Raw genomic sequence first — 72,089 nt, 5'->3', positions numbered from 1 at the left:
AATAGGGTGCTCCTCCCATGCGCTACGTCCCCCTGGCGAAACTCCTCACTGTCAGGTGACAAGAAGCGGCTGGCGACTTCACATGTATCGGAGGAGGCATGTGGTAGTCTGCAGCCCTTCCCAGATCGGCAGAGCGAGTGGAGCAGCAACCAGGACGGCTTGGAAGAGTGAGGTAATTGACCAAGTACAACTGGGGAGAAAAGGGGGGGGTTGTCCAAATTTTTTAAAATTGGCCCTTCAACAGCCGAGTAAAAGTGCTCACAACAAGACATGAATGTCGGCGAAGGCTGTCCAGAGGACATCTGAAGTGAAAGAGAATAAACCCAACAGGGCAAAAATCCAAATGTAATTTGTTAAAGAGCATGGCAGTCCAAAGTAATACTCCCATTTCAGTGCAACAGTGAAGGGATTTAACTGATTTTTAGAGATTTGAAGAGACTGAATTTCCGTGTTGGAATGGATATACCACAGAAGGACATGACCGGATAGCAGCATGTTATTTTGATATTAGCATACGCTCTACACTGACTACTATGCTGCTCACACAGGGAGGCGGTCATCATAATAGAATGACACCAGCGATGGTGCAAAATATGGTCCTGCATAATATAATATTGCAAAACACTGGTGGACGATCATGAAACCTGACGGTCCACCGCTGAGATGACATTCTTTGAAGTTGTCGTATTTTTTCTATAGCAGGCGGATAAAATGCTGTCAAGCTCGAAGCTCAAATTGGAATTACGCTGTGACAATTAAGTCTCATGTCAGTACGCAACCCCGTTCAGAACGTAACATTCTGCCGTTCTACTGCATCCTTTGCTCTGAAATTGAACTTCTAGGCAGTGAGAGAAGTGTGGTCGATTCTGAAATTTCGTTTTCGTTTCCTCCACAACAAAACATTCGAGTTCAATCTCTGGTTTTCTCTCAATCCTTTGGTCCCGCTGTTCAATAATCAAGTTATTTATTCATCATTCATATTCATTTTTGAAGGTTCACTCAGTAGCATCTGACCCCTGTGCCCCATCAGCCCTCTCTGCCTTCCACAACAGATATAAGCCATGCCCACAGAGAGGGGAGGCGGGGGGGGGGGGACGGAGCTCAGCAGCAGAGTTTGCAGGAAGGAGGGCAGCTGTGGAGACGCTCGGGGCAGGGAACAGGGCAGGGGCAATTTTCACAACACTGCACAGTTAAGCGGGTAAATCACAATACGATTGTGCTCCGGCTGCTGAGGTCACACACACTTATGAATGTTAAGGAGGATTGTAACAAACTCGGACAAAATTACCCCTGATATTAGACACTGACCTTGGTGAGAGACACCATGGTGCAAAGATTAGAATTATAATGTGCAGGCTGTGGTTTGATATGTGCCAAGTTACACATCGAGAACAAACTGGCCCCCAACATAGCTGCCCTTAGGTCAAAAAAAAAAAGAAAAAAAAAAGGGTGTCCGGGTAGCATAGTGGTCTATTCCGTTGCCTACCAACACGGGGATCTCTGGTTTGAATCCCCGTGTTTGGGCGTCCCTACAGACACGATTGGCTGTGTCTGCAGGAGGGAAGGATGTGGCTCTGTGTCCTGGTTGCTGCAGTAGCGCCTCCTCCTGTCGGTCGGGGTGCCTGTTCGGGGGAGAGGGGGGAATAGCGTGATCCTCCCACGCGCTACGTCCCCCTGGTGAAACTCCTCACGGTCAGGTGAGAAGAAGCGGCTGGTGACTCCACATGATGTATCGGAGGAAGCATGCGGTAGTTTGCAGCCCTGCCTGGATTGGCAGAGGGGGTGGAGCAGCGACCGGGACGGCTCGGGAGAGTGGGGTAATTGGCTAGGATACAACTGGGGAGAAAAAAAGGGGGGGGGGTCCAAAAAAGGAAATAAATAAAAAGAAAAGAAAAAAGTAATGACTGTAGTGACCTACTTTGAGGTTAGATAGCCACAATGTTAGTTGGAAACAGAATAACGTGCGAACAGTGACGCTACTGTAACACCAACATATTTAAGGTTTGTCAAGGGCATAAAACTTTGACGCTTACATCAACCTCAGAAGATCCAGATTAGTTTTGACTATTTGCTGCAGAACAACAAATACTGGTAGCCAAAGATTGGAGAGTGGCTAAGACTTCCACCACTTGAGCTACACATATCCTGGAGCTAACCAGGGGTCAAATCCTGCTAGGGCTCTCTCACCCTCTCTCGCTCTCTCCCTCTCACTCTGTTCCCCACTGTCTAGATAAAAAGGCCAAAAACACCAAAGCAATGAACTATCCACTAGGTTTTTCTTTATAGAAAATAAACGTGTACTCTCTCAATGCCAGACAGTATTAAAGGGGAACGATCACAATTTTCAGCGTTGGCACTCCATATATGTTCTATGGATGGTACTCCATTAGGAGCCACAATACTGAGCCGTCTTCTGTGTGTCTCTGAAATGCAACCAAAATTGTACAGAAAAATGGCCGCCGGTGACGTCACTATTAGGCAATCCGTGAATACGAAAATCCACTTCCTGTTTTGCCGATAGGCTGCATTGCATGGGAAATGTGAATATCGACGGCGCATACAACGCTAGCAATGCTACGTTACACAGCTGTGTGCACCATTACTTGCATTGTTTTTTCGCATGTGACGCAGCCTAGCGGCAAACCAGGAAGTGGATTTACACGTTCACGGATTGTTTGCCAGTGACGTCGCCATCGGACAGTTTCAGAGACAAACAGAAGCCCGGTATAAGAAGAAAGAAAGCCACTTTATTTTGTCATTGTATTCTTACAATAAATGTGTTCTCTGCATTTAACCCATCCTATTGTATAGCAGCAGTGGGCAGCTGCAGCGCCTGGGGACCAACTCCAGTTCTCCTTTCCATTGCCTTGCTCAGGGACACAGACAGGAGTATTAACCCTAACATGCATGTGTGGGAGGAAACCGGATGGTGGGAGGTAACCGGAGCACCCGGAGGAAACCCACGCAGATACGGGGAGAACTCGCAAACTCCACACAGAAAGGACTCGGGACGGCCTGGGGTTCGGACCCAGGACCTTCTTGCTGTGAAGGCAACAGTGCTAACCATCGGCCCACCTTGTTATGGCTGCTGATGGAGTATCAGCCCTACAACATACAGGCTGTAGAGACGATGTTGAGAACTGTGATCCCGTCAAGCCCTGGAATACACAGTTAACATGGCAATTTACCATTTAGTCAAACTGTACTGTGTGATTAAGAGACTGTATAGGATAGAGGAATTCTCAATTATGCGCCATATGTCTTTAAGTCCGTTTCATTTGACAATCTTTATGATCTAATAGTGTGTCTCATTTTGAACCAGAAAACACAAAAGACTGTGTGGTTTGCTTTATGATTCTCCACATCAGCTACTAATCTTATTTTTCCCTACAACAATCCCGGCCTTCAAAAGCTAGGGAACTGGGACTTGGAAGTTTTAAATACATGGGACTTTGTCACCGATGAAAACTTTCAGTTAAGTCGGCGAAGAACGCATCCGAGGAGTTCAGCTCTTATCAGAGAGCCGGGTAATTGTTGAAACAGGTGTACTTGTCGAAGTGTCAGCATGCGTCTGTGTCTGTGTTCTGGTCCCTGAACCAACCTCCGCCTGTGACTCCACCTCATAAGTCTTTCAGACAACCTTGGTGTGATTTCTTGACAAAAGCACGCCCGCTCTCAAGGTGCACTCGAGCAAGATATAAAAAGGGAGAAAGACGGAGCCTGAGAGAAGACAGGAGAAGAAATGGATTTCTTCTCTAATTATGCGAGGGAGAGCGACTTTGTGAAGATAAAGTTGGGTGACACAAGGGCACATTGAGGGACACGCTCACTTTAGGAAGATTTTTCAAAGTGGGAGGCACAAATGGATGCGTGTGCTATAAGCTATGGCTGCTAATTGGTACAAACTTAATGAATGCAGGGCGCTGTGCGGAGACAGATGCTTTGTGCAATGTGGCAGATTTCAGTAGCAGCGCATCTCTCTCCATTGCTGGAACATCAAGAAAAGGAGAACATTTGGCAGGTCACAAAATTATGCGAGGAAAAGGGGAAGCCCATGAAGAAGAAAAAAATGTAAACAGTTGTGTATTTATTTCTGCGTTAATTTATGGGTGACCGTGTGAGTGTGCATATGTGTGTGTGTGTGTGCGCGCGCACGTGTGAAAGCGAGAGAGAGAGTTAGCAGCTCTCAAGCACTTGTCTATTTGTTTAAGCCATCCCTTTTGTTTTGGCTTTCTTGCGCTGCCAACTCTGTGGCTCTCAATTAGCGGGCAGGCCTCAGGGACCTAATTAACCAGTTCAATTAATAAATAATTTTCTTAAAAATCCCATACAAGCTACTCTGACATTTGTCAGCCAGTCTGAGCTCTCCCTCTCTTTCATTGTGTATGTGGTGTGTATGAGAGAGAGAGAGAGAGAGATGGTTAGCTTGTTTGCAAGCCCTGCTTATTCCCCAGGTGGCTGATTCAGGGGACAACGCCCTGTGTGTGTGTGTGTGTGTGTGTGTGTGTGTGTGTGTGTGTGTGTGTGTGTGTGTGTGTGTGTGTGTGTGTGTGTGTGTGTGTGTGTGTGTGTGTGTGTGTGTGTGTGTTGGTTTGTGAGCAAAGCGAGAAGGGTTTACTCGCAGCAACTGGACCCCACAGCAGAGAGGGGCCCCCGTGACCTTTTATCGAGTGTCCAATCAATAACACACGAGCGACCATTCCTTTGAGTTGCAGCCCAAGCACCAGCTTCTGAGAGCTTGTGGCCAGCAGCAAAGCAGGATGGGAAGGGGGGACACAGTGGGGCAAAAGAGTCCTTGGGGGGCCAGGGGAGGAACAGAATGAACCGCCTCATGTCATTTACTCATAATGATGTCTTCCTTTAGTTGGAGAGGGAGGGGCCTGGGGTGGGTGGGGGTGGGTGGGACAGTTGCCCCCCTTTTCCACTAGCCACTACAGATCTAGCATCTCTTCTCTCTTTGTCTGACGGTGAAAAGCATCCTCTTTGGTCTGTCACTGTGCTCAATGATTAAGGAACTGAAACAGACCCTGGCTTCTTTTTTTTCCCTCCCACTTTAGGATCCCATTTAGCATTTTCTTTATCAGAGCCATCTATCTGGTCACATGTTTGGATGGAGTTTCGTTTCATTTTTTCGTGAACTGTAACGTATATTCCCCTGTGAGCGCAATCGGACAGCTGTGCTTGTTCAATTTGTAGCGTTAATCTCTAAACATCGGCATTACAGGAGCTCCTTGTCACCGCCAAAGAGCCAGCGTTGATGGATCTGACTGTGTACCCGCGTTCATTAAACACACTCCAAACAGCCTTCAAACTGATTCCATTAATGGCCGCCTCTTGGAACAAGAGGCGACTGAACACGATTTTTAACCATGAAATGCTCTTTAAGTGCATGAACAGGACTTGATAAAGTTTTTTTTTTCCCCCTCTTCAAAATGCCAGTTAGGAGTCAATCTCTGGATATCAAAGCGGCCGGCAGGGACAAATCCACTGATACATTACGGGCTGGCTGCCTGTAGACGGTATAGATGGCTATCACAGGGACCCGCGTCAACACAAAGAGCAGACGCCGGCCTTTCGGTGAGTTACTAGTTGTCGCGGTGTGTTATTATCTCCAGGCATACAGCAACAGTTTGTGTTGAATTAAGATCAAGTTTTCTCTGTAGCTGTGCAGACGGAGTCTGGAGACCCAGTCAAGAGACTTGGCTGACCCATGCTGCCTACAAAAGCCAACATATGGCTCCCTGGTCTGGCTTCATCATTGTTAAATTATGGATGTGTTATAATTTTACATGTACAGTTCTTCGGAGAATACCCACACAGGCTGATGTTGCTTTAACAGTGCAGCAGAATACGTTCTGGCAGGCTGAGGGGAAGAAACGAGTGAGTAAAACTCGCAAGCAAGCAAATGAATATTTAGCTAAGGTATATAGATTAAGTATTTAGGCAAAGAGCCGTAAGTGATGGTCGTTTCCCTTCAGAGTTGGGCCAGAGGTGTTTTCATCCCATCGATCTGCAAAGGAAGTGCGTGAAAGAGGGAACGAGTCAGAAAGGGGATCTGAAGGCGGACCGACAAATGGAAGACACAGGGAGGACCCAAAGATGGAGAGATCACTTTTGTTCCACCGACAGGTTTGACCGAGTCTTTCTCTACTCAGAGGTGACTTGCTCTATCTGGCGCCCTCTAACCCCCCCCCCCCCAAGATAGCTCCACACAACCCGAATGCCTCCGCTTTGATACAAGGGGGGGGGGTTATTGTGTAAATATTTTGCCTGAGCATCTTAATCTTCCATAAGGTGATCTTTGGAGTGGAGGAACATGGGGTGCTGATGTTCAGAGGAGCTCCCAGTTGGAGAAAGAAAGAGGGAGCGAGAGAGAAAGACGGGAGCGAGAGAGAGAGAGAGGAAAAAGAAGAAGATCTGTGTACTTGCAAGAGCGCTGGGAGCTAGAGTTCACTACGGGGGCGTAAGTGTGTCAAGAAGAGCGCTTTCCCCCCATCCGCAAGCCCCGGGCCTTCTCCACAACATTAAAAAGCATAAACAGTCAATACTGAATGTAACTCAGAGAAAGAGCAAGAGAGGGAGCGTGGTAAAAAAAAAAAAAAGGAACAAGTACGAGAACGCAAGGGTTTTTCAAGCGTTACACAACACAGTGAGATCAGAGAAATGGAGGCTGGGCTGCAGTGTACAGTTGCAAAGCTTTCTGATGGAGCAAGGGAGGCTCTCCGAGTGAATCATTCATTGCAGGCGGCAGGGGTGTAAATATGGAGGGGAGGGTTGAAGGAGAAACGGATCAAGGCAACGCACACCTGGTGCATGACAGGGGTCAGAGCGGCCCCTATACAAAAGGGAAAGAAAGCGAAAAAGAGAAGTGGTGCAGGCATCCTTCCATTTAGACAACAGCGATCCCTCCATCATTTGCTTTCTCCCATGCGGAGCGGGATGGAGCAAGAGTAGGTAGGCACATATAGGACGGCAGGCTGTCTCCGCCATGCACATGCAGAGAGACACTTCCTACCGTACCAACGAGAGGGGAGCTAATATCACACATGCACACAGCATTTGAGCTTTGCAGCCTGAGATGTGAAAGCTTGTTGATCTGCACCTCATTGTTCTCACTTCCAAATTGCTCCAACAGTCTATCACTCATTCGCCTCTTTTCTCTCTCTCTCTCTCTCTCTCTCTCTCTCTCTCTCTCTCTCTCTCTCTCTCTCGTTCTCGAGTTTTTCATATGTAATACCCGCAACCCAAAACACCCCGGCTGCCATACTACAGAGCTCCAACAAGCCGGAGGTCTCTGTGTCTTTTTATTTTTTATTTTTCTATTCTGTTTTTCTCACTTCTTGTGCTCGAGCCCGTGCATTTGGAGAACTGTTTTCATAGACTTGCTGTCAAGACGCGGTATCTGCACGAGCATGTCAGGCTTTTGTGCTTTTCGGGAGAGGGGGATGAGTGTGCACGTGAGCATCTACATACCCATTCAACACTTACATCTCAATATTTGATATTCAACAGAGGAAGAAAAAAACATATATGCTCGTTCAATTCTGTGAAGCGTGAGTGTTTGCATTGGAGATGCAACAGGATTGCGGTACTACTTACCTATCGCTGGGTAGCCCCTCTGTCCAAAATGTCTTCTGCATCCTGGAGATGAAAAGAATGGAGACAGAATGAAAAAATAATAATAGAGAAACCTTTATAAAAGGAAATTGCATTGCCGACCATCTGCTTGTTTATGTTGTCGCGATGCAATTTCCTTTTATAAAGGTTTCTCTATTGGATTTTACAGGAAGTCATGAACCAGAGTTTGTGTCGACAAACAACTCCGTCCTTAACAAAGGATGCTAAAACCCCACTCTGCATCTGCATTTTCGGGGTTTTTTTCTCTTTTTTTCAGCACATGAGAACTTTCTCTTCTTTCGATATGGCCAAACAAAAAGTTGCATTGATGAAGAGCATTGTTTGAGCCAGTCCTCTGCCAGTGAAAGACTCCACACATATTTCCAACACTTGGAGGAGGGAACAATATCTATGAAAAGTGTGAAATTTGATTTCCACCCCCTGGAATAGGCCTTTTCCTTTTGTTGTCAAACAGAATGACTAAACATGCTCATTCACATGCTCCCATGGTACGGTTTTATTAATTTATTACTTCAGAGTTATCCATGGTTTTGCACATGCACACGCACACACACACACACACACACACACGCACAATGCTTGCTTCTAGATGAATGACAATGTGTTAAATTTTATTTGAATATGGCTGACATGAATTATGTAACTGGAGAGACTGGAGTCTTTGTTGCTTCCCTCTAGCTCTTCGCTTTTCCTCCAAGATAACATACAGTTGGTAATTTACAGTAGAACACATTCTGAAACTATAAAGAAAGCTATAGCAACAACGCCCCACAGAGAGCACAACAGCACGCCTCGCCGCAGCGCCGCTGAATTGATCCTGAGAACTGGAAGAGGCTAGCTTGGCGCAACGGAGAAGCCCGATATTATTCGAACAATATGAACTTAAAGAGGTTTCGTTTGGTGGAAGGAAAGAAAAAAAAATGAACCGTCACCCTTTTGACACTGAAAAGTCCCGACTCCAGTTCATCTCTGATCCATCACGATGAGGTCCCAACAGACTGGGGCAAGGCCAAAAGGAAGAGAGAAATAAACAGAGATTTAAAAAGGGGGGTTGGGGGGTTGAAGTGCATCTCTGCTATGTGCTGTTGATAGCTGTGGTGAGAGACTGCCTTTGATAAGCTTGAGGAAAGTGACAATATGGGTTTTTTTCTTCTTCTTGCTACTCCTCAAGGTGGCTAACATAAAAAAAAGCCTGAGTTGTGTGATTGGTCTGAAAAGACTGTCAAATGTCAAGGGGTTATCAAACGGCAGATGTGTTTTCTTTAAAAAAAAAAAAAGATGCCGGCAGAAGGGAAAACCTAACCTTTCACGAAACGAGTGGAAGTCAGTCATGCCATCATGTGCGGCGCTCCGCACAACCAGGCAGCTCGCTCTTTCCACGGATCACACTTCCCCCTCTGATCCACATGGACCTCTGTTGACTCAGGATTGTTTGCTGTTGAAATGATGGACTCTGTAAGTACCGCCAAAGTGGGCTGAGAAACTGGCGAAGCCATTTCTCCCACTTTAGAGTAGAGAAAGTTGGAAATTGACCCCCCCCCCAAAAAAAAAGTTCAAAATGATAAAGGCACTCAAACCACTTTGCTTTAGGCAACTCAACGGTGAAAAAAATACGTTTGAGCGCATCAGTTTCGGAGGCTGTAAATTCATCATCTTTGGGTCTAAAACTTGACTGGAGCTCTTCTCGTGCCACGTGTGGCACCCAGGCTTCTGCTCAGCATTTTGTTTCCATCTCATTGTGCTCCTCAGGGACGCCGCGTCTCAATCATCAGCCAAGGCTGACATGGACAACTTGCTCAACATCGAATAATCTGTTATTTTTCTAGCGCTCCGGCTGCTGCGGCTGATGTCGCTCAGCCTACTCCCTGCACACAGAGCAGCACTTTGTGATGATCAGGGGATGCGATGACGATGTCCTTGTTTTTGACTGTTGCGAAACTCGAGAGCATCCCCATCTTAATCCTCCGGTACGTTCATATGCACTGCTGAATCATCACTGCACTACTCCACAGCAAGCAAACCGATGCACCAGTGTCATATTCAATATATTAATGCTCTTTCAGTTCTCTATGAAGGGGGACTGGTTCTTCCACATGCACACTCCCCTCCATCAGGAGCACAGTGTGCATGGTCCGATACAGACTAGAGACATGCCCCTATAGATACGGTTCGGATACAGTGTCTCACACAAGGACACTTCAAGAAGAATACTTTCTTTTTTGGGGGGGGGGGGTTTCCCCCCAATTGTACCTGACCAATCACCCCGCTCTCTGAGCCATCCCGGTCGCTGCTCCACCCCCTCTGCTGATCCGGGGAGGGCTGCAGACTACCACATGCCTCCTCCGAAACATGTGGAGTCCCCAGCCGCTTCTTTTCACCTGATCTGACAGTGAGGAGTTTCACCAGGGGGGACATAGCATGTGGGAGGATCCCGCTGTTGCCCCTCCCCCCCGAACAGACACCCCAACTGACCAGAGGAGGTGCTAGTGCAGCAACCCACATACCCACATCCCACCCGCGGACACGTCCAATTATGTCTGTAGGGACACCCGACCAAGCCGGAGGTAACACGGGGATTCGAACCGGTGATCCTTGTGTTGGTAGGCAATGGAATAGACTGCTATGCTACCCGGACGCCAAGAAAAATAGTTTCTGTCATGAGGGCTTGGACCTGGGTCTTGGAGGACAGTCTCGGACTTCATTCTGCCATTGTGCAACCCCAGCATCGACAGTCGACACGACATACTGAAATCAAACAGGTGTAATTGACCCCGAAACTGCGTTCCCAATGTGCTATTCTTGAATTGTTTTAATTTTGTGAACACCCGAGTCACACTTTGCAATAGTGACATTTGTGTTCACTAAAAACCATGGGAACCCGTGTGGGAGGCCAGATTCAAAGTGCCTTTATTTGCAACACGAAGGCTGGGCAGCGCAAAAGAAATCCCAGCCCCGCATCGCTATGTCCAACGCAAAAATGAGTTCAGGACAAATGTCCAACTTTGTAATGTCTCTGCATTGAATAAAACGGATAATGATCATCAATATCTACAACCTGCTCTTTATGCGCCTCTTGCTGTGCTGCCTTTGTGTCCTGTCGATTGGCGTCTATGCGGTGCACCATCAATGGTGGGGAACAAAGCGGGAGGAAATATCAAGTCTATTTCCACAGCCCACAACCGCCTGCCTGCCTGCGGAGCGTTGCCTTAAGTTTAATCTAATTTGGTCTTTATTGAGAAATGGGTAAGAGCAGTTTTGTTTTATTTATGTATGTTTTTTCCCCTCCTCTGCTCCGTTCCTTTGTTGCTTCTCCTCGGCTGCCTCTGACAAAAGACAGCCAGCCTGCCAAGCCCGGTGCTGCTCTGGGACGGACCTGTCAATCACTCCTGACGGCACCCTGACAACATGTACGTTAAAAATTCAAACGGGACTCAAAGGCAGCGCGTGACAGCCGAGCCTTTGAAAGTGGCTGTAGCGTTCGGCGACAGCCAGAGGAGTACGGGTGGAAAACAAACTAGAAAACAACAGTGCGGCGGGAGAGAGAGGGGCGAGAGAGAGAGAGAAGAGAAAGAAAACAAAAGTTAAAAGCGAGAGAAAAGAGGAATGTGGGTCTTGATGATGGGAATTGGCATTAGATTCTCCCTTGGTGTGTCATTGTTTTTTAATTTGCTTCAAACTCCAGTGAACGGAGGTGCGGGCCTTCCAGGGGCTCTGCAGAGGGCCCGTCGCTGCTGCAGTCCGGGGACCGAGAGAGTGTCTGTCTCCCGCTCCTCCGAGGCCTCAGCCGCATCAAGTCATGCCTCTTATGAGTGTCACTACCCTCGCCCGTCGATGCAAAACAACAGCACACACGCGTGTTACTACCACTCCTCATTCCATCTTGCACACCTCCGCTTCCACACTCGCACAATTAATTCCCGGTGGAAATGGAAACCACTGCTCGCTGCCGAGAAAGGCTTTTTTTCTTTTTTCCTGTGGAATTTATAAAATGAAAACGTGTAAATTTTTCAACAACTGAACGTGAAAAACGGACGGCTCAATTTTGATTCTTCCTCTGGTATTCCGAAAGAGGCCGGAGAAATCATTTCGGAATGTTGTCTGGAATATCGGAGAAAGCTTTGATTGAATGGGCATGAAAGGTGTATGGCATGCAATGTGCACATAGGTGCTTGAGGACATACTTTCAAAGGTTCAGCCGCACCACCCGGCACCCCCCCCCACACACACACCCCCGCGCTACAGGAACAGGCCATCATCGCTACCACATCCTTTTAAAGTGGCTAAATGAATAGTGTAAATGGTCAACAACACAAAGACCCAAACTGTGCCAGACCCTATGGGAGAAACACCATCTCTGCAGTCCTGCAGGTTGCAGTCTGATCTTTCTATCAGCATCCGCATCTGCAGTTCAAAAACACACACCAGGTTGAAACTGGTACAAAGCTAACTATCCGTTTTCTGTCTGGGACTTTGTTCCGCCCTGTGTCGAACAAAGCATGTGTGTGTGTGTGTGTGTGTGTGTGTGTGTGTGTGTGTGTGTGTGTGTGTGTGTGTGTGTGTGTGTGTGTGTGTTTGTATCTAGTGCGTGTGCCCATATGTCATTTTAGTTCACTTTAGACTTGTTTGAAACTGCTATTATAGAGACTTGCAACGCCAGAGCCAATGGCTGTCAGTTATACAACCAAGTGCTCAAGCAGCATGTGTATTTGGAAGAGACACTGTGTTGTGTGCAGCCAGGGAGACGGGTCATCCCAGTTTGTTAGTGATTGGTTTACCACCTCTCCCCTGACAAAACATAGTGTCTGAGCGCCGATAGGCTTAGGTACAGAGAGGAAGCGTGGAACTGGCACACACGGCTCTGCATCTCCCGTCTGCATCTTGCCCAGGCAAATATGAGCCCATGTCTGTCTCATGCCTATATGCATGTCTGCACCGTCTTACTTGCATGTGTATACTTACAGGCACACAAACTGATATGTACACATATGCACATGCACACAAAATCTGCAGGAGAGATATGGCTCAGGTGTAACAAGCTCAACAATGAGTCCATGTTTTGGTTTCTAGTGCTCTCTAGTGGTAGGAGCTGCTCATTCTGTCAAAACTGCATAGCTGGAGCCCTCTAACTGGTCTGTTACGGAGACAAAACTCCAATCAATCCAAATGAAATAAGTTAAATATTTGATATGTCATATTTTAATATAATTCAGCATTATAATATTAGTTAACTTTTTTTCTTCTTTACTTTAGCAAGGTAAACAGTATGGCTATTCCATTAAACATCATGAAGCGACATCCACTACTGATAATGGCAAAGGGCAGAAAAAGCTGCTTATTGCAGAGCGTGCATTGAATACACCCTCAAACCAAATGAGGCTCAAACAATTAACATCAAAAGACATTCAATTGAAAAATCTTTTGCATCTTTTCAATTATTTGCAACATGTGCTATCTGCGTGAAAACCTATAAGAACCAATTTCCCATTGTTTTAAACCTCAATGCAGTAAACAATTACTATATTTGCACGTTTCTATACCTTTATAAAAGTATAAAACTTCAGCAGTCTTCCAGTTTTACAACACAAATGTATTACTTTGCAAAAACAAGGCCATTATTGAAGAAATGAGCCCACATATATGACACCGTTTTCCTCTCATTTTCTTGACGTGCAGGCATAATTCTGCTTCGTGGCATCAACAATACATAATGGCGTCTTTTAAACAAGATTTTGTGTTCTCAAGATAGTTGTTTAAGCAGATTCAGATTTCAAATAGTGTCACTAGCGTGTCGTATCTGTTGAGCCCTATCAAAATCGCTTTATAGTCAGATCAATCAAACCAATTAGCGCCAAGACATGGCTTTTATTTTAGATTCCTGCCCCCCACTCGGTAAAGAAAAAAAGAAGAAGAAGAAAACTTTGTAAAATTATTGTGAAAATTTTGTTCTAATGAGATGACAGTCGCGCCATTCATCGAGAAACTTTTGGATTGAAAAGGTTTAAATTACGCCTTTGTTAAATTTGGATAACAAGGAAAAATGCAGTCTGTTGCTCAACAGTGATGTATCCACAACTGACCATCACATGAAACCCCGCAAATCACGCAGCGTGAAAGTGATAGGGTGTCGAGAGAGTCAACATGTCTGCAGCAGTCTATCTGCGTATATGGTAGGATAAACGAAAAGCCAAACAGATGCAACACTTTGTCTTAAGTAGCTCTTATGGGGAAGAGATCTGAGACCTGTATTGTTTTTAAATGTGTGCTCAGAAGCATGCGAGCATGCCTGGACCAAAAAATGCATGCCGTTAATGTGCTTCCTGTCGTGTATTATTAATGTGATGTTCAGGGAAGGGCTTTGAAAGACTCTGAATCCAAAATAACATTATCAAGGTGCAATGTACTACAAAGGTAGCGGTTACCTCCCGCGTAAAATGTGACTTGTCTCATTCCCAAAGCTAGGTACCTTCACACTTTATTATTGCATAGCCTTTCATGCATTTATCCCCTCAAATTAAAGCAATCCCACCATTCAGCTTGTTCAGTGTAAATAATCTCTGCTGATAGAAAACATTTGCACTTTAAGTCATATCTAAGAATTTTTTTTTTTTTCCTCCTGTGAGACGGAAACGTTCGGTCTTTTCAGGAACCGCTTGCAAGGGTTTAATACCGCAGCACTACAAGTATTTAACTCCGGTAGTATCCAAGAAAAATTAAGCGATTCCTCCTCAAAAATGGAAAAAAAGGATCAATTAAGTAAACGGCTGCGAAACTTGCACACGTTTCTTGGAAACGCAGACGGCATCGGACCCTAACCTAACGGCCTAAGGACGGGAAGGCCGCGGCCGCGGAGCGGTCGGGTAATCCACGTGAGGACTTTAATATGCCCTCGTGCATAGCTTTCAATTTAGCGTAATAAGAGCGGATTTCTTGAAAATCACATGCGCGCGTTTGTGTGCACGTGCGAGAGAGCCACTAGAGGTGGGGATTTGAGAGGCACCTCAAAGGTGTGATTATCCTGAGTGTCTCTACCCAACATTGTTACCTGCTGGGACGGCGGCGCAGCCCCTCTAAATAAATTGCGAGTGGCCTTGGGCAATAAGAAGGGCCCAGCTTTGATCTGCCTGACTGCCAGCGAGGAAAATGTGCAGTCAGTCAATCAAGCTCATAAGACTCCACAACAATGGAGCCGACCTCAGTGTATTATTTATTTTTTTAAAGTGGCGCATTTCATTATTACAAGGCGTCTGCTTACTAGGGGGGGCCGAGGCGGGGGTTGGCGTTGGCGGGAGGGAGGGACGCCATGATCAATAATTGATATGTGGTGCGAGAAAGCTGATTTGCCGCCTCTCCTCTGGCGCACTTGTCACTAAGTGTTGTCAGAACACATTTGCTTTGATGACAAATTTGAGGAAGGGGATAACAGCATCACATCTGATTACAAATTTAGAGAGCGGGGTCCCTCCGTGCTGAGGCGCCGTTTGTTCGCGGCGCTCCGGAGGAGCCACGACTAGGCTCGGAGGTGAGCCATACCCTTGTAAGCGGAGAGATGAGAGGGGGGTTGAACTTTGTCATGTGTCAATAAACAACGTGACTTGTTTGAAAGGCACCTGGATCACAGGGTGAAAAGTTGCTCTTTAAACCTTTTAAAGCTTTGGGGCATGGGAAGACACACTGTGTCAAAACAAGAGTGTGGAGATGAGGAGTGAGTGCGACTAAAAAACTGCTGTCTCCCCCAGGTATGTCTGCTCGGAGAGGAAGGAGTTGGCCTGTTTTTTTTTCGCAGAGTTTAGGTCATGCTGCGTGGTGAGGCATCTCAAAATGTTCAAAAAGGCAGATCATTCAATAACTCTGGAAATCCACACTACCTGGAAGACAGCCCATAACAACTGCAGTCCCGGTGTATCGCTGCACCTTAAAGAGATGAAGCGATCCTCAAGTTAGCGTAGGTTCTTCCTCTGACCTTGGCTAGCTCGATCTATATTTGTAAACGTGCAACTCTCCCAACCTGAGGAAAGAGTGCAGCCGAGACTTGCATCCGTGATATGATTAACAGATGCAGAAGAGTTGCGATGACAATGAAAGAGAGGCCGACTCTGCATTTTGGTAGTCAAAGGGTTGATTTTTTTCTCTTCTTCTTTAAGATACTGGCGTTGTTTCTTATGTGAAGCTGCTTAGAAAGAACGTCTCACTGGAACATCGGTATTCCTGTATTTCACAAAGTCAGTCTTTCATTCATTCATTCATTCATTCATTCATTGCGCAGCTTCACAGAGCACCTCACAGCATCACAGATTTGAAGCACAGTCGTTTGTTTCTCCAGCACAGATGTTCATATTCACAATTAACCACAGAACTGTCAGTAATAGACAATACCACATGCGATTTCTTCTTCTTCTTCTTCTTCTTTTTCCACTGCTTGGGCTTAATGATCACCCGCAGCTGATCAGAATCCTTGAATCAAAATGTCAGATTCAGAATATTCAGGAGCAATGGTGACTCGAGGTTTCCACCGCTGAAAGCGGTTTTGAGCTGGCCTAAACGTTTTTCAAATACAAGTTGTGAGTCAAGATTCGGCGGAAACTTCCAAACTAAAGCCTGACGGAGAACGGTTCAGTGCATAGTCTCGGGGAAGGGTAAACAAACAACATATCAACAACAACAACTTAATTGACAGCTGCATCCATTTGCTGGGCCTAAAACCACCATCCTCCTCCTCCTCCTCTGCCACTCTGTTCCTCCAACACCATTTCCTCTTTTAATTATCCCACAGCAAAAAGATGGAGCACATCAGAAGCATCGCGGTAAATCCTGGCCCTGGCACGAGCTCATAGTGGCTCCTGCGTCTGGCAATCCCGATAGAGCCGGTGCTCTGGCAGCGACAAAAGAGAGAGGATGCCTGGAGATTTTCTGACAGAAAGAATGGGAGAGGATGATCTCTCAGAGGTCCTCGTTCTACTCCCGGCGTGGGAGGCTTCTGGCGACTGCCGTCCGGTCATACCACATTTTCAACGCCAGATTAGCCACTTCTTAAGAGCAGAACTCGCATAGACCCCTTGTTTACACCTCGGTGCCATAGAGTTGTTTATTTTTTATTTTTTTTAATATGAATGATTGTTTAGAGAAGGGACCACATTGGAGACACTGCGAGCGAGGCTGCTCTCCTATCTCTGCCTACAATATTTTAGGGGTGAAATTTATTGTATATAACAAGGTCAAAGACACTATGGTTTGAATTAAGAGGACATTAAGCCCGATTTGTCTGGAAGCAGAAGACATTTCTTGTAGGCTGAATTTAAAAAAAAAAATTTTTTTCATTTCAAGTTAGTGAACTACACGTTCACGGGTCTATTTTCTAATTACATATCAACTTTAGGAAGGGGTTTTCACATTGGCAGCCCCAACAGATGAAACAGGTCGCGAGTTAACTAGTGCTGGGTTGCTGTCAGTCAAAGTTTCTTCGCTCTCTGCGGGGTGCGCATCAATCGCAGGGGTCCCTTAACCGACTGTCATTCTGCAGGCCAATACTGTCGTCATCTCCCTGGCGATTACGCGGCTTGCACAATGTGATCCTCGGACACAATGGAGCTGCAAATCCAGCCCCACGCTCTGTTCCCTTCCCCTTTCCTTTTCTTCCATCATTCTGAGATGAAGAGTGGAATGCTCCTCAGCGGGCTTCTTTCTTCTCCTCCGGGGGGAACCGAGAAAGCAGGCAAGGGGCCTCTGTGATGTTGCGTTCCCTTCAGGGTGGGGAGGAGATGTCTTGTAGCACTGCTAAAGATGATCATTTGAGAGCCCGTGAAACAAGGTTCCCCCCCTTCACAAACCGCAGAGGCATGCTGAGAGCCGAGGTTTCGACTAATGAGTAAAGACTAGAAAATGCTCCTCGATGTTAAAAATGACAACGGCGACAGTTTCTGCCCTTCGATATGTGCTGGTGTTTCCATCGGAGATCGTCGTATCGCTCGCCCCCTCTGCAGGGAATTCAGCACACAGGTCAGATATGCAATGCCATCCCTGAAGATGGTCATATTTTGCTCAAAATACATCAGCAAGGAAGATGCTTACAGTCGCACGGCCTTGATTTCAGGCCTCTCCATTGATGGATGGTCACGACTCACCAGGTCAACCTGCTGCCCTTTATGCATTATGAATCAGTAAATGGATCATAATGAGCGACGACTAAGCTAGGAACAGTGGCTGTATTGGTACTAGTGCTGGGCCATATGGGAAATATTATTAGCACAATAATCATAGGAAATGTTAGACAATAATGATATATAATGTGTCTGCTTACATGTGCAAAACTATCATACCTTAAAATCCACCTGAAGTTCATCACATTAAACTGTTTGGTCAAGTAAAGTATAATATCAAACCAAAACTAGCTCCTTCAAATATTTCAGACACTGTTTTATTTTAGGTAACAGATTCTCGTTATCATTAATTTAAACAGCAAATCTGTGTATCACGATATCACAATGTCTAAATGTCATACCGATACAATATAATTGAAAGATGATAAACAATAACACTGAATAATTGGTACCACTTTACAATAAGACTACCCTTATAAAAGGTTTATGAATAGTTTATAATTAGTTTATTGATTAGGTTGTGAACACTTTCTAAATCATAAATAAGCTTTTATAACACATTAGATAAAAAGGGCAACAGTGACTTGTTGCTTGCCAAATAGTGAGCCCACATTTATCTGTACTGTTAGGCCTCAGATCTCAGTGGTTACTTAGCTAGCAACTACCAAGATCTGTTAGCAACTAGCAAGATCTGTGACTAGCAAGATCTGAGATTTAACAGAATGGATAAAAAATGCTGCAGTAATTTGATCTTGCCAAATAGTGAGCCCCCATCTATAACTTGTTTCTAATTGTTAATTCATGATTTATAAAGTGTTTACAACTTAATTATAAACCATTTATAAATCCTTTATAAGGGTAGTCTTATTGTAAAGTGGTGCTGGATTATTTGCTCAGCCCTGATTGACACATATCTAAAGCATCCAAATATTTGGTTCTTATATTCTCTGATAAAATATTTCCTTTTGGAGAGAAATATGTGCTCCAGAAATTCACAGTGCAAAATAATGTCCCATCTGATAATCTGCCACAATTACACTGCACAGTGTGATGAAAGAGTATCAATGATCTACTTATGTCATAGAAAAAGAGTGCAGCATCAAACATGAAACCTATTGAAGCCTATGAGGGTTTCAAGGCGGTGACTGATCAAAGGAGCAAAAGCTTATCAAGGCAGTTCCTTAACGCTGAAACAGTCACAGATTATAATGCCACAGTAGCAGCTTTTCTTTTTTTTTTTGCCCAGGAACATAATGGCTATTGTGTTAGCCGAAAACAACTGTCTTTTTAGAGAGTTGAAACGGCAAAAAAAGCGCACAAAGTGGAGTGCGGGGGCACGGGCTCTTTATCCCGATGAAAGGCTAAAGGATGAGACTGACCTTTCTGGCATCAGCTGGGCTTTGGGAACAGAACACATGGGGGCAACTCTTTCTGGCCTTTTCCCCTCCAGCTCAGGGCTATACTTACCAGCCAAAGACTCAAGTCCAAACAACTATCACTTCATCCACAGACTCAAACACACATGTGCCCCCCCCACCTTTCATATGAAACACACACAAACACAGAGCGGTGCCGTCTGTACGTCTGCACAAAGAGCAGTCCCGTCTGGCATGATAGTACAACTGCAGGCTATGGAAGCAGAAAGAGACAGCAGATCACTGCTGATTACATCAACACAAAAGCACGATTCAATCTATGGCATCAATATCACTTTACTCCAACGGGACTATACACAACGGCATAAATACTACGACCTGTGGCTTTCAGAGAAAAGGCAATTAATCTGAATTCTAATCAAACTGGGACACAATGGCATTCAACATATTTTGCATAATTCGACTCCAATGCGCGGCATCAAAACAAAAACGCTCCACTTAAACGCATGCTCGTTTATAGAGCGATCAACAAAATGCCCGGACTGACTGTAAACTTTTAAAAGCTTTGTTGTTGAAGGGGGGGTGGCACAAAACTAAAGACCTTTTGTCTGACTTTTCAAAAGGTCTGCATCACCAGGTCGCGGCTGAAAGGGGGTCTGTGTCATCCAAACATAGAATGGCCACGCGAATGAGACTGATTTGGGTGGGGGTGGGGGGTGGGGGAGGCAATTCTATAGGTAAACTCTGGCAGTTTGGAGTAAGGTTGCCCATAAGCTGCCAAACAAAGGGAACAGGGGTGGCCATCAGAAAAGGTAAAGAGTAGTAGTCTCTGACGTGTCAGAGGCCTCGCTGTGGGTGGGAAAGTATAAAAGGCCCTTCGAGCACGTCTGGGGCTACGGTGCGCAAACATCCCCAGCCCTCCAACCATGGGAAAGGTATGAGCACACACCCATTGCGGCGGCTGCTTTGAAGATGAGGATAGGAGTGAGGAGAAATAAACAGCACGGTTTTTTTTAAAGTATGGATGGCAGAGCAGGCGATGCGAATGCAGTGGAGGAGAATGAGGGTAACAGATGATGTGTTGAGTTGCAGCGCTCCTCATTAGAGACTCGCACATGGGTAATGTAGTTACGCTGCATGTACATAGACTGACCAGCGTTTGAAATGAACGGCTTAACCCGATAGTAGAGTTATTTTCTGGGGCGAATTAAAAAAAACAAAAACAAACCTATATAGACAGTCACAGGGAGGATTGTTCAGATGGTATGTTTCTTCAGAGAAAATCTTTTGTTATTCCCTCTAACTGAGATGCTGTAAAGCTGTCATTTAAACAACTCTAGTCTGTTTTCCAAATGCCTTTGGTAGAGACGACGTTTATGAGCTGGAACGAAGTGAAAGCGAACACCCTTAAAATTAACCCGGTGTACAGTGAATTTTTGCATCAAACAAAAGCTAGCGCAACACAACGGCTCCCTCTTCCTAATTCCACCTGGCAAGGATGGGAAGGATACATGCGGCTGCAGAGCAGAGAGACGTTAGAGATAATTGGGAGACTTGTGAGACAGCGACTCAGCCTTGTTGCAGGGAGAGCAGCGTCCCCTGCAGCCCATTCATAAGCACAGCAACCAGTCAATGCCAATCTCTGTACAGTACTTGTGCTTAACTCTCGTGACACCCTCCCCTCTCTCCCCCCCCCCCCTCTGTGCAAGATTATCTTCTACGAAGGCCGCAACTTCCAGGGCCGCCACTGGGAGTGCAACAGTGACTGTATGGACACCTTCAGGCACTTCAAGTGCTGCAACTCCATCCGCGTCACTGGCGGTCACTGGGTGGCCTATGAGAAGCCTTACTTTATGGGCTACCAGTATATTCTGGGCCAGGGCGAGTACCCCGACTTCAACTGCTGGATGGGCTTCAACAACTGCATCCGCTCCTGCCAGATGTTCTCCCCCGTAAGTCAATCAAACTGACGGATAGGACTGGTAATACCCCCACCCCCGCCTTGTACTTCAAATGCTGCTTTAGAGATGGATGTCAATCACCGTCCTTTTGATGCCATTTATAGATACCGTTGGCGGGTCAAAGCATAAAAGTCTCTGCTACAAGGTCCACAAGGGGACCCAGTCATCCTTTAAAAAGGAATATGATACACCCCCCAAAAGACTTGTCGTCTTCATTCTCATTCTGTTAGTCACATTGAGTGTTTCTGGCAGTTGAGAGAGAGCGAGAGAGCAAGAGAGAGAGAGAGAGAAAATCAAATTATGTTATGTTGAGTTCTTGCTCATCCTTATCTTTGGCTACTGACAAACAGAAGCAAAACTACTCGTCTGAAAAAAAGAAAAAGAAAAAAAGGGGCAGGCGATTTAAATTAATCAACTCCTTGCCAACCAAAACCACAAAATGATCGCGGTCCCATTTTGTCTCTCTCACACACAGCACAGAGGAGCCTTTAGGATGAAGATCTTCAACAGGCCTGACATGTCGGGACACGCGATGGAGTTCATGGATGACTGCCCCAACGTGTATGAGCGTTTCCGTTTCCGTGACATTTTCTCATGCAACATCTTGGAGGGCTTCTGGGTCTTCTACGAGCACCCCAACTACAAGGGGCGCCAGTACTTCCTGCGGCCTGGGGAGTACCGTGCCTGTGGGGACTGGGGATGCCACAACCCCATGGTGGGCTCCTTCAAAAGGATGAGGAGCGGTCTGTAAACCCTGTGCCTCTGCTCTTCACATTAAGATTAAACACCTTTTTTTTTCAAACAACAGTTTCCTTTGCAGTTTTATTCAAGGTTCAGTTTTCTGAATCGATCCTGCAGACTGACATGAAAAGGTTTTAGTCGTGCAGTAACACCCTCGCGGTTAGGCTGTCTTTCTCTTCTTGCTGCCGATCATCCACGCTGCTCAGTGCATCTTATTGTTAACCCGTTAATAAGGCCCGTGGTTGATGTTTTATGGATGTTTGCCTGCAAAAATACAGACGTTTAGCCACATAAACAAGTCCTACCTATTCTCTTTGCTCGTCTGTCTGGTCTCACAAAAGCATGTACATAGGTTTCTGGCATTTATGCCAACAAAGGCAGAGGTTGCAGTCCTTATTGTGGCCCTGTTTGGAAAGTGCAGTTGTACAGTATTTTCCATAGACAGAGCTTTGAGCGAGATAAAGCAGCTGCCTCTGCTCACCAGTCATATAGTGTTAGGCAGTCTATAGAGCGTATTGTGCTGACACCACAAAGCTTTGTGTCCTGTTTGCAAAGCCTTGATCCCAACAGGGTCTATAAAGAGGTCTGATACTGCAAAGCGTCTGGTCCGGTCTGAACTTAACACAGTTACAATGGGCAAGGTAAGCATGCAATTTAAAATCTAGTCTATATATGAGATATAAAAGCGGGCAGCCTTATTAGAGGAACACCCAGACATCGGCATCAGAAAATGGTAAACCGCTTTTAAGTTCTTGATTTCCTGCAAACTTATGCATGACTCGTGTGCCACTGTTATCGCCTATACCCTTGGTAACCTTGGTAACCAAGCAAATTATGAAGGAGCTCGTCTGATAATTTAGAAGCGCTGCAGAGACTAGCAACCGTCTTTCCTGAAATATAACTTGCACCGGGGCTTAAATATGGGATAATGAACCCATTAAGGGGAGGTATGTAAAGCTTGGGGGGGGGGTATTTGTAACTCCGGGTACGCTTGCCACCGTGTGCATGATGCACAAACAATACAAGGCAGCGATGCAAACCTGTTTAATGTGTGTGCACAAAATGTATATAGTAGAAACACATCTCAAAATATGGAGTAAAAATGGGCCTGCCTCTTTCACCGAGGGCGATAAAACTTGCAGTCTTTCATTTTAGTTGCAGACTTCTTTTCCCGTGAATATGTCAACACCCAAAAAAGGACGACTAACGTTACTTTACCACCTCTATCGAAGTGGGCAAGTTTTCAATACCTCGCCAAAATGGGGGGGGGGGGGGACTTTAAGCTTGCACAACAGTTGTTTGATGTTATTTAGTAACAAATGCCTTATTATTCTTCAGGTATTCTAATGTGCAAATCATTACACTGTGTCAGCATGAACACTTAGGACCACTTATGGTCATCAAACGTACGTGTCGGCGGACTGCGCATGCCTTGTAAATCAAGGGGTCGCCTTTCCAGTGTGTTGATTTCCAGATAGCAAGCAGAGTAATGCGTTGGCTAAAGCTGGTCTACTTTGGAAACCTCTGCATTTGTTTGTTTTGAGGAGCCAAGTAAAGTTTTGAAGATCTAAATTTGCCCTTTAACAAGACTAACATATTACACTTCAACTCTTTCCTCTAAAAAATAACTTGCAGAGTGAATTGGGCCGTTTACACACACACACACACACACACACACACACACACACACACACACACACACACACACACACACACACACACACACACACACACACAGTTGGTTGCTGTTTTGTATTGCAATGTAAAAAACCAGGTCTTTCCATCTTCCCTGTGCAGATTATCTTCTACGAAGACAGGAACTACCAGGGCCGTCAGTATGAGTGCAGCAGTGACTGTGCTGAGCTGCAAAACCACTTTGTCCGCTGTAACTCCATAAAGGTGGAGAGTGGCTGTTGGGTGGCCTATGAAAAGCCAAATTATGCTGGTTACCAGTACATGCTGCACAAGGGCGAATACCCTGACTATCAGCGTTGGGCTGGTTTCAACGACTGCATCCGCTCCTGCAGAATGGTGCCCCCCGTAAGTGCAAACTGATGGTCTGCCATGGCCTCAGCAATGTTTTCCATGGGGCATCTACGTGAGAGGCCCAGTCTGACGTCATTTTGTAGTAACATACAGGTAGTTGCAAGGTGGCAGATGGTTTATTGTCCCAAACCAGTTAAATGCAATCTTTTGATAGCGTGCATATGAATTTTGAAACCATAATTTACTCAGAAGGAGTTTATTGATAACAAAATGCAAACTGTTGAGAGTCTGACCAAAACTTGCCAACAGAGTGGCCCTGCTGGGATTTCCCGTTATTGCGTAGTGAATATATACACAATGGAGGCTAGCCAGCCAATAGGGTCATTGAAGAACAAAGCAGGTGGATTTCTCAACATCTACCTCAATAATCAATGAATCGCTCTGAAACGTCACCATAGGGACAAATAAATGTTATCTTCTCGTCAGTCATACGTGTAACTGCATAGTAAATACATGTTGCAAACATCCCAGACCATTTAGCATGCTGTTAGTATTCAGTTCTACACTATGCTTACACCTGATTCCTGAAAAGTAAAGCGGATCTTTAGCTTCACTTTGTAGTATTGACATTACTCAACCCTCATCCTCTCTTTCCCCAGTATCGCGGGAACTACAGGATGAAGATCTTTGAGCGCTCCGACTTTGCGGGCCAGAATATGGAGGTGATGGAGGACTGCCCAGATCTCAAAGAGCTTTTCCACACCCGCGACATCTCCTCTGTCAACGTCATGGAGGGCTACTGGATACTCCATGAGCACCCCAACTACAGTGGGCGCCAGTATTTCCTGCGTCCCGGCGAGTACAGGAGGCACAGCGAGTGGGGAAGCGCCACCCCAACCATCGGTTCTCTTAGACGTGTCACTGAGGTCAATTAAACCCCCCATTTTGTTTATTTTTTTACCCTTACAAAACCCCTGTTGTTTATCTTCTCTCTAGCTCTGCTAATGCCAGGAGTGTTTCACTGTGGTCTCGACACTGGTTTCCCATCTGAAATCACAGATTTGAATGACTGAGGTGGTGGTGCATCTGATGTTGCGCTTTGGGGTTGCGTTCGCATTGTTGGATAACGTCAATACCCCCTCAGTGCTTACGCAACGCTCATGCCAAATAGTTATGATCTCATCTCTTATGCTTCAGTTGCCTCAGAGCAGAATGGCTACCAGCTGCCGACCTCCTCCTGTCCTATTGGAATCGAAATAAATAAAAAACCAAAACTTGATGAAAGTCAGCTAAAAGGGTCCGTTGTATTTCCTCTACTCACTACTGCAACTGTCACTATTACGAGGTCAGGGGTGGATGGAGCTTGTCAAATATGAAGTTGGGGATTTTTTTTTTTATGAACACTTGACTCACTTCGGTCTCAGTGGGCCACAGAGTTAGCTGCTGAAGCCTAAGCGCCGAGGTCCTAGCAAGACCTAGCGCCTCTGCAGTCTGCCGTGACATCATCATCCCCCATCCACAAAGAAAAATTATCAAGGAAACAGAAGCTTATTCTTTGAAGCCGGTTATTAAAGAACAAAAAAAGGGTATCTGAGGATGGGCATGTAGGAGTCTTTATGAGATCACATGATACCGAGCGGGCGCTTTGGGTCCATGAAAGAGGCCTATATTAGATGCACATCACAGGGCCAGAGCCGACTCAAAGAGTTGGAGTCAAAGTGGCCTGGTACTAGCCCCAAGCATCAAGCTCTCTCAGAACAAAAAACAAAACCCAGTCCACATCCCTGCTCATACATTTTTCATCAGCCCAAGATACAGAGCCCTTTCAGAAATAAATATCAATTATTGAAATTGTTAATTAGACGCTGCGTAATTGGCGAAGATACACATGAATAAATAACGCTGACCATTAATTATTGATTCAAAAAAATTTGAAGCCCAGTGGGGAGCGCATTTGAGAGTCTCTTAAGATCAAGCGCAATGAGAAATATGAGTTTTGGCCTTGAGTAATGTCCAATTAAAGGCCTGTCGGCTTTGCTGTATAAGTCCAGTGATTTGCCCTGCATCCTCTGATATCTGCGGACAACAATGCCCAAACCACGGCACGGCATCAACAGGGGGCACCGTGGGATCAGGTCTGCTGGGGGCAGCGCCAGATAAGAGATGAGAGGGAATTCACAGGCTGCCCGTCCTCTGTCATAAGAGGACGTTAATCCTGGTCGTACGGGGCAGCGAGTTCAAACGAGCACCAGCTAAGCACAGAAAGTGTGCGTTTCAGCGGTGCATAGGAATGCAAACAACATTTCACTGCCGTATCATGTGTAAGAAATCCCATGGTTATGAAACTGGGTTTGGTTTTATATAACATGGCCGAGGATGCATATGGTGCACGGATTTGCCGATGAAGAAACACTGAGGGATGTTGGACTAGAACGGGTCAGAACACATTGGAAGTGATTCCCAGCTGGGAAAGCTTGGCTTTAAATAGCAAAACACTCATCAGTACCCCTTTGCTTCATATATAGGTGATGATAAATGTCGGAAAATAAACGTTACCACAGCTTATAGGCACGTGTGTTCGCACCTGCATTTAACAGCATACCATATCCAAAACCATGTGATCTTGTACAAAACCAGAACTTCCTTCTCGCAGAACAATTTATAAGCACACCGAGCATCAAACAGGCAAATACTCAATGTCCCTGGATCGCTCGCCTTGTTTTTTCTTTTTCTTTTTACCTCAAGTCATTTAGACGATGCTTTCATTGCTCAACAGATAAAAAGGACAAAAGAGTGAGATCCGAGTTTTGTCTCCCTCTTCATCTCCCAACCCTTTGGACTTGGTGATGGGAGGCTGATTGAAGGGTAAGTAGTGCGTTTTGGAGAATGAATTCTTTAGATGATGGAAGAAAGAGGAGGAAAAAAAAAACACGAAAGAAAGAGGGAGCGCGCGAGAGAGAAACCCAGAACATAAGCCTGTGATTCCATTATTAGTCTCAGTTCTCTGTCTCCCTCTTTTCATTTCTGATGGCTGGATAATTAAACCTCTATAGTATTGTCTTCCATCGTCTTTGCCCCACTTCCAGCAATGCGAATTCCCCTATGGGCAACTTTGAAAAAGGCCCTTTTTTAGACATCTGTTTTTCAGATCACTACTTCTTTTGCGCATTAATTTGTGTTCTTTGTAGAAGTTGAAAAGACTAGTGCCAGGACAGAGACAACATACTGTACGTGTACAATTTCTCATTTTATCTTAAAAAAAAGTATATATATATATATATATATATATATAGTGAGCAAGAAAAATATTCAAATATTCTTTCTCAACCAAAAACTTTTCATTCTACAGTGCAGCTATTAAATGAGCCGGGGCGATCCTGAAGTGTGCTTTGCAAGACATCAGGTTGCGGCTCACAGGCGGGAACGTTTCAGCACTTAATTTAAAGGCAGGCGGGTTCTTCCCTCAAGGTTGATGGAGGCAACTCGTCAATTACTCCTCTTTCACTTGACAAGAGGCTTCGGGCACCAGCAACTCTACACAGAGAACCGGTAGGAAACACAAAAAGCATGAAAAGAGGCAGTTTTTGTATGTGATTGTTGAACCTAACTTCAGAAAAGTGAGTTAACAACATAGATGCATTCATGTTGAGCTGGAGTGTATATTTGCTCGTGTTGCTCTATATGATGAAGCGGGTAGCTTTCTGATAGCTAGGCGTCACACAGCTGGGTCTCATGTAAGGTACTCCATCTTTATACCGTAACTGTTTCACTCAAGAGCCCACTGAGACTAAAGGATTTGGTCAAACTAAAAGAAACCTGCTGCTGAATGTGATCCTCCGCACTGATCGGCCTCTGCCAAACACACACACACACACACACACACACACACATACAAGCACAAATAGACACATGCACACACACATGCACTTACGCACACATACACACGTGCACGTACGCACACATTTAGGTCTGGATGCCTACATCAGTGTCTGTTGTGATAAGCAGGCCTATTCATTTATAAGCGCACAACAGAACCACTACAATGAGAGGAAAAGATGGATTTATGCATGCTCCTCCAACAGAGGATGCATTTGCAAAAATGCAAACCAAACTTGTCGATGATAAAACAAATCGATTAGACGATACCAGGGTGGGAAAGTAATGTACGATCATAACAGGATGACAGAGCTAACTGATCCTGGAGAGCTGCAGCAGCAACAGAGACTGATACAGATTCCCCCATAATAAATAGAAAACAATAGAAGATTAAGAAAATGACAATAATGACCTCATCGTGCTAATACAGAGTCCGAACTAGCAAGGAAGAGTTTTCACTCTGTTGACAACTGGCAGTCACACGTAGTGAGAATCACTAAATTATCTCATAGGTTGAAGGTTATCAGTTTAGGCCCGGTCCATCCATCCATTATCCGAGCCGCTCATCTGAATTCGGGTCACGGGATGCTGGAGCCAATCCCAGCGGTCATTGGGCGGCAGGCGGGGCAACACCCTGGACAGGCTGCCAGTCCATCACAGGGCCCACACACACACACACACCTAGGGACAATTTAGTGTGGCCGATTCACCTGACCTACATGTCTTTGGACTGTGGGAGGAAACCGGAGCACCCAGAGGAAACCCACACAGACACAGGGAGAACATGCAAACTCCACACAGAGGACAAACCGGGATGACCCCCAAGGTTAGACAACCTCGGGGTTCGAACCCAAGTTTAGGCCCTCTATGAAAAACAATACATTTGTAAATATCCGTTTTTATGCATATCTCGTTACGCCCAACATTAAACATGAGAGCGTGTCATTTGGCCTTTTGTAAACAGAGACAGACTATGTTCCCCTACAGAAAAATGTGGGATTGTATTGAATGTGTCATTTAATCTTTTTTAAGCCTTTGGGTTTTACTTTATACATAATCACACGTTAGCTTGAATGGGTACAAGATAACAAGTACTGGTTTTCTCAGCCCTGAATGGAAACAGCAGCAAAAGTTACCAGAACAACCCTCAACTATTTGCTTACATTAGATCTTGAGGAAAAACTATTAATTAAAAAAAAAAAAACAACAACACTGCGATCACCTGAAAATGCCTCGTCATTAGAAAACAGCCCATTTAACTGATGAGGTAGAACTTCAACCATTGCAGACTTGTATGAGATGCTTTTAAAAAGCTCGGTCATGCCGAGGGACCATCCTGTGGTGTGTCGAGCGCCTCTCTTCATGTTGTGCTTCAGCCGTTAACAAACAGCCACATCTTCCCTTCTGCCTTTCTTTCATCAGCCCTTTTCAGCGACGCAAGATCCACTGAATCTGTTGGTGGGAGTTAGTAGAGATTTCATCAAAAGTGTGTGTTTTTTGTGTTTCTTTCTAGTTGCTGTCCCTCTGCCCGGTGAGCGGCTGTGAGACGGGCAGGTTTTCATGGAGGTACTTCATGGTGCCGTGCTCTGTGAAGTCGGCCACGGTGTGTCCTTCACCCCTCAGCACCCACTTGGTGGTGAGCAGACCCTCCAGGCCCACAGGGCCCCGGGCGTGGATACGAGCTGTGCTGATGCCTACCTCCGCTCCTGGATGGAGAGACGCAGAGCGACAGAAAAACAGAGAGGATATTTGCAGTGTGGTGTAGAAACAGAGGTGGAGACACGGAAACAGGATGCAGGAAGTGTACGCACCCAGTCCAAAGCGATAGCCGTCAGCAAACCGTGAACTTGCGTTCCAGAAGACACAGGCGCTGTCTAACTGCTGCAGGAACCGTTCCGCTGTGTCCTCTGAGAGAGAGAGAGCGAGAGAGAGCGAGCAAGAGAGAGCGAGTGAGCGAGCGAGAGAGAGAAAACTGATCAAAAAACCAAACAAAAACCTCACCACATTTTAAGGACTTAAGTGAACAGATTAGAGGCTGAGCTAACTTTGAACTTTGATTTATAAGAGTCTAATTTTACTGCAACATTATCCCCGGCCCCCTCCCAATTATTATTGTAAATGTCCTCACCATCACCGTCACAGTGCAGATTCAGTGCCATTATAAAAGGTCTTGTGTAGTGTTTTGGGTTTCCTGAAGCAAGCCAGGACGAGTCAATCAATATCAACTTTAACCATCAGATGTGGAAAAAGATAAAACCTGAAAAGCAATTCTCACATCATCTCTATGATCTCCGACTCAGCGACGGTAATTTGCGGACATACTCTAACCAAGCTTTTCCAACATCCATCCAGGCATTATCCCAGCCGCTTATCCCAACTGGGGTCACAGGAATGCTGGAGGCCTATCCCAGCAGTCATTGGGTGGCAGGCAGGGAGACACCCTGGACAGGCTGCCAGGCCATCACAGGGCCGACACATTCACACCTAGGGACAATTTAGTATGGCCGATTCACCTGACCTACATGTCTTTGGACTGTGGGAGGAAACCGGAGCCCCCGGAGGAAACCCACACAGACACGGGGAAAACATGCACACTCCACACAGGACAAACCGGGATGACCCCCAAGGTTGGACAACTCCGGGGCTCGAACCCAGGACCTTCTTGCTGTGAGGTGACCACGCTAACCACTGCACCACCCTTTTCCAACAGCCAAGACCAAATACATGGTGTCAATAAAAGGCAAATTCTGAAGCTTTCCCATTAACAACTAGTGGAAGACAATGGAAGTATCCCCAGTGAGTCTGTGGGAAATATATATTTACAAGTACATTTTTGGCTTAACTGCTTACCATAAGCACACCAATCAAGTTACACTCATGTGGGTGTGAATGCTCACAAAAACACTGCATGAGCCGATAAATGCTTTCCAAATGACTGTCAAAACGAGTGTTTTTCATCAAAACGAGTGTTTTTCATGTTTGCGAATATTTACTGAACTACCCAAGATCATGAATAATGCAATTCATTCAACTTTGGGATTGTCTGACACGAAACAACTCACTTGTTCAAATCTGCTTAGCCTTTGCAATCACCAGAGGGCAACAATGCATTGCAGTAATGTCTTCAATAGAATAACAAAATAAATGCATTTAAAGTTAAAACAATGGATCAATCTTTATTATTATTTGGTGATGGCTTGATTTTATCTAATCAGGAACACTTTGTCATTTCACTTCATGTACTTGCATACATGAAATGAAACGAAATATCGTTTCCCCCAGCCGACAGCAGTGCGACACAAAGACAAAAACACATATCCAAAAACTTCAAGAACACATAGTGTATATCCAAACTAAGAACATGTAAATCCAAACTAAGAACACATACATCCAAACTAAGAACACGTATATCCAAACTAAGAACACATATATCCAAACTAAGAACACAAATATCCAAACTAAGAACACATATATCCAAACTAAGAACACATATATCCAAACTACTACTACTACTACTACTACTACTTTCGGCTGCTCCCGTTAGGGGTTGCCACAAAGGATCATCCGTTTCCATCTCTTCCTGTCCTCTGCATCGTCCTCTGTCACACCAGCCACCTGCATGTCCACTCTCACCACATCCATAAACCTCCTCTTTGGCCTTCCTCTTTTCCTCTTCCCTGGCAGCTCCATATTCAGCATCCTTCTCCCAATATACCCAGCATCTCTCCTCCACACATGTCCAAACCATCTCAATCTTGCCTCTCTTGCTTTGTCTCCAAACCGTCCAACCTGAGCTGTCCCTCTAATATAATCATTCCTAATCCTGTCCTTCTTCGTCACTGCCAAGGAAAATCTTAGCATCTTCAACTCTCTCACCTCCAGCTCTGCCTCCTGTCTTTTCGTCAGTGCCACTATCTCCAAACCATATAACATAGCTGGTCTCACAACCATCTTGTAAACCTTCCCTTTAACTCTTGCTGGTACCCTTCTGTCGCAAATCACCCCTGACATTCTTCTCCACCCACTCCACCTTGCCTGCACTCTCTTCTGCACTACCCATTACTCTGGACAGTCGACCCCAAATAGTTAAACTCATATGCCTTCGTCACCTCTACTCCTTGCATCCTCACCATTCTCATTTATGCATATGTATTCTGTCTTGTTCCTACTGACTTTCATTCCTCTTCTCTCCAGTGCATACCTCCACCTCTCCAGGCTCTCCTCAACCTGCACCCTACTTTCACTACAGATCACAATGTCACCCGCAAACATCATAGTACACGGAGACTCCTGCCTGATCTTGTCCGTCAACCATCATCATCATCACCATTGCAAACAAGAAAGGGCTCAGAGCTGATCCTTGATGTATCCCACCTCCACCTTGAACCCATCTGTCATTTCTTTTTTTGTTGTTGAGTTTTTCCCCCTTTTTCTCCCCAATTGTATCCAGCCAATTACCCCACTCTTCCGAGCTGTACCGCTTGTACCTCTCTGCTGATCCGGGGAGGGCTGCAGACTACTACATGCCTCCTCCGATACATGTGGAGTCAAGCCGCTTCTTTTCACCTGATAGTGAGGAGTTTCACCAGGGGGACGTAACGTGTGGGAGGATCACGCTATTTCCCCCCGAACAGATACCCCAACTGACCAGAGGAGGCGCTAGTGCAGCGACCAGGACACATACCCACATCTGACTTCCCACCCGCAGACACGGCCAATTGTGTCTGTAGGGACGCCCGACCAAGCCGGAGGTAACGTGGGGATTCGAACCGCTGATCCGCATGTTGGTAGACAACGGAATAGACCACTATGCTACCTGGGCGCCTGAACCCATCTGTCATTTCAACTGCACACCTCACCACTGTCACACTTCCCTCATACATATCCTGCACCACTCCTACATACTTCTCTGCACCTCCCGACTTCCTCATACAATACCACACCTCCTCTCTCGGCACCCTGTCATATGCTTTCTCTAAATCTACAAAGACACAATGTAACTCCTTCTGGCCTTCTCTATACTTCTCCATCAACATTCTCAAAGCAAACATCGCATCTGTGGTGCTCTTTCGTGGCATGAAACCATACTGCTGCTCGCTAATTGTCACCTCTCCTCTTAACCTAGCTTCTATTACTCTTTCCCATATCGTCATTCTATGGTTGATCAACTTTATACCTCTGTAGTTGCTACAGTTCTGCACATCACCCTTGTTCTTGAAAATCGGTACCAGTATGCTTCCTCTCCACTCCTCAGGCATCCTCTCACTTTCCAAGATTGTGTTTAAACAATCTAGTTAAAAATTCCACTACCATCTCTCCTAAACATCTCCATGCCTCCACAGGTATGTCATCAGGACCAACTGCCTTTCCACTCTTCATCCTCTTCATAGCTGCCCTCACTTCCTCGTTGCTAATCCACCACACTTCTTGATTCACTATCCCCACATCATCCAACCTTCTCTCTCTCTCTCTTTTTCTTCATTCATCAGCCCCTCAAAGTACTCCTTCCACCTTCTCAACACACTCTCCCCCTTTGTCAGCACATTTCCATCTCTATCCTTGATCGCCCTAACCTGCTGCACATCCTTCCCAGCTCGGTCCCTCTGTCTAACCAGCTGGTACAAGTCCTTTTTTCCTTCCTTAGTGTCTAACCTCTCATACAACTCACCATACGCCTTTGCCTTTGCCACCTCTCTCTTCGCTTTATGCTGCATCTCCTTTTATTCCTGTCTACTTTCTTCATCTCTCTTGACTATCCCACTTCTTCTTTTCCAACCTCTTCCTCTGTACACTTTGCTGTACTTCCTCATTCCACCACCAAGTCTCCTTGTCTTCCTTCCTCTGTTTTGATGACACAAGAAGTACCTTTCTAGCTGTCTCCCTCACTACTTCTGCAGTGGTTGCCCAGCCATTCGGCAACTCTTCACCACCACCCAGTGCCTGTCTTAACTCCTGCCTGAACTCCACACAACAGTCTTCCTTCTTCAACTTCCGCCATTTGATCCTTGTATATCCAAATTAAGAACACATATCCAAACTAGAACACATATATCCAAACTAAGCAACAACAAAAAATCACTCTCTAAGAGAACGAACGCCAGCCAGGATGACTGTTGGAACTGCCGACATCCTGTTCTCTTCTTGAATGGACACTACTGGCTTCACTCTGCATGGCTTGTAAAGTATTTGTATGCGAATTTGCATTGCATCTGTTGTCTTTTCGTCTGTCTCTATCCACTCCACGCTTAATTTTCTCTACAGGTGTCATGTTCTCGTATGGAACTCGTATGGATCTTGTCTCAAAATAGAATAATATTAAGTGTGAACGGTGAGAAATAAGTTAATTCTGCCCATTTCCTTGCTTCACCCAAGACTTTGTTTTTTCCCTGACCACCTGAGAAGAAAATGCTAAACATTGAGCACAGTTTGCATGTTTTTCTCAAATTTGGCATTTAAGGCTTTCACACGGAGCTGGTCTGAATCCTGTTTGCACCTGAAGACCTGGTATAAATTCAATGACTTTCACTTTTTTTCCCCAGGACGTTGAAGAATAATTTCTACCTCAGATTGTTTTTTTTCCCCTCATGGCATGTAGGTGCTATTCCCCTGATGAAATTTAAACGAAAGAAGATTAATGTGCACTTCTGCACCACCTAAGCAAGGCCAAAATGTCTTTCAATTCTGTCTTTTCCACGGTTTAAGAATGGAGCAGTGACCGAGGCAGCTCGGAAGAGTGGGGTAATTGACCAGATACACTTGGGGGGAAAAGGGGGGGGGAAATCAAGCCCTCAAAATTTCTACCTTCTCTAAGAAAAAGAACATGACTGTTGCATAAATGGAGTAATATCTGGTAATCCACATGCGAAACCCAATCTCTCTCAAAAGCCCAAAACATTTCAGTGTTCAAATCTTCCATTTTCCTATGGACTGCTGTGTGCTACAGTCTATCATTCCCCTTCACTTATGCATAAATCAACACAACAGCAACTGTCTCACCTATGTCTCTCCAAAAAGACAGGAATACTCCAGATGCTGTCCAAAATTGTTTCTGTCAACATGAGTTACTAAGTGTTGTGTGAGTGTGAGTGTTGTGGGACACTTGAAAGTTAGCAGTGACGTGTTTGAACTCGGCCCACGCTGACGACAGGGACAAGGCTTTTAGGCTGCGCTTTAGCATCTGCTCTACATTTTAAACGGGCACTGTCCCCTTCGTTGGAGTCACACTGGGAGCTTGTGTGCTTATCCTGTCAGCGCCGTGTCATTACTCATTACTCACTCAGAGAGAGAGAGAGAGAGAGAGAGAGAGAGGAGGAGTGAGGAAAAATAAACTCAAGAATATCACACACACCTATGTGAAGAGGACTGACGGAATCAGTTTGGATCGTCTATTGGAATTGTGAGCCATGACGTGATGGAGAACAGTAATCCAAGCCTTTTGTTTCAATTCACGCACAACTCGTGACTCCTTCATCACATTTGCACCTTGCGAAACTGCATGTCAAATGAGTTAACTCTTCAAAAAGGCATGAAAAATGACAATGCCATCCATACGCTATTTTCGTATTTACAATGCGGGAGCTTGAGATCCCACCCCCCTCAGTCATGAAGAGATTTTTAGAATGGATGACTCACATCAATGTAAATATTGGCTATAGTCAATATGGACACTGTGGCCCGCGTACCGTTTTCTGTGACGATAACGTCTGTGTGGGAGCTGCCGTACTTATGGATATGGTCCACAGCGTCCTCTGTGCTGTCCACCACCTCCATGCAGCACTCCAGGTCGCCATACTCAGTCCGCAGGGATTTGGCCTCTGAGGGGCTGAACGTCAGGTAGGAAGCAAATCGAGGGCCGGCGTGAATCTTTACCTAAACCAAACAGGGAAACCAGATTTCTTCTAGTACCTAAAAAAATAATTCTACTAGCAAGTCTGATTTTCTTCATCATCACATTTGGTGAGGAGCTGGCTCTAATATGGGGAAACTGTTTAGGATACTGTGGTAGTACTGTGGCAGTAAAATTTGCAGTGGTTGGGTCCGCAGTGGTGTAGCGGTCTAAGCATCGGCATTGTGTCGACGCAATTGCCCACTGGGGACCGGGGTTCGCGCCCTGGTCTCGTCAGATCCGACTATGGCCGGATTCGATGAAGCAGCAATAATTGGCAATGCTGTCTTTGGGAGGGGGGCGGGGTCGGCTTGTGTTCATCACATGAATGCGTCTCTGTGTGTGTCAGAAAAAGCAGTGGTTCGGCCTGGATTCGCCTTGTCACGAAAGTGGGGAGGTGTCTCCTTCAAGACTGCCGGCCAGAGAGATGCAGTTGGCGAACGCATACAGTATGAGGGTGGGTGTTTGAACTAAAATAGGGGGCAATTGGCCACTAAATTGGGAGACAAAGGGAAAAAATCAGAAATAAATTTATGAAAAACATTTTTTTGCAGTGGTTCAAGATGGTACGATCCAATCCAGGCAATGTGATTGTCCAAAATAGATTAACATTTGATGAATCCCATTTCTCTAAATGGGTTTCATAAAATGAATTGTAACTGCACAGTAATTAGAACAGTCATGGTAAAGAGGCGGGATCGTCAATGTTTAAAGATGTCTAATGCAGTATGTAAGTGTGAGTGATTCAGTGCATTTGTGTGTGGGTGTGCTGCAGTACACTACCCTTTCATTACGCAGCATGTCGATGATCTGGTCAAACAGCGGGGTCCTGAGGATGTCCCGGTGAATCAACAACGTTTCCATGGCATTACAGGCGGCAGGGTAGTCACACTTGGAATCTCTGACTGAATGGAAAATGTGTCAGTCAGTTGCTGTCTTATTTACAATTTGAGGTAATACACCGCCAATCTTACAGGCATCCACACAGAAAACATGGAACATGACATGAATGCTGGTGTACTTGCACGTATAGATATGTTTAAAAAACAGATGAATATTCAAACAAATAAGGGAAGACAAGTATTAGTGACTCTCCGCATCTTACTTCCCACCACAGTTTTAAAAGAGTTTAGAGCCTGGAGAGGTAGAGGTATGCACTGGAGAGAGGAGGCATGAAAGTAGGTAGGAGCAAGACGGAATACATATGCATGAATGACAGGGAGGACAGTGGAATGGTGAGGATGCAAGGAGTAGAGGTGATGAAGGCATATGAGTTTAAATACTTGGGGTCAACTGTCCAAAGTAACGGGGAGTGCAGAAGAGAGGTGAAGAACAGACTGCAGGCAGGGTGGAGTGGGTGGAGAAGAGTGTCAGGAGTGATTTGTGACAGAAGAGTGCAAGCAAGAGTTAAAGGGAAGGTTTACAAGGTGGTTGTGAGACAAGCTATGTTATATGGTTTGGAGACAGTGGCACTGACAAAAAAACAGGTGGAGCTGGAGGTGAGAGAGTTGAAGATGCTAAGATTTTCATTGGGAGTGATGAAGAAGGACAGGATTAGGAACGAGTATATTAGAGGGACAGCTGAGGCTGGATGGTTTGGAGACAAAGCAAAGGAAGGCAAGATTGAGATGGCTTAGACATGAGGAGGGTAGAGATGGTTTGTGTTACATTTGTTTGTATGAAAAGTGCTGTACAAACAAAGTCTGATTGATTGATTGATTGACTGATATTGGGAGAAGGGTGCTGAATATGGAGCTGCCAGGGAAGAGGAAGGCCAAAGAGGAGGTTTATGGATGTGGTGAGAGAGGACATGCAGGTGGCTGGTGTGACAGAGGAAGATACAGAGGACAGGAAGAGATGGACATGGATGATCCGCTGTGGCGACCCCTAACGGGAGCAGCCGAAAGTAGTAGTAGTAGTAGTAGACGAGGTACAGATAAAACTTTATTGATGTTGATTTATTACTCTTGTAAAAATGTATCAACTGGGGCATCTGGGTAGCGTAGGCAAGATGGAGTGGGTGGAGTCTATTCCATTGCCTACCAACATGGGGATCGTTGAATTGAATCCCCGCATTATCTCCGGCTTGGTCGGGCATTCCTAAAGACACAATTGGCTGTGTCTGTGGATGGGAAGCCGGATGTGTCTTTGTCGCTGCACTAGCACCTCCTCTGGTCGGTCGGGGCCCCTGTTAGTCCATGGGCCAGACGATATTTCGGTACACTCAAGGTGGCAAAACTTACTTATAATTTTTGAAAGGATCCATGTCTGTAGATGATATTTTGGTATGATAACCATTCCTGAGTGGCAGCTGTATCACAGTTATCAGCTCATGAAGTTAACCACCCGCTAAACTAAATTGCATTTTAGACGCTGGTGTATATCCTGGTTTAGCCTCATGGTCAGGACATTTTTCAATGTTCTATAATATTGTCTTTGGTATCATTTTAAAGGGGACCTTCTTAGCTTTCATTCAAGCCCTGTTGTGGATATTTCTCACAAATATAGAGGTCACTTGAGCTCTTCAACCCGTCAATAACACACATCTTTCTGCATTTTCGCCTAAACTATATACTTTCTTTTAGCCCTGTGGCATCTAGGAATATCAGGGACACAAAACACAAAAACTGGAATACTCACAGGACTGTAAAGATTCAGAAAATGTATAATATACCCATACTATTTCATTGTGTGAGGTGATTGTGAGCCTTAAATGAGAACTAGACCAAAGCCAGTTAGGTCACAAACTGGTCTCTATACATTTGTTTAAATACACAATCAAAATACATGATAAAAAGGAATACCATAGTGAGGTAATGAACTATTTTAATATTTTAAACAACATTGACATTTACATATACTTAGTCAATGATACATTTAATCCCATATCATTAGTGGGTATATGTAATGGTAATGGGTAGGGTAATGGGTATATGTGAATATGGTTACATTATTGTTATCAAGCTCTGGGTAACCAAGTCCAGAATCAACATCCTGTGCATCAGTAGACTACTACCACAGTAATACCATCAGAATCATCACACTGTCATTCATCAAACTGCTCGTTTCTCTCATCATCTGACTCCCCAAGTTCAAAGTCCAGTTCTGGACCATCCTGCTGTTTTTGGTTACTGCAGGTCTGTAACCTGCACATGTCTGTGCATGGAAGTCCATTTGACAGGCACATGCAGCTTGGCATTTTGCATGAATGCACACACTTGCATGTTAGCATTTCCAAGACCACATCTGGTGCAGGTGGGGAGCGCATCCAGTAAATGGCCAGCTTGCCTTCATCGTCTGTCCATCCATACTCAGTAGGGCTTGGCACCACAGGGTTAGCCTGCAGACAGCACTTCCATATTGCTGCCTGATAGTTGGCTCGTTGAACATGCTTTAAGAGACAGTCTCTACATGGTGGCAGCTGGCTGGACTCAACCTCTCCCCTTTTGGTGCAGAAGAGCTGGTAACGCAGTTTGTTCACCTCAGCAGTGCTGCTATTAGCAACATACATCCGACAGGTGAACTGCTCAATTTTCTGGAACAGCTCATCACTCACATTCCATGTCTGTCCCAGTTGACTAAAAGTCTCTTGGCAGGAAGTGTGCTTTCTCACTATCTTCAGGGCATTCAGCTTCCCTCGACCAGCGAATGCACTGACAGTGTCGCAGCCTGTGAAGGCATGTAAGCCAATTAGGCTGTCACAGATGCTGTCTCCAAGTGAACTTGCCAGTTTGGTGATGTCGACAAACCGTGTGCGGTTCTGAGTCCCACACTTCTGGTAGATGGGACAGGTGATGTCCTTCTGGAAGCCAAGACAAAGCACCATGACATCAGTGTCCTCAGCTGTGATGATAACTGACTTTGAGCCCGCATTTGCTGCATGCAATGCATGCAGGAGCAGACGGGTGTCAGCTTCTTCATGTGTGGAGTGCAGTTCTGCTGCTTCCTCACACCCATCTTCTGTCAACTTGTAGCAGGTTTCCTCACAGGTCATGTACAACACCTTGCCATGCAGCATAGCTCTGTATCGTGGGAGTTTCCACTCTTCCACCAGAAACTTGATGAGACTGGTCTTGTTGGAGGAACTGCACAGAAATTTTCTCCACTGCTGAACGTGGTGTCCCCCTGCAAGATTCTTGTACTGGAGAGTGATGTCTCCACCCCGGTTCAGTCGTTCAGCATCTTTGATCGAAGTCTGGTGATAGACATCAAAAACAACATCAATCCTCCCACTCTGTGCTCCCTCATGGAGGACCTGGGTCAAGGCTGACTCTGCCACCTGTGCAAAGGTTTTGTTGTTGCCATTCATTTGTTGGACCAGGCTCATCCCATCAATGATGGAAGTAGATGGGATTGGGATGTCTTCTGCAGGAGATACATTCTTTTCAAGCTCTCTGGCAAGTGCAGCCTTGTTTGTTTTTCGTAAGGACCCATCAGCATTTGCCAGTGCCCATGGTAGTGGGCCCAATGGGTAGGCAAGGACATCCTTCAGATTCACCTTCCTGCTTTCAGCCACCAGGATCATGTGACTGAAAAGGTTTCTATCTGCCTTCAGAACCACATCCTGTGCTTTCTTTCCATGAGCTTGTTTTGTGCTGACATTGGAGAATGTTTTCAGACTTTGCTTGGTCATCTTGTCGTGGAATTTCACAGGTGGTGGGTCTGCATCTAACCTTGTTTGCTGGAATGCTTGGTAGGCCTCTTCTCCTTTCTCAAGAGCTCTCAAGAGATCTATGGTCACATCAGGTGGAGCCATGTTGCCAGTGGAGAGGCAAACCAAATCAATCTCATCAGGGGACATAGGATTGAGCCAGTTATTCTCCATAAGGTCCATGAGAGACTGGACATCTGCTTCATCTCTCTTGATCCTTGGACTCTGTAGATCTGGATGAGACCATTTGCACCTGCCTTGACCTGTCAGGTCTCTCAGCTGTCTGAGGTACATGCTTCTATACTCAGCTGTGAGATAATATTTGGTCACAGCTCCTGGCTTCAAGCTGAATCCCTTTGTCCCTCCAGCTGTTTGGGTGTCTTTGTTCACCGTTTCTTCTATAGCTTGGTCAACAGGGATTCGGCCAAAGGGATTGGTGGAGCCCAGTTGGACTGAGAAGCCTCCTTCCATGAATTCTGTGTACACATCTGGGTGTGTGATGGGCAGCTCAGACATCTGGGCGTAGTAGTAGGGGAGGTAGCGTGCATAATTCATCCTGTCATAAGCAAAGCACCATGGGATCATTGCTCGAATGCTAGCCAAGTGTAGCATCCAGTCTCCCTCTCTGCTCGGATGAGCCCCAACAAGATTTCAACCATGTCCAAATAGGACATCCAGAAGTTCGAGAGGCTGCCGTTTCCACCTCTAAGGAACTCACGGTAGACTTCAAATAGATCCATGATGCGTGTACAAGAGCTGTTCTCGAGGACCTCCTTCAAAGCATGTTGTGAGACTTCTTTCCCAAGGCTGTCAATGGTCTTCAGTGTCTCATTCAGGTGAACCATGTCATTCCTGTGAGTTTCTTCCAACCAGGACAGGAAACCATTCAAGGTCAGTCGCGTGAGAGCCTCATACAGGAGCTTGTGTAGTCGCACTGCCCTGTTGTACTTGCGGCCATCCATAACACCAGCAATTGAGCCTTCTGCAATCATGCCAGACTCAATGCAGAGGTCTTTGAGTCCAGCATCTTGGAAACGCTTTCCTATTATTGCCAGCAGTGTGCAGATGGTGTGGAATACCCCAAGCCTAACGATGATATCATGGAACTTGTCATGGTGTTTCCATGTGATCTCGACAGCCTTCGCATACAGGGCTTGGTCAAAGACACAGACAATCTTCCTCAGGCCTAAGCACTGCATGATGCTCAGTGACTGGTTAAGCACCTCGTTGACAGTAGACATTTGTGTCGCTGGCGCATTGATGGTAGGCAGATAGCCTATATTGTCGGGGATGACCGTCATCTCTCCTCGAGTCAGGATGTTGAAGCCTGTCCAGCTGCTGACTGACTGTTCTTCTTGTTGTGACATGCGTGCTAGGACCCAAAGAAGGTTTTTCTCTCTGGCAAGCTTAGTATTGGCTGCAGTATCGGCATCTGACTTTTTGCTTTGTGGTGGCCCTACCCGTTGTCCAGCATTGTAAGTTGGTAACATTGGTGGGGGTCCATCAATGCTTCTCTTCTTTGTTTTGGGAACAGTGGGCATGGGTTGGACAGGAAGTGGGTTGACTGGCTTTGCTTGCACAGCAATCCCATTGACTCTGTGAGATGTTCCCTCACCACTGACAATTTCTTCAAGACGGTCGATATTGTCCCAGGCTAAAGTTGTGAATATGCCAGGATGGATGTTAGCTGGAAGGGCAATGCCACTCCCTGATGATGAGAGTTTCTGGAGACACAGGGCAGTGTTGATCTCTTCCATCTGTGAATAGGACACACTGTGACCAAGTCGGTTGAGGATGTTTATCAACTCTACATTTCCTGTCAACGATTTGACACTGAATGGCAGAACAATGTGCTTGGAAGGCTTGGTATTTCCACATGTCACTGCATATACTATGTCATGGCCAAATGACTGCAGAAGGCACTGCACTCTCTGGGATGCATGATCAGGATCATTTGAGCCTGTGAGTAGAGAGTACAGGAAGATAATGAGCGACTCTGGAATGGTAGGACATTCTGCTTCTGGTTTGACTTCAGGTGGCCAGGTTTGAGGAACATCTTGACTTTTAATGTCTGCTCTCAATTTGATGGCTGCTTTGGCTATAACATCTTGTGCACTGACACTTTTCAGGGTCTGCAGCTCCCTTTTGAGAGACTGATTTTCTTTGGCAAGTTCCCTCATGGACAAGTTATCGGGATAGAGGAGGAATTTTCCTTTCTCATCAGGGAATATCTGCAAGGCTCCAGCAAACTCACTCTCCAGGTTTCGCCTTATGTGCTTCTTGGTTGATTCCTTGACTTGGGCAATGTCTTGGGAGTTCATTGAAGCTACCAGTCTAGAAGAGAGATCAGTCATTGTCATCACTTGAGGATTGCCAAAAAGCTCCATCCTGATGAAGAGGAACAGCTCATTGTATGCCTTATTCACAGCAGCTTCATACTGGGCTGCAGCATCATCATCTTCATTGCTGGCAACCTCTCCTTTGGAAACCTCTTCTTTGGTGTAAAGTCTATAGCATGACCTGTGGTAGTGCCCTTCAGCTGCTACAAGGTCTCTACTCACAATGGCAAGGATTCTGCTGTCCCTTTTCTTTGTGGCTGCACTCCTGATCTTTGCATCAGCTCGCAGTTCTCGACACTGCACCAGTACTTCTCTCGTATTCTGTCTCTTGGAATATTTGCTGTTTTTCTGACAAAATATGCACTCTGCATCATAAGTCCTAGATGTACTTGGAGCATGTCGAGCTACTCTCTTAGATTGTTTCTCTTCAGCAGAGACACAACTTTTCTTTTCTTTTGCAAGGAGGCCATCAAGAATTTGCTTCATAGTGAAGATACTGCGACACTTTCTGTGGTAGTAGATTGCTGGAATCTGTCCCTCAGGAATGTCTTTTGCCAGTTTCAAAACTGGTGCATGATTTCGTATCTGAGCTGCCCTGAGCAGAGTTCTCCATGAGTTGACACTTTGTAGTGAAACCAGCTTATCTGTATCATCAGAACAGTGGATAATGCACTCCACCCGTGGGCGCTTTGGTATTGGGTAAAAACTTGCTTGTTCACCAGAGGCCATATTCAGTCAGTTTTCACCTGCCACATACAAACAAATACATGTAACTTAGGTGTATGAACACTACTAAAACAAAGTTTACTTTGCTTCACCAGCGTCATATTACCATTATTTATCTTACATAGCCACAAATAGATACATTACCTAGTTGCTATGCAACAGCTGTATTTTGTCCACATGAGGCCGCTAAAATCAACACAAGATGAAAGTTCCTCGTAGCCACTTTAACTAATCATATTAACATATACATTAAAAGAACATGCTAAAATTATGGGAAATTAGCTTACAATCTTCTCCAGAGTGAGACAAGAAGATAGATACCAGTTTCCTCTATATGTGTTTAGTAGAAAGCTATCTGGCTGCACGTTAGCCTAGCTTAGCACAATGAATGGAAGTACACAGTACTGGTTATCCTTGGTTGTTGGCCAACTAAGAACTGTCCCAGAGTTTAAGCTAGGCTAATCAGTACCAGGGGTGTTGAAATGCTATATTTGTAAAAATCTGGGCAAATACACAATCGTGAGAGGCACAGAAACAGGTTTCCTGAAAGAAAAATGAAATAGCTGCTCATTTGGAAAGGTTATCATGTATTATTTTACTTCTGTTAGTGTACCAAATAAAATGGCACCAGTGAAGTTGTGTCACCTTGGGTGATATCGATATCTGGTCTGACCCATGGACTAACTGGCTTTGGTCTAGTTAGTTTCTTAGTAATAATGCCCTTCTAATTTAAGGTTCACAATCACCTCACACAATGAAATAGTATGGGTATATTATACAATGCCTGAATCTTTACAGTCCTGTGAGTATTCCAGTTTTTGTGTTTTGTGTCCCTGATATTCCTAGATGCCACAGGGCTAAAAGAAAGTATATAGTTTAGGCGAACATTGCATAAAGATGTGTGTTATTGACGGGTTGAAGAGCTCAAGTGACCTCTATATTTGTGAGAAATATACACAACAGGGCTTGAATGAAAGCTAAGAAGGTCCCCTTTAAAATGATACCAAAGACAATATTATAGAACATTGAAAAATGTCCTGACCATGAGGCTAAACCAGGATATGCACCAGCGTCTAAAATGCAATTTAGTTTAGCGGGTGGTTAACTTCATGAGCTGATAACTGTGATACAGCTGCCACTCAGGAATGGTTATCATACCAAAATATCATCTACAGACATCGATCCTTTCAAAAATTATAAGTAAGTTTTGCCACCTTGAGTGTACCGAAATAGGAAATTTTGGGCTCTGGCCCATGGACTATGTTTGGGGGGGAGGGGGAACTGGGGGGAATAGTGTGATCCTCCCACGCGCTATGTCCTCCTGGCAAAACTCTTCACTGTCAGGTGAAAAGAAGCGGCCGGAGACTCCACATGTATCGGAGAAGGCATGTGGTAGTCTGCAGCCCTCCCCGGATTAGCAGAGGGGGTGGAGCAGCGACTGGGATGGCTCAGAAGAGTGGGTAATTGGCCGGATACAATTGGGGATAAAAAGGGGGGGGGTGTGTATAAACTGGATATAAATGTTATCGACTTTAGGTGTCCGCGTAGTGTAGCAGTCTATTCCATTGCCTCCCAACACTGGAATCGTCGGTTCGAATCCCCGTGTTACCTCCGGCTTAGTCGGGCGTCCCTACTGACACAATTGGCCATATTGCGGGTGGGAAGTCAGATCTGGGTATGTGTCCTGGTCGCTGCACTAGCGCCTCCTCTGGTTGGTCAGGGCACCTGTTCAGGGGGGACTGGGGGGAATAGTGTGATCCTCCCATGCGCTACGGCCCCCTGGTGAAACTCCTCACTGTCAGGTGAAAAGAAGCAGCTGGCGACTCCACATGTATCGGAGGAGGCATGTGGTGGTCTGCAGCCCTCCCCAGATCAGCAGAGGGGGTGGAGCAGCGACCGGGACGACTCAGAGAGCGGGGTGATTGGCCAGGTACAATTGGTGAGAAAAAGGGGGAAAATTTCCACCAAAAAAAAAAGAAACGTTATCGACTTTAATCGATAAATTGATAACTGCATTTTATTGGAGGTGAATGTGCCCGATGCCGCACTCACCAATCTTGATGACCTTGTCCACGCTGGCGTCTGCATCCACGTAGACGTGGCAGATTCCCTCGCTGTGACCCAGCACAGGAATGCCTTTGGCCGCCCGCTGAATTTCTCTCACCAGCTGAGACGACCCCCGCGGTATGATCAGGTCGATCATCTTGTCCAGGCGACACAAGTCCTCCACCTCCTCTCGAGTGCTCACCTGGTGAAACAAACACACATCCCAGTCACAGCAGATAGACACCCAGTCACCACCATTGCTTCTGATATACTGGTCAGAAACAGCTGGGCTTGTGTTTTCTATGTCCAAAATCAACCACGTCATTCAATTGGACATTTACCACAATTATTTCCTATAAGTTTAATTAGCATGAATAAATGCTAAATTTTCCATTTTGAAATTGCATACATTTCCAGACATTATTTTTATGACATTATAACCTGATACTGTAAATGGCTGCAGGGTTTGGGAATTACAGTAAAATGGAGAGCCTGGTAAAACACTAGTTGTATTATTAGTTGGTGAAACCATTTAAAACTTATTCATTTCTTTCTCTCTCTTTTTTTTTTTGAAGTAAAGATAATTATCTATTATAGCAGATGATCTAGTAGAAATGAATATATGTCAAGAAAGTCTTTGGTGCTTAGATGCAACAGGGAGATTTTTTTAAATGAGGGGCATCAGCCCTGAGCAGCAGCATATCAAAGCCCCCAAAATAAGGGTCGTAAGCCCAAAACACAGCCTAATGTATTCCCCCCCAAAATATTTACTTATCAAGCAGGAATGAAATGGGGCTCAATAATCATAACAGACGACATAATCCGCTAAGGGATTAAATTAAATAATGAGCAAGGCATGGTAAAATTTGAGCTTAAGTGACACGGGATACGATAAATGAATAGAGAGAAACAAAGCACAACCAGCAATGACAGAAACAGCTAACAAGTTTGAGCTTACCCAGCAATGGCTAATGGTCAGCAATGACCTGGAAAGCGAAACAATTTTTTGACATAGCCATTAACGGCTACAGGTCGGCAATGATCTTGCAATGAAAGGGGCTTAGCCAGCAGGGGCTAGTGTTCAGGAATGACTTAAATAGTAAGGATTGGCTTTGGCAGGAATAAGATATTGATGACCTGGAATTCCGCAATGATGGACTGGTCAAAAGAGGTCAGCAATGACCTACAATTAGTAATCCACTCTGTGCATAACTGTAGTCCACTGACTTCCGGTTTCTACTGCAGCGGTCATACCAGTTTCCTGTTTGCTGGCGTGTGCTATTGATAATGGCATATTTTTTGCGATGCCTGCAAGATTCACCATGGACAAATGCCAGTGACATGCACAGAACCACTGACAAACCCCCAACTGCACCCACCAGCAAACGGGCGAAAAGTCTCAAGTTGTACACATCAATTATGAGGATGAGTACCCTCACCCTCATAACACATAATGTTACATCCACAATTATGAGGATGAGTACCCTCACCCTCATAACACATCACGTTACGTCCACAATTATGAGGATGAGTACACTCATCCTCATAGTTTTGGACATAACATGATATGTACAACTTGAAACCTATTCATTTCTACAGCATTTCAGGTGTAACTTACCAGTTGCACAGCTTCCCTGACACCGTGCATGGTGAGGGCGTCCTGGGTGAGCTGGTGGAGGATACGGTTGGTATTGGTCGCCTCCTTACCTCCCTTCAGCAGCAGGGCGTTCCCACTGGCAATGGCCAATGCTGACACCTGGAGAGACAACAGTGTGTAAAGAACTGATATTAGTCTTTCCAGCTCACTTTTAGTACAACGGTTATGCCATCCTGCTTATAATTACCTTGTATAAGCAAAATACAGTGCTGTCACACACACACACACACACACACACACACACACACACACTCACTCACTCCCTCACTAATTCGCTTGCTCATTCTATCCAGTATTCCCACTGATTTTAAGAAATTATTTTCTGAACATTTTGAGGACATTATTAAACTGTGCAAGGACAGAATCAATCTAAGAAGTCACAATTTTCATTAGCTAGCGTCACTTCAAAAAAAATAAAATAAAGACAAAACAAAGACATGGTGGTGTATAATATAAGTGGTAGGCTTGTGATAATTTTACTGCCATACAGACTGGATGGACACACTGGTAGAAGTCAGGATTAATAAAGAGGCCGAGGCTTTTGCTTTATTAATGAGGAAAACTGATTTAACACCCTCTAACTTGTCATTTAGGGTGACCTTTGAAAGAGGCAGCTATAATCACATCCTAAATTTGAATCCCAAATTTTCCACATTATTCTAACATTTCATTCATAGTGACTGACTTTGCCATATCTAGAGACCTGTTCTTTAAATCTCCGTCTTCGTCAGGGCTCATGGGAACTCTGGTGTGGTACCTGTGGCAGACAGTCGGGCCGGGCTTCAAAGATAACAAGCAGAACCCCGATGGGAACGGTGATCTGCTCCAGTTCCAGATTGTGAGCCACTCTGGTCCTGCGTAGCACCCTACCCACGCTGTCCTGGGCAGCCACGGCAATCTGACGCAGACCTATGGCCAGGCTGTTGAGTTTGGAGGTCGACAAGCTCAGCCGTTTCAGCATGGCAGGTGGCAGCTGGCCTACAGACAGGAAATATTGGGGCTTACGAGATGTCATGGGGGCTGACGTGACAGTAAACATAAACTGAGAGGATCTGGTAAGAAAATTCCAGCAACTGAGTGTGAGGGTCCATTCAGATCACTGCTTGCCATGTTCTGTGTGCCCAGAAAGTTGAATCAGTTCATCTGGACACAATCTTTATTGGGAGAAACGTTTCATCACTCTTGTAAGTGACCATTAACTAACCCGCCATCTTACAAAACTGTGACTGCAACCATTCCCCAATCCTCTGTGAATAGTACACATGGCCATTGTAACTCTAGTTAATGGTCATGGCAATTTGCATATGAAACTGATCATTGTTTTGGATTGTTGTGCCACTGTATTGTTTATAAGGGTGGGGATACCTGAAGTCAGTTGAGAGCTCACTTAGATGAGTGATGAAACGTTTTTCTCTCAATAAACATTGTGTCCAGATGATCTTATTCAACTTTCTGGGATTTCCTTACCTGGATTATTGAGCATGCATCAAGACATTTTCAGTGTGACTCAATAATAGTAAGGGTAAAGGGAATATTAATACCATCTTCACTGATAAATTTACAGATTATGGATAAGGAAATGTGTGCTGAAGGGCGGACTTTGCCCAAAGGTCGTAATGACTCAATGTGGTTCTGAAGGGCAGGGTTTCAAACCACTGCGCTTGATTCCTATGAAAGACACATGCAGCGCCCCACCCGACCACGTACCTGCACTGACAGCGAGGTCCATGTCCATTTTGTTAGCGGCCAGGATCTCATCCCTCTTCTCAGTCAGCAGATCTGCTAGGTGGCAGATGATCTCACTCCTCTGACAACACATGCAATCACAGACAGGCTGGGCATGTACCGTAACACACCACCAGAGGTCATGGTTTCTCTATAAATGGTGACCACTCAAAGGCTTCACAATGTATGCCTCACATTCACCCATTCACACACATTCATACACTGATGGCGGAGGCTGCCATGCAAGGCGTCAACCTGCTCATCAGGGGCAGTTACGGGTTCAGCCGTAGGAGCCAGGGATCGAACCAGCGACCTTCCCGATTATTAGATGACCCGCTCTACCTCTTGAGTCATGCCGCCCCTCTATATTTGATATAAAGCAGGGCTTTTGAGCTAAGAAATGTGATCCATACACTTCTTTTCTCATTGACTGTTTACATACCAATACAATAATAATTTTCTAAAGTAGATATTAATAATTGTGAATAAAAATACACACAAAACAACCTAATATTGTATAAGATTGTCGAACACAGACACACTGAACAGCAGGATAAAAATACAGAAAGCCAAAAGAACAGCAATTTCTCATTAGAAATGAGATGTTGCTCATTCAGTTATCTTATTGAATGGGGTTAGGATAACAGAAGTCTTACATCTTATCTTATCATCTTAACATCTTATCAAATGATGTGAAGGCTTACCTTGTCTGGGTCCAGGGATGCCAGAGTTCTTCCGGAGTGGCGGGACATTTCTGTCTGCTGCTCCACAGTGGGGCCTTGTGAAGGAGTCGAGCGTAGAGGAAATATTAGTGCCTACACTGATCCCAGTGTGTTTGTGGGTATACAACAGGTACCACAAGCGTTGGTATATTTACATAGACAATAGTGATGTGAGAGTAACGGTGTGTGTGAGAGAGGATGAGAGAGAGAGATTGAGAGGTGAGAGAACTCGGGTCAGGTGAACTCACCAGCAGGTTTGACCTCGGAGAAGAAAGTTCCCACCTTCTTGCCTTCCACAATGTCAGTGATGACGTGGCCTGTCACCTTTGGGTGAGTGCCATTGGCGATGACCACTGACGTACCACCTTGTAGGGCCCAGAGAGCAGCCTTAACCTACATTTAGACACACACGTGTGATTTGGTGATGTTTAAAATGCTGCCTTTTCCCCTCAGAGAAACAATCTGGAGATTCAATAATTTTTTTTCTTGCTAGAAAACAGATACCAGGTGATGTGAAGTAAAAAATAAAGTGATGCAAAATAGCCATAATTCAAATGGAGAAAATGTGTTTTATCCATATCAATACGTCTACTGCTACAATCAACTGATTGCCTCATTTCATGAACATTTAGTTTAATCAAAAGGTACAGCTTTTTGCCATTTCTAACACATCCTTCGATCATAAACTGGAACCGTTGTGTAAAAAAAATGTGGTTTCCAACACGGCCCCTGGAGTATGCAGGCTTTCCTTCTCACTTAACACGATACCTGCTGTCTTTATGCATTGCTCAATAATCCAGGTAAGGAAAGCACAGAAAGTTGAATCAGTTCATCTGTACACAAGGCGTTTCTCTCAATAAATGTGTCCAGATGTACTGACTGAACTTTCTGTGATGATAGCTGCTGGTTTCACTCTAATTTTTTCTGATAAAGCAGAAAAATACATATACACAGGCAGAAAAGCTGAATCAGGATTTGATCCTAGGGTCAGTTGGGCTACACATTTGGCTCTAGAGGTGTGTGATTTTCCCCGTTCTAATATCTCTAGCTACAGGCTTGAAAGTAAATAAACACCATTTCTAACAAAGAGTGGACATGAGACATACCTTGGCCTCCATGCCACCGATCCCTACTCTGGACTTGGTGCCGTATGTAATGGACTGCTGGTCTCCAGGATAGAAGATGTCAATGAGCTTGGCATCATCTGTTCCAGGAGGGCTGTTGTATAATCCTAAAGAATGAAGGTTACTTACGCAACTTATTTGTTTACAAATTTCACAAAGCTAAGGCTAGCTTCTGACAGATACAGATAATGCTAACTAGCTTATTGTTATGCATACACCGGGATGTGGGTCTTTTCACTGTCAATTTAAAGGGAAAGTAACGAAGGCATTTCATTAGCTGATAAGAGAGTAATCCCTCTAGATTTATTTCTTAATGGGACCCAAATTTCATATGCCATAGCTGCTCCGGACCAAATTTTGAAGAAGTTGTAGTGAAGAGATTACCCCCCCCCTTTTTTTTCTCCCCAATTGTACCTGGCCAATTACCCCACTCTTCCGAGCCATCCTGGTCACTGCTCCGCCCCCCTCTGCTGATCCGGGGAGGGCTGCAGACTTACCACATGCCTCCACCGATACATGTGGAGTCGCCAGCCGCTTCTTTTCACCTGACAGTGAGGAGTTTTACCAGGGGGATGTAGCAGGTGGGATAATCACGCTATTCCCCCTAGTTCCCCCTCCCCCCCGAACAGGCACCCCAACCGACCAGAGGAGGCGCTAGTGCAGCGACCAGGACACATACCCACATCCGGATTCCCACCCGCAGACACGGCCAGTTGTGTCAGTAGGGACGCCCAACCAAGCCAAAGTTAACGCGGGGATTTGAACAGGCGATCCCCATGTTGGTAGGCAATGGAATAGACCGCCACGCCACCCGGACGCCCAGTGATGTGATCCTTGTTCCCGATGTACTCACACACATCTCATGTCAACCCAATCAACATCAGTGTCAAACAAGGAGGGCAGCAGGTCTGTGTTTGTCTACCTCATATGACCCTCTTAAACTGACCCCTGGTGTTGTTTTTCCCTCAGTACACAAGAGCAAGCAGATGGTGCATTACTTAGCAGTTGCAAAGGACTGTTATTGTGCTAATACACACACCTTCCACATCAGAGAGAGCAATGAGCAGGTCAGCTTTCATCTCCACCGCCAGACGCGCGGCGAGGCTGTCGTTATCCTTAATGCTGATCACCTAAAGCAGCAGAAATATGCTGGAGTTAGACAGACTAGTAAATTGTCAGCCATTCATCCAGACTGTCCGCGGTTTTCTCAAAAAGCTCTTGGAGCAAACAGCTGAGTCCATGGATGGAAAAAAATAATGTTCAATTAGATCTGTTCAACCCTTCACTTTGATTAATTTAGCTTTACTTTAGCCTTAACTCTTGCAGACCTGCATCAGAGTAAACTATGATACACTCGGGATGATCGCTTAGCCAATAAAACCGAAAACCCGCACAGATCTCCGTGAGCACAAGTTTCAATTAACCAGAAATCTGGGTGAATTGAATTCTTTCAACTAAGTGAAAAACTGAAATAAATAAATAAATAAACAGTGACTTGAAAGTTTAGATACTGCATTAGAGAATCTCAGGCTACTATATAGTGATCCTTGTGCAAAATTATTTAAAATGATACTGAATCCTATAGACAAAGAACCTTATAAAACCACTGAGGTGCATTTTTATGTATTTTTTTCATTTATTTTATAAGAGGGCGGATGTGTCTACATGATAATGGCTGAAGACAGAAAGGAGAAAGGAATAGCATATGCAGAAGCAAGTGTTTGTTGGTTAGCTATGCCAGAGAGGATAAAAGTGATGTCTACCTCCAGAGGTTAGTCCCAATGACTTCAGAGGGCACCTCCTCCTGCATGCACTATCCCCACCCTGCATGCAGATAGATGCCTGAAGGGTTGAGGGCTGAGGACGGTGGCACAGATGCTTTGATGTGTGTGTGTGTGTGTGTGTGTGTGTGTGTGTGTGTGTGTGTGTGTGTGTGTTTGTGTGTGTGTGTGTGTGTGTATTCATGTGCTCAACGGGTGTTGCAGATTGTGGCTACATAAGGCTGCATGTCTATACTCACTACAAACTCCTATCTACCATGTTCTTCAGCACCTCTGCCACCAGTACCACCTCCACTACAACCAGCAGCATCAAGCATCATCCCCATGCTGCCTGTACCCACATTTACCCCCTGCAGGTCGCTGTTGGGCTCAGGCGGGGGCACCACAGCATCGTTGGTGTTGATGATAGGCACAATGTTCATACGCAGAAGCTCCTGCAGCGTGCTGTTCAGGTTCTGCCTCTTTTGGTCGTCATGAAAATCCAGATTCGTCACCAGGATCTGAGAGAGGGCAGGAAAGAGAAGAGCAGAGATTTTGAACAGAAGAACAAATGCATTCCTCTTGTCCAAGGGCTAAATTTAAAAAGAAAAGATTTAAAGCTATAGTTGGTGGGCGGGGGGGGGGGGGTGCTGTCACATCAATGCTGACGACTGTTTCATTTCAAATGAATCGCTGCGATGGGGGAGTGGTCAAAAACCAATGCCATTACTCGTATCACCATAGGTGTCAGTGAGTTAAACAAAATAGACTATCTTTTGAACTGCATCTTAAAGCCACCAACATGGAAAGAACACCCAGCGAGGAATCAGAATCAGAATAAAGGACCTAAAATTAAAAAAAGACAGTGACAAGCATAACAGATTATCTCAACAATGAGGTAGCGCTATAATTCGAGGTGAACATTGTGTGTGTGTGTGTGTGTGTGTGTACGTACACTTACATACCTGTGCAGTACAGGTGCTGTACTGGGTAAACATGGCCTCATATAGTGCCATCAAGCCACTTTGGCCAGCTGCAGCACAAGCCCGGGCCTCCAGGACCGGCAGAGACTGTAGCATGCAAACACACACACACACACACACACACACACACACACACCGCAAAATAGAAAATGTATCCTCAGAGTTATACATATTCACATAATAATAGCTTCTTAATAATAATTCTTAATAATATTCTAAATATTCTTATTAATAATAATAATCTTAATAGCGCCCTCCCAGGACTCACCCTCTTGTCCCAGTCTCACTAATTGTCACCCTTATCTTGGCCACGCCCCCTGCCCTAGTTTCTCTCTCCTGTTTGTGTGTGTATGTGTCTTCAGGATTGAAGGCAGGTGTGCAGCAGGCAGAGCAGAGCAGAGGTCCATCACCTGCAGCTTATCTACCGCAATCAACCCTACTCCTTATATACCCAGCCTTGCCACAGCCACCTTGCCAGATCGTAATGCCTGCTCAGTTCAGTCTATGCTGCGAGCCTTTATGTTGAGGCGTTGCCTGTTACCTCATCTAGATCTGGCTCTCCGGGTTTCCCCACAGTCCTGCCTGCCTGCCTGCTCTGCCCAGCCCAGCCCAGCCCAGCCCAGCCCAGCCCCTGCCTCGTTAGTCTGTCTGTGTCGGCATACTGGGTTCAGCCTTACAGCCCCAGTTAACAAAATAGTGCACTTTATCGTTCAAATTACTTATGTGCTTGTCCTATTTCGAGTCTACCTGTACAGTCAAATATGAATACATACTGCAACGCGAACTCAGGGAGCAGGCGGGAATCGAACCTGGGTTCCCCACACCATGGGCGACTACGCTAACCAGTCAACTGAAGGGTGTGACCCGTTAGCTAACGGGCTAGCGAGTCTACACATCCGTGGTCGTACACTACCCTCTTTCGGGAAGCCCCGCGCTTCTGCATACCAGCTCCCCCTCATGCCACTGAGCGCATACGCATCCCACCGCTGCCACCAAATGTAGCGGGAGAATAGCCTGGGTGCGTAAGATGGCGTCGTTCGACTTCCGACGTACGAGTACTTGCACAAGAACTTCCGGTCTGGTTTGCTGAGAGAAGAGATGGCTTTGTTTTACACTCGCTGTTTGCAGGACCTCCCTAAAATCAAGGTCGATGATGTACATCGCATCGTGAGTGCTTCCTCCCCAACAAACATGCCCATGCGGGCCCACTGTGGGTGGGTGTGGGTTTACTGTGGGGCAATGTGGGCAGGGGCAAACCCGCACTAATCCCACATGGGCCCCATGTGGTCAGCCCATGCGGGGCCAACTAGTTCTCCAAGAAATGGCATTCAATGGCGTTCTCTTGACTATGTGTTGCTTTCTGTTCCATATGCCCGCACTGAATTGGGTAAAAAGGCTTTTGTTCATTCTGCACCTTTAACCTGGAATATGTTGCAGAATGACAGGAAATTTAGAGTTAATCTCGCTGAGCCGTTTTAAATCCAAATTGAGAGTACTTGAAGCTGATTTCACAACATGTACTTGTTTTTTATAATCTGCTTGTAATTTACCTTTTTTTCTAATTTTTTTTGTATTTTGTTTGCGTTTTCAAATGTGTAATTTTGCAACTGTGTGATTTTGTATCTGTGCTTTCTAATTGCTGCTGCCTATCTTGGCCAGGTCTCCCTTGAAAAAGAGGTTTGTAATGTCAACGGGATCCTCCTAGTTAAATTAATAAATAAATTCATTCTGCAACGTTTGATGGAGCCAGATTTCAACATTGCTTCGCCTGGACTGTGAAACAGACCTATACAGAGGCGAATACCGTATTTGCCACAAGGGTCCAGCTGTTGGCCATTGGGATTGCCTGCAACGAGAGGGCTTCAACAGCGTATTAAACTAGCCTCCAATTAGGACAGCAACTAGCCCTCCCTGCAATGCTCCTCACCCACACAGCAAAAACATCTGACGATTCTTCACTGAAGTGTAAATAAAACCGGTCATATTTTCCAACTCCCTGGCCTGGCATGTACCTTTTCATATGAACTTTGTGTAGATCTTTCTTTCCTCCTCATTGCCTATGACCTACAGTTAACACATGGAAGGAATATTAAAATGTGTAACCGAAAAAAACAAACTGTTGTGGCGGACACTAGGGGCTATGCCTCTCACCCGGCAGGACTGTGAGCTGGGGGCATGGTTTACGTTCCCGGACTCGCCGGTGCAGGGTTGTTCCTGCTGCAGTTGGTTTTTGGAGTTGAGGAATAAACATCAAACTCGCCTTGGTCTCCTGTGTTTTTCCTCATTCCTGCCACATTGGTGACCCCGAATTGAACATGTTTGGAGCAGAAGAGGAGTGTGAATCCACTTCGGCCACGCCGCCCCAACTCTGACAGCCGGCCATTCTCGCCGCGCCTGTGAAACTCCCAGAGTTCTGGCAGAGCGACCCGGCCTCGTGGTTCCAGCATGTCGAGGCGCTGTTCCACCTGCGTGGAATCTCCGCGGACGACTCCAGATGCTATTTGGTCGTCGCTGCGCTGGACCAGCAGTCCACACGCCGGGCCATGCAGCTGTTGCGCGCCCCTCCGCAACACGATAAATACGTCGCCCTCAAACATCTAATGCTCCGGAGGTACAGCCTATCTGCCGCAGAGAGGGCAGATAGAATCCTTTCCCTATCCGGTTTGGGCGACGGGACGGCTGTGGATCTCATGGACAATATGCTGTCGCTGCTAGGCTCGGACGAAGGTGGGTTCCTTTTCCCGCACGTTTTCCTGCGCCAGCTCCCGTCTCCTGTGCGCGCGGCTTTGGTTAACTCCCCGTGTCTGGCCGCTGGTGACTGCCGAGGTTTGGCTGAGGAGGCCGATCGGGTCCTGCTGGCTACCAGACGGTTCTCTGTGGAGAGTGTGGCATCGGAGCCTCCGCAGCCGACGTCGGACCCGGTAGTGGTGGCTGAAGTGACTGCCCGGAGACGGCGCGGGAGAGGCCTCTGTTTCTTCCACCAGCGGTACGGCGGCAAGGCGAGGCGCTGCGTCCCTCCGTGCACGTTTGAGACGGCGGGAAACTCCAGGGCCAGTGCTCAGTAGCAGCTGTGGGCGCTGGTGGACGTAGTGAGCTGCTCTTCATTAAGGACACGATGTCAGGAAGACGGTTTCTGGTGGACTCAGGCTCACAAAAGAGCCTACTCCCTCCTGCTAAGACAGACAGGTCGGCCGAAGGCGGCGGCCCACAGTTAAGTGCAGCTAACGGTTCGTCCATTGCGACGTTTGGCACAAGGTTGGTGACTGTTTGCTTCCACGGGCGCCATTTTGAGTGGGACTTTGTAGTGGCCGCCATTACTGTTCCTATTATCGGCGCGGATTTTCTGTGTGCTAATGGTCTGCTGGTTGATGTTGCAAACCGCCGTTTAATTGATGCTGTGTCTTTCGCCACTGTTCCGTGCGAGACAGGGGGAGCCGGGCCGTTAACACACGCTAACTTTTTAGCATTAGGGGATGTTTTTCAGCGTTTGCTGGCGGATTTTCCATCGGTGACTACGCCTGCCTTTTCCACCGCGGTTACTAAACACGGGGTAGAACATTTCATTCCCACTCTGGGACCGCCAGTTTTTGCGCGCGCGCGGCGCCTCGACGCGGTAAAATTGGCTACAGCTAAGGAGGAGTTCGCCATCATGGAGCGTCTGGGTATAGTGAGGCGTTCCAACAGCCCGTGGGCCTCGCCGCTTCACATGGTGCCCAAGGCGGATGGGTCGTGGCGGCCTTGCGGCGATTTTCGCCGCCTGAACAACGTCACCGCCAATGACCGCTATCCCATCCCACACATACAGGACTTTTCCATACGCCTGGCAGGTACCACTATTTTCTCTAAGGTGGACCTGGTGCGCGGCTATCATCAGGTTCCCGTGCGCGCAGAGGACGTGCCCAAGACCGCAGTGATCACCACGTTTGGGCTTTTTGAGTTCATGCGCATGCCTTTTGGCTTGAAGGGGGCAGCGCAAACCTTTCAGAGGCTGATGGACTCGGTGTTGCGTGACCTTGCTTTCGTGTTCGTTTATCTCGACGACATATTAGTGGCCAGTCCGTCAGCTGAAGAGCACCTGGCGCACCTGAAACAGGTTTTCCGTCGTCTGGACGAACACGGCCTGATAGTCAACCCGGCCAAGTGTCAGTTTGTACTGCCGGTGATTGACTTCTTGGGTCACCGCATTTCGCCGCAAGGCGCGGTCCCGTTGCCTTCTAAGGTGCAAGCGGTGGCGGAATTTCCCCGCCCAGTCTCTGTTAAGGCATTGCAGGAATTCTTGGGAATCGTGAATTTCTATAACCGTTTCCTCCCTCGCGCTGCCCACCTCCTTCAGCCACTTTACGAGGCCCTGCGGCTTAAGAAGGCTAACGACCCTGTCGACTGGACTCCCGAACAGGTCCAGGCCTTTGACGGAGCTAAGTGCGCCCTGGCTAACGCTGCCCTCCTCGCCCATCCCACACCCACGGTGTCCATAGCTTTAACAACCGATGCGTCTGACATAGCCGTGGGGGCTGTGGTTGAACAGCGTGTGGCGAATGCGTGGCAGCCACTCGCATTTTTTAGCCGCAAACTGCGGGATAGCGAGCGCAAGTACAGCGTTTTTTGACCGGGAGTTGCTGGCACTGCACCTTGCAACCCGGCATTTCCGCTTCCTGCTGGAGGGTCGCCCATTCACGGCTTATGTGGATCATAAGCCGCTGACTTTTGCCATGTCGAAGGCGACTGAGCCGTGGTCTGCTCGTCAACAGCGCCACCTAGCGGCGATCTCCGAGTTCACAACGGACATTCAGCATGTGGCCGGGAAGTCCAACCCTGTTGCTGATTGTCTGTCGCGTGTGCTTGTGTGTCCTGTGCACCTCGGTGTGGATTTCTCCGCTATGGCTGCCGACCAGCCCAGCGACCCGGATGCCTTGCCCTTAGGTCAACGCGTACCGGTCTCAAGCTAGAGGACGCTGTGATGCAGGAAGGCAGTCCTGCCCTCCTCTGCGATGTCTCCACCGGCCGTCCCCGCCCCGTTGTTCCAGTGGCCTGGCGCCGTCGAGTTTTCGATTCGATTCACTCCCTCTCGCACCCTGGAGTTCGGGCGTCGGTGAAGTTGGTCGGTTCCAAGTTCGTCTGGCCTGGCCTCCGCAAGGACGTCAAGGGGTGGGCAGCTGCATGTGTAGCTTGCCAGCGCGCTAAGGTCCACCAGCACACTAAATCGCCCCTCAAACCGTTTCCGATCCCGGCCAGACATTTCGACACGTGCATGTGGACCTGGTGGGCCCTCCACCTTCTTCACAGGGTTTTACGCACCTGCTCACAATGGTAGATCGGACCACCAGGTGGCCAGAGGCTGTCCCTCTATCCTCCACAACATCCTCGGATGTTGCACGCGCTTTTCTTTCCTCCTGGGTCGCCCGTTTCGGCACTCCGTCAGATATCACCTCAGACAGGGGCCCCCAGTTCGTGTCAGAGCTCTTGGTCGGCGCTTGCGCGATCCTTGGGTGTGCAGGTACACCGCACTACCGCGTATCGCCCTCAGGCTAACGGCTTGTGTGAACGTTTTCACCGGTCGCTCAAGGCAGCGCTGCGCTCTCGGATGGTAACTGGGTGGACCGTTTACCTTGGGTTATGCTCGGGTTGCGTCCGGCTCCTAAGGAGGACCTCGACGCTTCGCCTGCTGAACTGATGCTCGGTCAGCCGCTCCGCGTCCCTGGGGAATTTTTGCCTGGGAGTTCCGCTCCTCGACCCCGTCCGGCCGTTTATCCTTTTTTGTCCGACAGCACTTGGGTTCCAGGCCCCGTTCACCACTGTTTTCCGCGGTCGTTCGTGCCTGCGGAGCTCATGTCAGCTCGTTTTGTTTTTGTACGGCATGATGCTCACCGCTCGCCCCTCCAACCCCCATACGATGGCCCATTTCGGGTTCTTGAGACGGGTCCTAAGGGTTTTGTGCTAGATATGGGTGGGCGTAGGGAGCGTGTGACGCTTGATAGGCTTAAACCGGCGCACAGGGTGGCAGGCGAAGTTGTGTTTCCGGCCCACGTTCCCCGTCGGGGTCGTCCTCCTTCCAGGACCCCGGCAGTGTCTTCACGGGTTCAGCGTTCTGCTTCTCAGCCGGCTTTGGACTGTGTTTCACCTACGGTTTCGGCTGAGGGACGGCGCAGCCGTTATGGCAGGCTGCTTAAGCCTCCAGTGAGACACTAATTTTCTTTCCAGGAGTCCCTTCTGGGTGTTCGGGGGGGGGGGGGGGGGGCTGTGTGGCGGACACTAGGGGCTATGCCTCTCACCCAGCAGGACTGTGAGCTGGGGGCGTGGTTTACGTTCCCGGACTCGCCGGTGCAGGGTTGTTCCTGCTGCAGTTGGTTTTTGGAGTTGAGGAATAAACATCAAACTCGCCTTGGTCTCCTGTGTTTTTCCTCATTCCTGCCACACCGTTTCAATTATGAAGAATCATGAGTGTAGATAGTTCTGGGGACAATAAATTACATTATACATATGCTAAGTTGCAGCCTGCCCTCCAACTCACATTTGCACAAAACATTAATTTAACACAAAAGGCAGTTGGTTGCAGTTCATCATTTCTCATCTGTCATTTTGACTGATAAATGTACAGCCATTTATCTCACAAACCATGTCCTTGAGCTGATTGTGTCCGGAGTGCAGGGCCTGTCGGACACTCTGGGACAGCAGGATCTCATGTCTCAGTCTCTGCTTCCCGAAGGCCACCGCCCCACTGGTGACAATCATCATCTCCCTGCCTTGGTTCTGCAGCATGGCCACCTGGACAACGCAACAACCCGTTAGTCATCCAACTCTCCTGACACCATTTTGGATGTTTATTAAGGCTGTTCAAAGGGTGACGTGGGCTGGCTTTTTTGTTTTGTTTTGTCATTACTACAATAAGTATTTGTTTATATCCACTTTTATTGCGTCAGCATATTGAGTTGTGTGTGGAATACAGCATATTTCAAAGCTCTCGTGGAAACATTCAAGGACAGTTTCTACTGGTAATTTCCTCCTCACCTGCTCCACGATAGAAGCTAGCCTCCCCAATGCCAGACCACACTCATCACCACGGGTGACCACAGCGCTTCCCAGCTTGACCACGATTCTTTTGGCCTGACGCAGTTCGCCACGGTGGGCAAAAGAGCTGCCATGGGCCCACCTCACTGTGCAGGTAGAGGAGATGCAGAATTTACCCCAATACCTAATAAAGCTTCAACTGCAGACAAACATTACATTAGACTCCCTTTTCTTATTGTGGACAGTTATTGCATAACTTAAAAATGCATCATTTAACTTTATAGATGTGCTATTTGGGTTTTTTTTTTTAGTAGGGACTAGTTTCAAGTTGTCATATATGAAAAGTAAGTTTACTCATATTCTCATGATGAAATGCTTGTTTTGCTGGCTCAGCACACAAGTGGAATATAAAAGTTAAGTACTTATGAAGTACTCTAAATATTCTTAATATTCACCTGGGTCAAAAACTCTCTGTTTCCATAGATGACTTAGCTATGGGCTTATTAAAGGTTCCCTGAAAGATTTGCTAATGCAATTGTCAGATTACTTAGTTTTCTCTAAGTACTAACTTCAACAAACCATTTACAGCTTCCACAAAAACTAACTTCACAGCCACAGGTGGTCATTGTAAGAACTCCTTATCATGCTATTTAATGTAAGAGTGAAAACTACATCAATCCAATTAACTAAACATATCAAATTAGACATAAGAGTCATTGCAGGTAGCACCGTGCACTTGTTCAAAAATGCACCTTGAAAAAGAATGCAATAATAAACACGTGCCCTAAGAGGCACACACAATCCAATGGCTGTAATGCACATTTCAAAAGACCACTTTCAAACATGACATCACAGAAAGAAAACTGACATGCAGGCTGCACCGGGTTTCTGTTTCACTGATTATATGATTTAGGACAACATTGTTTAACCCCTCCCTCATATCCCCTTGGAGCCAGAAAATCACTGCATGCTAACTGCCACATCAGCACGGCCAGTAGAAAAAGCCAATGCTGACAGCACACATCTCTCTGGACCAATGAAGCGCATGTGGGAGAGAAAAGAGTGAAAAGCAAATGTCACCTTATCGTACATATTAGTGAACTGGTAACACAGTGTTCACAATATTGGAGAACTCGAACGATCCTATTAAACCAGTCAACGACGGCATTGTGTGTTACATCAATATCTTATCAGGCGTATCCCTGTAATTCACCTCTTCAGTCTGCCCGCACAACATTGGCTGAATTTACATGATACTGAAACATTGTGGTTTACATCCAGGTCATAAGCCGTCTATACTTCTAGAGAAGAAAAGCAAAAGTTACTCACTCTAGGTAAGAGCTGTGGTATTATTAGTAGAGCGTGCCCATATAAAAAGAAATTAATGGAGTGTCAAGTTTTGTTCCTTATAAGGTTACTTAAATCTTTTAGGATTGTGACTCTTCTGTAGTTTGGCAGATATAAGATCGGGGAATGACTGTAAACAGTCCAAATAACTCATATGGTACAAGCTACATTAAAAAAAAGGCAATTCTGGCCCTGTGTTATGCATGAAAACTAACCTATGTATGTGCCATGTGTTATTTATTCAAGCACTCTCGCATCGCTTGCCTTGAGTTTGTGGTCTGCTGAGCTGTTGGCGTACATGACCCTGTTGACTCCTAGAGCCCAGAGGGAGCCTGCAGCATAGAGACAGTCTCTTCAACAGCATGGTCCCACTTCTAACAGCTATGAGGCAGACAGTGAGAGAAATCAACAAGCAAACAAATACACAAACAGACAAACAAGCAGACAGGAAGAGGGGGATCACTGTCAAACCTTCAGCATCACTATCTAAACTACATGACATTTGTATTTGCATCTGAATGAATAACACAGGCTAAAGGCAACATCAGAAGTGATGCTTTTAGTCATTAACATGCAGTTAATATTAAATTTCCTTGATGAAGACAAGGCTAACTTTATAGTTAATCATATGTTATGGTACAAAAAAATGAAACATTCCTACTTGAGTTCCCGGAGCTGAGGTCTCAATGTGTCTTGCTTATGTTCCTATGCACTGTCTTCTAAATATTATCCATCAGGCCCGTCTTTCTCTCACAAGCTTTTATTCAACCCTAGTTTGTAAAGAGAGTGGGTTTGGCTTTTTCAAGTCTCCTCCCCTCCCTGGACGAGCAGCTGATGAAACTGTGAGGGCAGCTTGCATTGCAACACCGACAGTGCTTATCCTTTTAGTTCTAACGTGATTTCATTTTTTCTTCTTTTTTTGTCGTTGCCGGAATGGAAATTATGGCCACGCTATCAGCTGTTATTCATTCACTACTACAACACTACTGAGTTGTAGTGATTGTCAGAAAGCTGTTTACTCTTGTGCACGGAGCGCCTCGGATTCACCTGCACATCCGACGTGGCTGCGGGTGCGCAGGAGAGCGTGAACTGAGCTTTACAAGCGAACGTGTCCCATGACCCCTACCAACACACGCGATAGGAGGGTTGCATGAAGTCGGCAGGGACCGTTACAGTCCAAACTGGCGAGACTGGTCCAACGCTGACATTAGTGCAGCTGATATTACACTCCCTAAAGTTAAGGCAGCATTGAGACGACGAGTTGCACGCTAGATTTGTCCAACAACAACAACAAAAAAAACCCTACCAGAAATCATTCATCCAATTTGACGTATTCAAAACGGGACCAGCAGCCGTCGCAGCCAGCAGCGCCAGCGCGGCAAAACCAGTCAGACTTGCAAATTCTGAATCCCACTTCCGGTTACTTAATTCAAAATAAAAGTCCTAAATCGAAACGCAAGGAACCCCCCACTATGTTGAGCCCTGAAGATGAATCAAGTCAGTTTTATTTCTAGCCCAATATCACAAATTAAAAATTGACAAAAAATATAACAATCTTGACAACACTCTATAACAATCTATAAAATATAATAGTTTTGAAAAAGATAACGGGATAATCTGACAATGGCAAGAAAAAAAGACAGAAGTGTCATTATTTAACTTGGTAAAACATATATGTAAGAATATAATAACAGCTAAGTAAACTTTGATAACAGCAATGATCATAATCTCAGTCTCACTCGTGGCTAAAAGGGGAAAATTTAAGCTTATTTTTAGCATATTTTCAGCAATGTTATTTGTCAGGGACAGAAAAGTACATGAAAACGGAGTACATGGCGAGTTTTACTGTGCTTTTATTGTGGTAAGAGGAATCCCAAAACTGGACGTCTTCGCGCTATTACCGATTCCTAACTTCATTTACGACGTTTTTAGATGTCTCATTATCGCTATACTCAGACAAACCTCTGTTGACCTTTGTTATTGTATGTCTACATTTATGTCCAGAAAATTAATTTAAAACAAGAGAGCTGCACGCGCGCCATTGTTCCTTCTCCTTCCCCCTTTCTTATATGTTCTCTTTTCTCTACATGATTGAGCAACAGTAGGACAGCAAGGTTAAGTGACTGAGTTAGGTGAAAAGCAAATTCACAAACATTTAAAATGAAGTTGTATTGTATTCAGTACAAAAGTCTGAAAAGGAATGAAAACATCAACAACGAAACATACTGTTTAGTGAGTTAGCATGTGCAGGTTGTTTTTTTTAAACATTTTTTAATTGAAAACGATTCATTTATACGGAGCCCCTAAAATTCGCCCATGGGCGAATTTATTTTTTGTTAACTATCTCGTGATAACGAGATACTAACTGGTGCGCACGAGTTAGTATCTCGTGAGCACGAGATGCTCACCAGTTAGTATCTCGTGCGCACGACATACTTACTGGTGAGCACGAGATACGAGATAGTAACTCGTGCTCACGAAATAGTTAACAAAAAAAATTCTCCCATGTCCCCTTAGGGGCTCCGTACATTTACAAAACATTAAGACATACAAACCATGACAGTAAACACTTCTCAACATACAAGGCACATTAGGTAAGAAAGAGAACTTCAATTGTATACAATAAAATATATAACATAAATGAAAGAGAATTGAAAACATTAATAGATAAAACAAATTAATAATAATACGTCTGCACTTTTCCATAGTTGCTCTAGGGGTCCTCAAATGTTTTCAGTTCTTCATAAACTCTAAAGAGAGACTTGGCATTAATTATAAGAGTTTTGATAGAATTCCCCTCCTACCGGTTTTCCTCTCCTGTTGTGCCCCCCCCCCAATTCTACAAAAATACGCAGAATTTTTCTCTCCTTCTTCAATCCACTTAGATATTGACCTGATAAATGCCCCTCGAGCTTTTCTTTCATTATTTCTATCAAGTATGGATTGCAATGAAGAGAGTTTATTTTTGTCGTACTCTGTTGATATTGGGTTGATACTAATCAAGTGTATCTCTTTTATATTTTCTTCCTCCAAACCGTTTATCTTCTTAATATGTGTTTGCCGAATGAGATTGAATATTGGCAGGTTTTGTATTTCAAAAACTCCCATTTCTGAGTTTAAGGTAACATGGTGTCATCCTGCAAGACTTCTTGAATAAGGTCTTTAATGCCATTACAGTATTCATCATTTTTTAGAAGATTGGCATTAATTTTTCGGCATCGTTTTTTCCTGGCAGACCACATTTTAGGTGTTACTGATAAGTCCACACAGCAGTGATCAGTAAGTGGTGCAGGGGATATTTCGTAATTTGATATTTGGCTAAGTATTGTATTTGATACTAACCAGTAATCTAATCTAGATTTGGTTGAGGCATCTGGTTTGAAACAAGAAAACTGTTTTATGATTTGGATTGTTTTTCTCTCCAAGGGTCATGAAGGCATAACGTGTTGCAGAAGTTAACTAGTACTGTGTTAGGATGAGGGCCTGTAAATTTGCTGGGAGATCTGTCAAGCTGCTCGTCCAAAACCATGTTCCAGTCACCACCTATTGTTACATTTTCTGTAGAATATCTTTCTTTGAGTTGTAACACTGTTTCTTTGATGTCTGCAAGAAGGTTTCTATTTTGCATTGTGTTGCAGTAACCATGAATATTTCCCAGAATTAGTGAGGAGTCGTCTATAAATGTAACACACATATAATCCAATGACCATCATTACTAGATTCAGTTGTCGCTACTTTCCCGGACAGTTATTAAACAGAACTGCAACTCCTGCAGATCTAGATGTACCATGTAAAAAGAAAATTTTATCTCCCCATTGAGTTGACCAGAATTTTTCATCAGAATCATTTGAGTGGGTTTCTAGGAGATTTATACATTGTGGACTTTCACTTTTGCAATAAAGAAACATAGCTTTTCTTTTTAGATTGTCTCTGAGGCCCCTTGCATTAACTGTTAAAAATTTAAGATTGTTTTTAAGGACATTGAAATAAATAAATAGATAAATAAAAGTTAAATAAATGAGGTGCAGAGTAAGAGAGAAAAGTTTTAACAATAACGGAGAGCTTTCTTTTTCAGAAGCTTTTTAGTTATATAGATGAAAACTTGAGGCAAGTCCCTAAAATGCATCTTGGACACTGTCCTCAGAGTGAACACGAAAGTCTAACCATTCATGTGTATGGAACATTCACATTGACACCCCCCCTTATTCTCATGTATGTATGTATGTATGTATGTATGTATGTATGTATGTATGTATGTATGTATGTATGTATGTATGTATGTATGTATGTATGTATGTAGTGTCTTTATAAAATGACTTTACAAAGTGAAGAGAAAAACAAATGAATGAAACTAAACATATTCAGCACTAACAGGTCTGTTATAGAGCCATAGTGACTACCGTAATATGCGTTTACCAACTGAGTAATGAAGTGAGTTTCTATCAAACTTGGAGAATGGCTGACTCTAAGCCTTTACTATAATATATATCCACCAATTACAGTGATTTGGCCTCAGTACAATGCCACCTTACCCAGCAATCTAGCTTGCTTGATTTTCGGCAAGTCGTTCTCTTGCCTGCTGATCCTCCTTGAGGAAATCCTGCACAAAGCGAAGACCTTATTCCTTACACATGGGAGAGTCTTGGTTGTTTTCCATAGTGCATCCCGGTGACGCCTCCTCACAAACTGCATGATGAGCTGGCGGCTCCATCCTTCTCTCCTCCCGATGCGATGTACTGAATCGACAACATCTTCCAACTCTTCCGTCCATTGTGGACGTTTTTTGAGGACAAGCTCTTCGATTTTCTCTCTGGGGTTCTCTCCTTTTTCCTTGAGACCAGAGAGTCTCAAGTTCCAGCGATGTTTGTAGCTTTCCACTTCAAGTACTCTTTCACGTCGTTCGACGTTTGGCGTTTTCTTTCTTCAGGTCTGAATTGAAACGCCAAACGTCGACGTTTGACCTTTGTGTTACGATGTTGGTGAGGTGTGGTAAGCGAAAGTCTGAGTCAAGAACAGGATTTGGGTCAAAGTTTGGGACCAAATGAAACTGTGTGCCCTGTTCACCATCTTGCCGGGAGTCCACATGTGCAGGTGCCAGATCATGCGTGGGCCCTATTACACATACCCGGGGAAGTACTGGAAGAAAACGAGTCGCCGTTACTGCGGTGGCATCTCCCTACAATACGCGCGTGTTCGAATGCAAGCTGTCATAAGACGTGTACAATTTTCTACTATTACCTTTACTTTCTATGTAACGTTACTTTGACAGTGATGTCTAGGAGCTCGAGAAGAACCTGTGCATTTCTCAGCTGCTCCAACAGTAGTGGCAAACTTCATCTTTGAAAAAAAAAACAATACGAAATACTCGAGCCTTCACTTCATGAAGAGTGCCCCTGTCTGAGACCATACGGGCATGCAGGGGACCAAAATGTCAGTCAGAAGTGGACCAAGCATATTAAAAGAAAGGACTCTTCCAAATAACAACAGCACAGTAGGTTTTGGTTAACAGTAGTCAATCTCTATTTATTAGGATTAGGGTTACTTACTACCCATGCTGCTGTCAGTCAGCAGGCAGCAGCACGCCGACTCACTACGACCTGCCACCGCAGTAATGGTGGCACCACTAGATGGTGGAACACGCGAATCGGTGGCCGGATTCGTCTATATGCACGAGTGTGCAGTGTGTATCTCTGCATGTGTAAGACATCATATATATACACATGATATTCAAGCACTGTCTGTCTTCGGAACTGGGTGTGTTTCATCTGAGGTTGGGAGGCCCTTCTTCAAATGTCTCCGATCCTGGCAGTGATGCTTTTGTCTTCCAGAATACCAGGTGTGCGCCAGCTCACCTCATGACCGAGGAATCCTGAGTTTGTGCACGCTTTTGCATTTCCTTTGGTGAAACACCAAAACAGATGTCAGCAGCCTTTATTATACATGCTACGGGCTGCGCCTTTACCTCACTGCAGGAAAGGGGTATCCCACTGATCTAGACGGTCTGTCTTCCTGCCCCTCTGTTTTCTCTGCACAGAACCTTTCCCAATATGGGGCTAAAATCTCAAAAATTGACATGAAAGCTTTTGCTGTTCTTTTAATTGATTTATTCTGAGGCTTTACCAGCAGTACAGCCTTCTGCTTGTGTACTGCCCCTGCCTGTTTTTTCTCAAAAGGTTTGGTCACCACTACTCTGCCTGCAACGATGGTAGAAACAATTGAGGGACCAAGTACAGTCGCATTAAACACACCAAACACTATAGAGACCCTGACACAAAAACAAACAAACAAAAGAGTTATGGCTTAGATCAAGCAGACACACTATTTACTGTGAACTTTGTCCCAGTGCCGGATAGTAACCAAGACATTTTGTAGAATAAGCCATCTGTGGTGACTGTTGGCTCCCATTATGATTGACTTTAAGGTCCAAAGGTAGATACAAAGCCTATGGTGCACTGCTGTGTGAGAAGAGCTCCGGATCAGTATCGTATCCAGTGATCATACTCGAAAGCAGAAACATGAAAACTTTCCCTAAAGACTTTGGCAAAGGTGTTAGTGATGCATGGCCTGGCGGCCTGTCCAGGGTGTCTCCCCGCCTGTCGCCCAATGACTGCTGGAGTAGGCTCCAATATCCCCGCGACCCTGAGAGCAGGATAAGCGGTTCAGATAATGGATGGACGGGTGGATCTTCCATGACCATCACCATACATCATTATGAACTGTTTTTAACTGTTCTTGGAGAATGTACTGTGATTGTGATGTGAATGTAAAGCACGTTGTCCATCTTGGGAGAGAGATCCCTCCTCTGTTGCTCTCCCTGAGGCTTCTTTCTATTTTTTCTCCCTGTTATAGGTTTTTTTTAGGCAGTTGTTCCTCATCTGATGCGAGGAGGACAGGATGTTGTGTTGCTGTTAGACCCCTTGAAGCAAATTTGTAATTTTTGATATTGGACTATACAAATAAAACTGACTTGACTCTCTGAGATGGTAACTATGCATGTGATAGTGACTATGATGTCTCCATCACATGAGACATCATAGTCATCAACACATTAACCACTAGATGGCAGTATAGGGCTTCCTATTGGGTTCCCAAAGTTTTTCCATGCCTACCCGACACTTTTTGGCCTCAGACAGACCAAATATTTTGTGAAGTAAAGTAAGCAATAAATTCTTATTACCTGTCAAAAAGTGAGATAAATAGCAATTCTCTACGAAATTCATCAATGCAATTTTCAGTCCCCGGTCATGGCCTGCATGTCAACATTATATATTATTTTAGTGGAATACAATTAAATCACTGCATTGTTTGCATTGACTTAGGAAGTATGTAAATTAATGTTAACATCTTTTCAAGCAGACTCCTCCGTATAGAACATGATTACCGTGGAAGATGAGGTGCATTTATTTTAAATAAGATGGATAGTTGCATTTGCAAACTACTATGGCAAAAACCTGGAAGAAGATTAAATATGTAGTGTTGTTTTTCTACTGTAAAGGATAGCAGAGCAAATGTTCTTTGATATGTTTTTCTCTCTTTCAGCTTTCTCACCCCATCCTTCTCTGATAGTAAACATTTGCTGTACATTTCGGTTAAACTGGGATGCTGTTCTGTATGTTACCTGTGTACAGAATCATCATCGATGAGATTAAGTTTACGTTATTTTTCTGCCCTATTTCTTTGCTCATTTAGAGACCCAACCGAACCTAATCTGATGCAGACATTACTTTGTTTGTGAAATCATTGGTATACTAAAATAATTTTTTGCATGACAGCTTTGAGTGCCAGTCGACCTTTTTTTGTCTACAAAGGCCGAAAACAACCAATTAAGACCGAATGCGCTATAGTGATGAACAGAGCACATAATGCAAGGTGTAGGATCCAACTAACCACGTTTTTGCTTATTTCACCCCAGTTCTTTTTGTTATCTGCACCTTCTCCAAGTACACATGTGGAGGAAAACTCCACAAATTATAAACCGTACACATGTCCTCTAGCTGCTGTTCCCAAATGGGGGATAACCTGGAGAAAAGTTGAATAAAACTGTTTGAGCACCCCTGCTATTGAAACCAACCCATGGCTAAACCAAGTTGCCCCCCAGTGCATCCAGTTAAATGTCAGTTATTCCATTATATCTGCTCTGTTCTCTTTTACGGCTGCCCTGCTTTCTGTGGCTGTTTGCTCTTTATCTGCCTCCTCTTCGCTCTCGTCCTTATCCACCCATCTCCCTCTGTCTCCTACCTGGTGTGTGTGTGTGTGTGTGTGTGTGTGTGTGTGTGTGTGTGTGTGTGTGTGTGTGTGTGTGTGTGTGTGCGTGTGCGCAAGCATGTGTACTTCTGTTATCTCTGTCCTGCTCAGTTCCCGTCATCTCCCCCTCCACCTGGAACTCAATAGCCTTTCCCTGTCGGTTTTTTGTTTTATTTTGTTGTTGCTACGAGTCCTTGTGTTTGGAACAGAAACAAAACTTTTGTTGTTGTTTAGATTGATGTCCACGCAAGAGTTACACAGTTTCATCTAGGGCTGTGCGATATGACCAAAATCTTATCACGATATAGGTCACTCATATCACGACAAGGCACATTTTTTGTACATTCAATGAATAGTCTATATCAAATGACCACATAGAAAGGCCTATTTCTTATTACATTTCGAATTATATACTCAACAAATAAAACGTACTTAATCATATTTAATTTTTTTCTCATTTTATTTAGAACCTTTGTGCAACTGCAAATGTGCTTTTGCGGCTCTCGTCTGTGGACTCTCTCCCTACTGTTTTGACATGATTCTTGCGCAGGTAAGAGAGGCTACCCAGCAAACATGCCCGTGCGGGCCCACTGTGGGTAGGTGTGGGTTTACTGTGGGGCAATTTGGGCAGGGGCAAACCCACACTAATCCCACATGGGCTTATTGTGGGCAAGCCCAACTGTGCTCTTGCCCACAGTAAGCCCATATGGGCCCCATGTGGGTCAGCCCATGCGGGGCCCACAGCAGTTTTGCCCTTTGGGGTACCTATGTGGGCAAGCCCAAATCAAATCAAATCAAATCAAATCAAATCAAATCAAATCAAATCAAATCAAATCAAATCAAATCAAATCAATTCTATTTGTATAGCCCAATATCACAAATTACAAATTTGCCTCAGTGGGCTTAACAGCAACACAACATCCTGTCCTTAGACCCTCTCATTGGATAAGGAACAACTCCCAACAAAGTCCAACTGTGGTCTTGCCCACAGTATGCCCACATGGGCCCTCTGTGGGTTAGCCCATGCGGGGCCCACAGCAGTTTTGACCTTTGAGGTCAACCCCCTGTTGACAGTACAGTTAAAACGTTTTAAGATTACAATTGCTTTAGGGTAAGCGGTACTCAAACTTTTTATTTACCACCCATGCCCAATGCTGCATATAGTCAGACCTCTGCAAAAATGACAGTAAAATGTAAACAAGTTGTCCAAGGTATAACCGGTCCATCCCATACTTAACTAAAACTGCCCATCCAACAAGACAAGTACCGTCTCAACTTTTTGGTTTGTCGCAGCTGTTTCATATCATAGTTAAGAGAAAGAACACTAGTTTTTTAACCTTGATCCAAGCCCCGATTAATTTAAAAAAATGTCAAATTGGCATTTCAACTTTAGGTGGGGTGTCAAAGGGAAGGGGAGTAATATAGGGCAGCACATGATAACACACAGGCATCAAATCTACTTTAAGAAAGTGAGTGGTTGCCCTTGTCTCCAGTTTTTCCAATGTAAGCATTATGGCAGCCGTGCTGCTATGGTAGGAAACGGCAAGGCCATTGAGTATGTGCAGGGCTGTTTGGTGCTGCTGTAATCTTTCTGGCTTTTTCTAGAAAGAAATTAAAGGAAACTGAACAATTTATCTAATGTCACAACCTGGTTTCTGTGCCATGACAAATGTAGGAGACACCATATTAACGGTATGACAAACGTAATTTATTTAACAAAAGCAAATTAATTGAATGGTTAACTGAACATTAACAAGGCGTGGGGTGTGGATATCACTGGAATCAGTAGTGTATGTGTGCATGAGGGATGAGATAGTGGCTGTGTCCCAATACTAAGTCAGCTGCCATCAAAATGTGGCTCAGAAATGCCAGGGATAGAGATGGAGGGAGGAGCAGAAGGAGCAAAAAATAAATAGATTTAATGTTTGGGTTTTTTTTAGATTTAATATTCTTATTGTGTTCAAATGTGGTTCTATGTTTGTTGTTCTGTTTTATAAAAGCATTTAATTTGGTATGCAGTTTTGTTTTTCAATTCCAATTGTTTCCAATTTTCAATAAATTCTTTCTTCGTATAATTTATATTTTCTTCATTTTTTTGTTTGAGCTGGCTGTCAATAAATGTCACTAGCATACCAGGTACACATGGGGCACTATGGGCCCATGTGGGACGACTGCTCCCAGCCCAAAGTGTGGGCATACTATG

The 72,089-nt window shown here is 45.3% G+C and overlaps 3 protein-coding genes across 3 annotated transcripts; 2 read left to right on the top strand and 1 right to left on the bottom strand.

Moving 5' to 3' along the window:
* Positions 1-17,514: 17,514 nt before the first annotated feature.
* On the top strand, positions 17,515-21,820 carry crygmxl2 (crystallin, gamma MX, like 2). Its single transcript, XM_056296703.1, has 4 exons — positions 17,515-17,631; positions 19,981-20,043; positions 20,818-21,060; positions 21,545-21,820. The coding sequence occupies exons 1-4, from the start codon at positions 17,515-17,517 to the stop codon at positions 21,818-21,820; spliced, it is 699 nt and encodes a 232-aa protein (XP_056152678.1).
* Positions 21,821-22,738: 918 nt separating this feature from the next.
* On the top strand, positions 22,739-24,731 carry crygmx (crystallin, gamma MX). Its single transcript, XM_056296702.1, has 3 exons — positions 22,739-22,757; positions 23,585-23,850; positions 24,456-24,731. Exons 1-3 carry the CDS (start codon positions 22,739-22,741, stop codon positions 24,729-24,731), a joined length of 561 nt encoding a protein of 186 aa, XP_056152677.1.
* Positions 24,732-28,719: 3,988 nt separating this feature from the next.
* Positions 28,720-52,765, bottom strand: aldh18a1 (aldehyde dehydrogenase 18 family, member A1). The gene is made up of 13 exons (XM_056297172.1): positions 52,670-52,765; positions 51,587-51,677; positions 50,530-50,654; positions 49,672-49,816; positions 49,406-49,479; positions 48,690-48,783; positions 47,734-47,954; positions 46,938-47,075; positions 45,326-45,521; positions 36,341-36,462; positions 35,355-35,541; positions 29,484-29,579; positions 28,720-29,378 (listed from the first exon to the last, which is right to left on the bottom strand). Exons 1-13 carry the CDS (start codon positions 52,748-52,750, stop codon positions 29,182-29,184), a joined length of 1,767 nt encoding a protein of 588 aa, XP_056153147.1. The 5' UTR covers positions 52,751-52,765; the 3' UTR covers positions 28,720-29,181.
* Positions 52,766-72,089: the final 19,324 nt, after the last annotated feature.

The sequence above is a fragment of the Lampris incognitus genome, chromosome 17 (assembly GCF_029633865.1).
Source record: "Lampris incognitus isolate fLamInc1 chromosome 17, fLamInc1.hap2, whole genome shotgun sequence".
NCBI classification, from domain to species: domain Eukaryota; kingdom Metazoa; phylum Chordata; class Actinopteri; order Lampriformes; family Lampridae; genus Lampris; species Lampris incognitus.
Note: the sequence above shows the minus strand (reverse complement) of the source record. Positions and strands in the feature narration are given on the sequence as shown.

Bases quoted from the DNA above. Each gene is read 5' to 3' on its own strand.
- crygmxl2 (XM_056296703.1), top strand. From the start codon at position 17,515: ATGCTCCTCGATGTTAAAAATGACAACGGCGACAGTTTCTGCCCTTCG. The intron at 20,044-20,817 runs GTATGAGCACAC...CCTCTGTGCAAG, and splicing joins GCCCTCCAACCATGGGAAAG to ATTATCTTCTACGAAGGCCG. The intron at 21,061-21,544 runs GTAAGTCAATCA...TCTCACACACAG, and splicing joins CCTGCCAGATGTTCTCCCCC to CACAGAGGAGCCTTTAGGAT.
- crygmx (XM_056296702.1), top strand. The intron at 23,851-24,455 runs GTAAGTGCAAAC...CTCTTTCCCCAG, and splicing joins CCTGCAGAATGGTGCCCCCC to TATCGCGGGAACTACAGGAT.
- aldh18a1 (XM_056297172.1), bottom strand. From the start codon at position 52,750: ATGAACATTGTGCCTATCATCAACACCAACGATGCTGTGGTGCCCCCG. The intron at 47,076-47,733 runs GTACCACACCAG...TTGTCTCTCCAG, and splicing joins GGCCCGACTGTCTGCCACAG to GTGTCAGCATTGGCCATTGC. The intron at 29,379-29,483 runs GTGCGTACACTT...CTCTCCATCCAG, and splicing joins CGGCTATCGCTTTGGACTGG to GAGCGGAGGTAGGCATCAGC.